At 43.6% G+C, this 72,089-nt stretch overlaps 2 protein-coding genes across 3 annotated transcripts in view; both read left to right on the top strand.

Annotated features, from left to right (window-relative positions):
• Window positions 1-16,868: 16,868 nt before the first annotated feature.
• Window positions 16,869-43,534, top strand: lepr (leptin receptor). The gene is made up of 19 exons (XM_062555846.1): window positions 16,869-17,060; window positions 22,045-22,095; window positions 24,899-25,114; window positions 26,381-26,498; window positions 26,979-27,160; window positions 29,660-29,793; window positions 30,022-30,166; window positions 34,194-34,466; window positions 34,765-34,870; window positions 35,269-35,483; window positions 35,724-35,869; window positions 36,813-36,966; window positions 37,334-37,416; window positions 37,957-38,170; window positions 39,139-39,345; window positions 39,435-39,518; window positions 39,675-39,768; window positions 40,502-40,577; window positions 41,815-43,534. Exons 2-19 carry the CDS (start codon window positions 22,056-22,058, stop codon window positions 42,700-42,702), a joined length of 3,375 nt encoding a protein of 1,124 aa, XP_062411830.1. The 5' UTR covers window positions 16,869-17,060; window positions 22,045-22,055; the 3' UTR covers window positions 42,703-43,534.
• Window positions 43,535-64,458: 20,924 nt separating this feature from the next.
• Window positions 64,459-72,089, top strand: part of pde4ba (phosphodiesterase 4B, cAMP-specific a) — a 164,118-nt gene continuing 156,487 nt past the window's right edge. For both annotated transcript variants that reach the window (XM_062556228.1, XM_062556227.1), the window contains exon 1: window positions 64,459-64,657. The gene's annotated coding sequence lies outside the window, so the exon portion shown is untranslated. The remainder of the gene's footprint in view (window positions 64,658-72,089) is intronic.

The raw sequence follows: 72,089 nt of genomic DNA, 5'->3' as shown, positions 1-72,089 counted from the left end.
TTGATAATGATTGAGAAGTGATAAGTGATTAATAACAGTTGAGTGATTTTGTGATCGTATGAGACTGAAGAAAGGGCAGTGAGGACATGGGATAATTTACCACTGCTTGGACCCATTATTTAAGGTGCCGGCTGTGCGAGTTGAGGTAATTCTTGGGGTCCAGTATAAAGCAAGAAACTGAGTAAAGTAGAATTGAGTTAAGTAACCACCACCAGTATTTGCAAGTAAAGGTATGAGGATTATGAAATGCTCATTGTTGCTGAGGAAGTGTTTGTATTTACAGAACTATAACCATGTGCCAATAGACAGTGCTGTAGATAGAGTGAGGCTAGAGTGTAAATAGATAGAGTGGGGGGCCCGAGTTGGCCATGAGTCGAAGGCCCGAGTTGGCCATGAGTCTATTGATATCGTTGATGATTGATGATGATGAATGATGATGATAATGATTGATGATGATGATGATGATTGATGATTGATGATGATGATTATGGAGGATGATGAATGATTGATGATTATGATTATGGAGGATGATAAATGATTGATGATGATGATGATTGATGATTATGATTACGGATGATGATGAATGATTGATGATGATGGATGATTATGATGGATGATGATGGATGATGATGATGATGGATGATTTATGATGATGATTATGATTATGTAGGATGATGATGAATGATTGATGATGATGATGATGAATGATTGATGATTATGATTACGGATGATGATGAATGATAGATAATGATGGATGATGATGATGGATGATGGATGATTATGATTACGGATGATGATGAATAATAGATAATGATGGATGATGATGATGGATGATGGTTGATTATGGATGATGGATGATGATGATTGTGATTATGGATGATGATTATGGATGATTGATAAGCTTGCGAGAAAAAATGAGAATGAGGTATACGGGTGGGTAGAAGGCAAGGAAACTTGCTTAAATGAAAATTTACCGGAGAAAGCGTATTGGTGTTAAGGGGATCCGTGGCAGATTAGAATCATGATGGTGTAACTCATGACAATGTGCTATGGCTACCAGGGAGAGGTTACCATCCTATAAAGATGAAGCTATCAGACCTGAGAGCAGGTTTGAAGGCGAGTTAACCCTAAGCTCCTTGCTCTCGGAATACCCCTCGAAGGACGACCGATAAAGGTGCATTAGCAGAACGAAATCAGAAACTTTACGAGGTAGCAAAAGGAATCTCATCCGACACGCATTAATGCCTCTGAGAAAGCAAAAGCAAGGACATGCGTAACTATGCGATGTGCCAAAACAAACGAGCGAGTAAGTATTTGATGGAACGTTGGCACTTGTGGGCATGTAATTGTAGCCTATGACATTCGAAGGATTTTCACGAGCCGGAAGATACCACCGGTTAATTAATACTTAAAGAGACCCTATGCCACTTTCTGCAGGAGACGATCGCTCCTCATTTACGTCTGGAAATCTGGGACGAAGAACCACGCTTGCAATTTATTTAAATATAGCCTATACATGTATAGATATACACGCTAAAGCTGTCGGGGAAGCTCTGCAGAGAAAATGCAAGCATAAAACGAGCGAAAACTAAAAACGAACCGAAACCAGATGAAATCGCCAATCCTGTATAGTTCCTCTTTAACCTATGGATATAAGGTGATGCTATGCAATAGAATATGATAGCATGACTAGTTGAATGAACTAATGCAATGACAAGATGCTTATGGTCGAGCGATAGTGCGTGATCCAACATTTGTGAGAGAAACTAATATGGTAGCTCAACACCTGAGTACGCCGTCTGAGACATGAGTTTAAGAAAAGTCCTGCAATCTGTGCCCCGATTGCCCTCTTTTCATTGGAGATTGTACAATGATTTACAAGTTGTTTACCAAGATAAGCACCTAACGTAGCATGATGCAGTTGACTGGAGCGCACCGTGGCTCCTGTATGACTCTCAATCTGACCGGCCTTGGAGTTTAGTCAGCGACTGTATAATCTTATGAACAGAGGCTACAGTGCAAGGCCGACGTTAGCCTGAGAGAGACCAGACGAATACCTGCGAATGTGGACCTTCTCTGCAGGCCAGACTGGCAAGGCGGCTCCCGTTTCTAGGTAGCCTTCCGCAACTCGACACACGAGAACGATCGCCCATCTGACATAGGGCAGCTCAGCATGATGCGCTGATTGCTCGTACGCTCGTACGCCGAGCTTTGAGAGTAGCCTATGCCGAGATGTATAGCATGGATTTGCATACCATGATGAGGAATTTGATTTCACGCCATGAATCAATGCATGACACGCGATACACGATGAAGTCTATGACGTGATGAGATTAACTAAACTTAGGCATGGTAGGATAGGCTGCACGTTGAGTAAAATGACATAACGATAATATCAGAACCGAGACCGATGAAAATACGTAACCGCAAGTACGACCATAGCTAATTAGTAAGTTAATGTAGGCCTACAGTGGAGAGACCGGTGAGTTCTAGCCTGGATGGAGCCGAATTTGGCCCCGCCTACATCATTTTCCAGCGGGAAGTTAGGTCTGGCATAGCTCCGTTAGAGCAGAACTATTTTCAACCCAGAGCTGAACATACTGATTAAACTGTCAGGGCAGGCTTTACACGATGATGGACAGATGAACGACAGTGACGTCCACTCCTTGGTTGATTTTGATTGCAACAGAAACGCTATGGATGCATATTTTTTCCATGCAGTTAGGCCTCACTGATTCGCACAACGATTTCTGAACACTTAGACCAACCAATATGTGGTAAAGACCAGAAGATGAAGCCTAGGCTACATTATTGGTTATTTCGTTGCTCTGTTTGGTGAGGTCTATCCAGTGAGTGCAGAGCCATCGCTCTGTATTGGTTGAACACTCCCAGTAATCACAGCTGAATGGATAAGATTCAGACTCACATTCTGACTAGGATTGTGAGAGTCGGCTATATGAGTTCCACTATAAGACGATAAAGTTCGAGCCGCATGGTCAAAAGACAGCATGATTGACAGTTACTATGGAGACCGCATGATTGATATGATGACTTGAGATTACATGGTGATAATTGAACCCTAATCATGATTGTGATATGATGGCTATGCATCTGGATGAGGCTTAACGAGCTGTAAAGTTTTCCACAATGTTCATGAATCATGACTACCTGAGAGAGATTTCATTGATTAAAAGGCTGTGAGAATGTCACGCAATGACCGAATGTTGCTGCCTTCAGGCGCCGTGGGATATGCCGAGGTGAATGAATGTCCAAATCGAAGTCTGGGTATTTTGTCTTAGCTGTGTAGGCCAGCAGCTAGTTAAACTGCGACATGGCCTCGTACCTATAGTCGATTAGCGAGTAGACGACGATGCGTGATAATTAAGTAACCTGCGAGTAGAAGTAGATTAATATGAGAATCCAGACGAATGACGAGCGACGTGCAGGAGCCTACAGCGAGGCCTGTTGCCGATAATGGATTCCGTGGAAGGAAAGAATTCGAAGAACGCGGATAGACCGCAACAGACTGGAGCAACGCTTCTATGCTGTAGCCGACGGGCCGTCTCCTGGACAGCAAGCCTACCGTAAGACAAACAGTACCACTACCGACGCCAGTGGAGCATTAAGCGAATCCCACGACACAGCCAACAGAGACGGGCTAATTAGCGAAACCGGGGCCATGGCGAAATGTCACCAATATTAATTGGAATAACTGTTAAACATGCGTTGATTGTAGTAGCGCTTGGTGAAGCCGGCGATTATCATTACGAGTTAAAGGTGTAAATGAGCGTAATGCTAAAGTTCAGGTAATCGCGTTGAGTAGCCTAAGCGTGACGGGCTAACGTGTTAACCGATAGCAGCTAGCTAGTCGAAATCCGTCGTATCATACGCGAATGTGAACATGCCTTTACTGGCTACGCCTGATTAAGATAGTGCAAACAAAACATGGCCTATAACAAGTGTTTGTGGAGAAATGTGAGCTAGGAATGTAGGCCTAGTTGAATCGGCGTTTCTAACGTAAATGTTGTTTGGATTGGGCTAGCCTGAGGTATGAAGATAGACCCTCTCGACGGGTTAGAGCAATTACGGAAGAGTGCGAATTATCCGTGGATTATAAACCGCATGAAAGCGAGAGATTCCCAGATCAGACTGCATCACATTTGACGCGGGTTGTGAGGGCTTGCAGAAGTCAACAAGAGTGAGCTATCTTGGCGCATGAAACCAGAGTGCTACGAGGTAAAGATCTTTCAGTAAACTGTTAACTTGCCTCTTCTGCGACGACGCTGTGTTTTCCGCGTCCTGAGTTGGCCTACTGCATTGGTTGTAGGCTAGCCGACTCCCGGTAGGCTACTCGAGTTCGTAGACTACGTCCGCTAAGAATTTGATGCAACATTGAAGTGGCATTAGCCATTAGGAAGTAACGTGTAGCGTGAAGGCGGCTATAAGCGAATGAACCGTGACCCTCGTCGTGAGGGAGAACATCGAAAATCGGCACCTGAAAGCAACAAGGCAGGTGCCTGGGCAGAGTCATTAATAAAGCCAATGTAGCCTGGTGATTGGTCGAAGGTAATGAATGAATGACGTATTAAGTATACCCGGCAGAACTACGCTGCAGCTACGCAGGCGCTACATTTCCTTTTTCAGACGGATCTGTCTTTTCCTCTCTCCAACTCGCTTTGGATTTCTCTTTTTTCTAACTGCCAAGTGGTATTAGTCATGGTCCTCTCATTTCTGCATGTTCCAATAAGGTCCAGCTTATGTCAGCTGCTTACCCTGGGAGTTACTGGGGTCCAGTCTCTTCACAAACAGCATGGCCTTTTTATCAGCCATTCTGATGTTCTTTCAGCCATTCTGGTGTTCTTTCCTCGTGTTGGATTCTATTGGATTCACATAAAGTGCAGGTGCCTCTCGCTCTCCTCAACAGCTTGAGCCCCTCTTGCAATATTGCTGTCTTCACTTGGAGGAAAAGCTATGAGCCTAAGCATCCAGCACTGCTCTCTGCAATCTGAGCTCAGGCATGCACATAAAATAACAGCCTAGCCCATGGGCAAAGCTGGTGCTGTTTGTAAACACTGCGTGTTTAGAGGTCTGACCGCAGATGTGCAGACGTGATTTCAAACAGCGGCACACAGAAGCTCGGCTCCAGGTGCCATTATGAAAGGATCTCATTAAGGGAGCACTGACAGCTTTACGGGGGGCTGATGTACTGTGTTGACTGAGAGAGAATGATGTGTTCTATGCAAGCACGTCGATTGGGGGCTGGGATGGGGCGGCGTAGTGATGCTTTGGTTTAGCTGGCATTAGCACTAATGACTTTTGGACAATGATGGCCAGAGGGGACAATGGGGTGAAGTAGCTGGACTTGTTTGCTGATGGACCGTGCGGCTGCCGAAGCTAGCGGCTGCACCTCGAGCTTCCAGGAAGATGCATGCTGATTTATTATAATGGTCAATTAGTGGCCACTGAATCATGCTCACAGTCATGCTCTGCGTTCAAGTGTTCAAATGGAGGACATAGCATTTTGGAACCACCTCTTCAGTAATACTATACATATTCCATATTTTATGTGGTGGTACATTCACATTTGCACAAGGTAAATTCACTCATGAATAGGCCAAAGTTGTAACTTTGACTTTGATTTCCAAAATATAGTACAGCAACTAGTACAGATAGTACAGTATAGTATAGTACAGATTTTTACCAGAATTTTATCAGAATTTTACCATTTTTGCAGAAAGCATGAAACGGCAGGGTTGTAGCCCTACATTTAGTGATAAAACGTTTTTAAATGGACCCCAACACATAGCGCCCCTCAGTGGCTTCTATCTTGTCTTCAAATATAGCCACCAAAATACTACATGGCATTTTTTCTACATCTATAATGCTACTTTTAACACATATTATGACATATCTATAGGCATCTTTCAGCATTAGAATTCAAATGGCAGGCATGTTGGATTTCAAGGAAGTAGCCATATATTTTGATACTATCTTTAACCAATGAGTCAAAAACTGTGGTGCATTTAGGCTGGCTATGTACTGTATGAAGTTTTGACTGTGTGACTAAACCCTACACTTGCCTGGGCTTAATCCTTCTAATATGCCCCCTAGAGCCTGACATGCTAGCAAGGAGGCTACAACCCATGGATTCTAACATCTGTCAAGTCTTTTAAAGAAACACATGAACCACTGAAGTGATTTTGGAAACCTTATTTCATAGTACAAAAAACTCTTTAGTGTTGCTTTACGAGTCATGCTAGTCGGTGAGCCAGCACTCTGGGGTTCTAGAACACTGGCTAGTTTGCTTGGAGTACAGTCCATGGGTAGTATGGTTTTCACCATACTAAACTCAATCTTTTACAGTAAGATTGAACATTAGACTGGCGAGGCTGCGCTTTGTTTCTACTGCACTTCGCATCGCTTAAGTTTCATTTTCGGCGCGTCACCGGCCAATAGCGTGCCAGGACTAGAGTAAGGCCGTTTCTGATTGGAGCCAAAGATTCTAGCACTAAACAGCGAAAATAGATCTGCTGGTATCCAGCCTGAGCTGCCGGGCGAAATTCTAACTCCCCGGAAGTTCAGGCAGGGTTCACCCAGCCTAGTCCATGGGTGCTATGGTGGTGGAACTGTTTTAGCTGAAAACCCCAAAAGCTCTGTTTTTGAGAGACTAAGCTGAAGGTGCCGATCTTTCATCCAGACTGAAATATCCTCAAGGGATGCAGAAATCCTATGGGAAATGGTAGAGTCCTTAGGTGGGAAAGATAGGTAAAGTTGATATTGCCTGCATATTAGTGGTAGTCAAATTCATAGGAGTGAATGGTCTCACCCAAGGAAGGGGTATGAATAGAGAAAAGAAGGAGTCTCAATACTGATTTCTGAGACACACCTGTGGTGAGGTCATGAGACTGTGATACCTATCCCTGCCAAGACATGCTGAAAGAATGCCTTTTAGGATTCAAACCAGTTAAGAGCTTTCCCAATCCTAGTTCAGATAGTGTGGAAAGGAGAATGTCATGGTTATTAACAGCATCAAAGGCTGCAGTCTAGTATAGTAGAATTAAAGACGTATGAGAACTTAGCTACTCTCAATGTTTCAGTCACTTACAGAAAAAGTTTCAGTAGAATTACCACTCTTAAAACCAGACTGCATAGGGTCTAGCAGGTTGTTCTGATATAGGAAGTCACAGACTTGCTTGAAGATCACTTTCTCTCAAACCTTTGTCAAGAAAGGAAAAAGGGAGACAGGGCTGTAGTTCAGTTGGCCTAAGTATTTTTCTTTAGAAAATGCATAACCCTTGCCTATTTCAAAGAAGGAGGAACTATTCCAGAACTGAGTGAAGTATTAAACAGATGCGTGACTGCCAGTATAGCACGTGATAGACTGCAGAAGAGGTGGGAAAGGATCCAAAAGGCATGTTGTTGGATAACTTAGTGAGGCATTAGTATCATACTGTACAACACTGCTCAAAAACTTAAAGGTAGGGTAGAAGATCCTGGAAAACGATTCCAGCAATGCTGCATTTTGAAAATACACAGGTCAAAAGTCCCAACCCCTTTCTTCAGACTTCCCCCCGAAGCCACGCCTCCAGAGTACAGGAACGTGCTATGCTTGTTCATGAGCAGGAGGCAGGAGCAGATTGCAGGTTGATAGATGCATCAGAATCCAATCATCGTTAACAGTCCGTTCAGTATGATTGGATAGTGTTTTTCTTGGATTGTTCGTTCCAGAGGCCACTAATACTGCGTTCATGCAGCTCGGAACCTTGGAGGACCTGCCTTTAAAAAGTCCCGACCTCCGAAAAAATTGTGTTCATGAGATCAGTTCGGAAAATAAATACAGGAAACGCATAAATACGTTATTACAACTGCTAAGTATGGTTGAGCAAGAAGGAAATTGTCTTGGGCGAGTGTTTCTGTGTTGTTAATTTAGTGACAAATTACCTTGCCTATTCGTGATGACGAAAATTCACCTCTTGTGTTGTTGCAAGGGAGGCCGTCGTGGTTGGAGAATATGATAGTGACGTCAAGTCGGACACCTCGGGGCACAAAACTTCCGCACAAGTCTCCGAGCAAAAAATCCAACCCGACCTAGCGTTCATGACATTTTTCTGCTATCGGAGGTCAGAAATTTCCGAAGGTCTGATGTGCATGAACGCACTAAAACGTTTTTTTTTTGTGTGTGTGTCAAAACTTTTAATTAATTGGTTGCAATGGGGATGTGAAGAGTATTTCAAGCAATATGTTTAAAAATGCTCCAGAGAGCATGCTCCAAAGATCTCCTACCCCACCTGAGAACACTTTTCATATGAGTATGCTATAGCATCAAGTCAATCGAACTTGTGGGATAATTATCTGGCCAGTTACATAACAGAGGTGGTCGTGAATCAGTTTCACCTGCTTTGGTGTCAATGAATTTAATTCAGCAGGTGCACTCTAGAGCAACAATGAGACAATCCCGAAAACAGGAATGATTTTACAGGTCGTGGCAACTGATCATTTTTACATCTTTATCCTTCTTGATTTTTCCCTAGTTTCGCATTTGGCTGGGGTCAGTGTCACTACTAGTAATATAAACCAGTACCTGGAACCTAAAAAGGTTCTAGATTGGTGCACCAATACCTTCCATTGCCAGAAGGATTGCTGCGTCTCCCAGCACAGTCTCAAGAGCATGGAGGAGATTCCAGGAAACAGGCAGTTGCTAGGAATGCTAGACAGGGTTGTAAGATCCCAGCAGCAGGACCACTACCTGCTCCTCTGTGTAGGGAAGAGCAGTATAGGAGCCCTGCTGAAGCCTCACAAAATGACCTCCAGCAGGCCACTCCACTGACCACTCTGTCAAAAATAGACTTCACTTCATGAGGGTTGGCATTTGGCATTTGCCATAGAATACAAAATTGGCAGATTCACAACTGGCGCCCTCTGCTTTTCACAGATGAAAGCAGGTTCACCCTGAGCATATGTGACAGACGTGAAAGGATCTGAGGACGTTCTGGAGAAAATAATGCTGCCTGTTAAGTCATTCAGCATGACCAGTTTGGAGGTGAGCCAGCGATGGCCTGTGGAGGCATATCCTTGAAAAGACGCACGGAAATCTACTTTAGATATCAGGATAAAATCCTAATAATGATAAAGCAAAAAACAAAAGTCATATGGCACACCAGAGGGAAGTTCAGGTCTCCCCTGTCCCCTTGCCCTGAGGTAGAGTACTGTGCATTATAGGCATAGGTCTACATTTCTACAGATATATTGAAGTATCCAAGTGATTCAAGTGCTCTTATTCCACTGTGGAATGAATGCCTGTCACATACTGCTGTGTTGCTAACTTGCTACTGCTGTGATTCAAGAGGCATGATATGAGTGATTAATCTCCATTAACTCTGAGAGTCTCATTCACAAACACCTCTCTCCACTCCTTTATTGAATGAGTAGAGCACACATTGCCTGTGCAGTGGAGTACACAAACAACACTGAATGAAAGAACCATCAAAGGGGTGGTACAGTTTTAATCCAAGATTGAAAAAAAAAACTGCTTCCTGTTATCCAAATGGTTCTAGCTGCTATAAACGGTATGTCTGGATACTGCTCTATTATTACCAAACAAACAAAGTTTCAGCCAATGTACACGTCCCTTGGGGGAAGAATTCAGATCAGGACACTGAGATAATCACGGCAGACACTTGACTTTGTTTCCCACTAAATCATTTCTGTTGAAATGGTCTTGTTTGGTCCCACAGACCCTTATGCAAGAGGTTCTTTTTGAAAGCCATTATTTACAAACACTCCTTGAATGGTCAAACAGTCAATTTTCTTTCCATCTATTACAAAAGCAAAAGGTTCCAGCATCTTTTTGCAACTCCATCCATTTACATTTGAAGGTGACTTTTTTATATGTCACTGGCTTGCCTTTGGCATATACAGTTAGCATGGAGGTCACTTCTGATGTTTTTGTTGTTGTTGTTATTTGTTTGTTTGTTTGTTTGCAAATGGTGACCTCATTCTTCTGCATAATGATCGTTCTGCAGTAATGATCATTAAGCAATGTTTACCATCCTCTTACTCTTACCATCTGCATTGGGGCAAGATACATATACTGTAGATCATTTTCCAGATAAAACCAGATTTGGCCACTTTTATATTCAATATGTGTCAAACTTTAGTTCTTGAATTCAAATAAATATTGAATATGTCCGGCCCTCTGCTTGGACCCAGGTTTTTTTTTTTTACTGTGGCCCACTGTGTATTTGAGTTTGACACCCCTGCCTCAGACTAATGTTCAATCTCAAAAGATTGAAAATGGTCTGGTGATAGCCAGGCTGAGATAAGCCTGGATAAATTAATAGTTTGAATAGAAACTTCTTTATTATTGTTTAACTGTGACTACTGGCATTTTCAGGCCAACCTGTTTATTGTACCCATTTCATTACATACTGAGGTCAATACACTTTCCCTTTATTTGATTTGTATATTTTCCAGTTTTTCCTATGTTGAGGAAAGACGAGGGTGTTTGACCCCTACAGTATGTGACTTTTATACTTTCAAGAAACAGGACACAATGGATTACTGCTTGACCTTGGAGAAGTTGAAAATAAATTAAAATGTTTCAGTTACATTTCGTTTAAGATTTTCTTGGAGTCGCAATCATTTTGGCACATGTATTTTTGTTAACAATACAAGTTTCTAATTTTTTTTTGAAAATACAACGAAAAGATCTTGTAAAGGAAGGTTTTAAATGCTGTTGTTTACTCAAATCCAAAGAAAATACAGGTCTTTGTCGTTTGACACTGATGCCATCAGTGCAGCCATTGGTAGTGGTCAACAGTACACTACTAGTTGTACTCCACTACATTGCATTATATTACACTACATTACATTACATTACATTTGGCTGACGCTTTAAATCAAAGCAACTTACAACATGGTAAAAAAAAAAAAACGTTTTCAAGAGCAATTATAACAACAATTGTATAACAATAAACAATAACCACAATAAGTGAATCAATGAGTGCAATTGTCCGTAGCCTGTAGGGGAAGTACCGCCGGGAATGAGGGCTCCTACTTGTGCCTGTCAGGTTGCCATGGTTGTGGCCACCTCAACAAGCACAGTTACAGTAGGTGGTAAGTTAAAGGGACACCTCACCAATTAGCATTAAGCTTAGTATCTTTAGAAAACCAGTCATGTTTTGGAATGGTCGTGCATCATTCCCTCAGTTTGCCTTGAGATGGGAGAAATACGGATTTCAATGAAACCCATGAATAGGACTTCCTGCTTTCGATGATGTAAAATGATGATTTGGTGACCAAAAACATGACTGGTTTTCTAAAGATACAAAGCTTAATGCTAATCGGTGAAGTGTCCCTTTAAGGATCAGCAAGAGTAGTTGTAGTGCTATACATCACATAAACTACAATAAGTGCTGTCCGTAGCCCGTAGGGGGAATGAGGGAATGAGGTCACCTACTTGTCAGTCAGGTTGCCATGGTTGTGGACACCTCAACGGGCACAGTTACAGTAGGCCCTGCGGCAGGGATTAGCAAGGGGGGATGTGGCTGGCTGGGAATGACTGCATCTTGTCCCTGTCGAGGTTGCCATGGTCGTGGCCACCTCAACAGGCACAGTTACAGTAGGTGGTACAGTACAAGTTAAAGATCAGCAAGAGTAGTCATAGTGCTATGACATCACATAAAACCCCTGAGGAGTTGTGGTCACTTCCAGAGGTTTTGGTGATTTGAAGGTATAGGAATAGGAAGGTAGCCAGATGGATCAGCAGAGCAAAATCAAATGTGCTCACAGATTAATCTAGGTTCACTCATATTTGTTCATTTGTCTTCATTTGTCTGTGCTAGTTTACAGTTACACTGGCTTGTCACACCACTCCGTCTGACATCTTGTTTTGTCTGATGTCTGTGTGTGGAGCAATTTGGGTTGCACCCTATGCATAAAAATGTGCTGTAGTTACTAACCCAGCCTATGGGGTTAAATGTGTTTGTTTTCAACCTCAGATCATCTATCTGATGATACCATAAGCTTGAAGAGACTCTCTTCATTCTCTTAGATGAGAGAGGAGGAGGTGATCACACGTCTAGAGTCTTTTGCTTTTTAACAGATTCTGCATAAACCATGGTCCACTAACTATATTAGCTTATTTCCATTCCTTTGTCTAAATCACAGTCTCACATCTGTCCCTAATAAAGCAACACACCCAAATGAGGAGCCCTGAGCACTTACCTTATTGGTTGTAACAAAACATCTGACTGTGAGGGGAGCATTGTACGGATCAAAGATTATAATTTTGTGTCCTTGCCATATGCGCAGTTCACAGTCGTCATTACTCTGATGTGGTAGAGGGATTACTCACTCACTAAATGGGTGAACGATGTAACTGCTGTGTTTTCTCAATGTGTATGTGAAAGAGTGCGTATTGTGTGCGTATGTGTGACTGGGGGGGTGTATGTAAATGTGCCTGTTTGTGTGTGTGTGTGTGTGTGTGTGTGTGTGTGTGTGTGTGTGTGTGTGTGTGTGTGTGTGTGTGTGTGTGTGTGTGTGTGAGTGAGTGTGTCTCAGTGCAGTATATCTAGGTTCACTGAGGTTGTCTCTGGGTGAGTTTGAGGCCGGGGGGGATGAGTAAAGCGTCACTGGCCACAACAACAGATCATGGCTCATCAGTACGCACTGTGGCTCTGGTCCTGTCCCCCGGGCACTATGCTAATCCTACTACACATGGCCATCCCAACACCTGTGTCTAATATCCAGACTGCTTGAGCTTTACTGCTCTGACATGACCCCTGGTGCCTGAACAACAACAAAAATGTCAAAAATCAGAGCTGCAACCATCTCTTCTAAATAAAATTGTGCTTTAGGATACATTGCTGAAATATTTTTTCCATCTGAGGCAATAGTACAGGGAACAATAAATGACTATAGCCTGCCCTGTAAAAACTGGGGTACGGTGGATCTTTGTTGGGGTTTTATCTGTTATGGTACAATCCAATCAGGTTATTAGAGGCATTACTGTGTTTTAAAGGATATATGACATTCTCGTTCATCTAAACCAGAAAACGGATGGAGTGCAGATAGAATAGAATAGAATAGAATATATACTTTTTTGATCCCGTGAGGGAAATTCAGTTCTCTGCATTTAACCCAATTTAACCGAATTAGTGAACACACAGCACACAGTGAACACACAGTGAGGTGAATCACACTAACCTAGAGCAGTGAGCTGCCATGCCCAACCAGCGGCGCTCGGGGAGCAGTGAGGGGTTAGGTGCCTTGCTCAAGGGCACTTCAGCCGTGGTGGACTGGTCGGGGATCGAACCGGTAACCCTCCGGTTACAAGCCCGATGCGCTAACCAGTACACCACGGCTGCCCCAATGGTTGCAGATGGTTGCAGATGGTTGCAGATGGTTGCAGATGGAAGGCAGGCTACTGAAATGATGCAACACACTGAGAAAGTTGACACAAGCCAAAAAGGAAAAGAAAAAAGCAGCATTTCAAGACTGAGCCCCACCCTCTCTGGGAAGAGCTCTGGCAATCGGAGATCTCTTCACGTAAGAGCACCGTGGCCTTGGCGTAGAGCTGAGGGGCCACTGCCACACTGGGGAGGGATCCAAGACTGTGGCCAGATGCACACAGCCCCTGATGGAGCAAACAACTCACAGCCTTGTGCTCCTCTTTTTCCCTTCTTGAGTCAGACGACTAGGATCTTTTACTAATTAAGCACTTATTAAAAGAATTGGAAACAGCTGTCCCTACAAAGTAAACGCATGCATGACATTTCGTATGGAACTGCTTAAACAGTCTTTAGACGTAAGCTCACCAGAGATTGTTTTTTTCCTCTGAGTATTTACACTATGTGCAAAAAAAAAAAAAACAGAGTAGAAAAACAGAGCTCCAGTCTTGTAGGTATTGCTACAGTAGGCCTACATGGGGAGGGTCATACAGAATTACCATACTCTACATCTGGGGGTCAACAAACCTCACACCTCTGGAGCTTATGTTGTTTATGTTTATGTTTTTATTACTGGGCCATCTTTAAAAACATTTTAGTCATTTTAGTCATAACATGTGTATTTTGCACTACCCCCCCCCCCCACACACACACACAAACACACAGAAAGAGAGAGAGAGAGAGAGATAGAGAGAAAGAGAGAGAGAGTATGGGTTGGTTGGCATAGGGTGGCCTTGAGCCAATAAAAGCTGCACATATTTGGCTATGACTCACAGACCTTCCATAAACATCTACACCATGTCAACAGTGACTCGATAATCCACTGGAAATATAGGCTACCCTAATTTTAAGATATAAGAAACCCATTCAAGCTTCCCTTCAAATTCCTTTTTTTTTTTGTAGTTGCGTTTTCCATGTAAGTAATGTAGCCTACTATACAGAAGGCCTACAGTAGCCTAGACAGTAGACACTGGGTGGATCTGGGAAATGTCTGCATTACATTTTACATGGTCTAAAACCACTGCGCATTGCTAAATCTCATGCAGAGACATGCAGGCACAGATGATCTAATATTCTCATAGGCCTATGCCCTGGAGGGTTAATTGGTTATCTGTCTGTGCCAGACCCTCAAATAGCTGTTGAGGGTGGTAGCCTATAACTCAACGGCTCTTCTACAGAAGAGAAGGGTCAAACTATCCTAACCTTTAAACAGTCTTTTTAAAATGAGAACGAGTAAGGGCAACTATACGAACCTTTCAGGAACACTAATGGAATTTGGTTGTTTGGTTAGGGAAGAAGTTCTCTATTCTCAGCCTCAACTCGGTTCACATCTTTACTATTGAGGTTGTGAACCAGGTGCTGTCGAGATGATTAGCCTTTATAGATGTGTGCAGGCAATTAGCTATAGCCAGGCTAGCATGTAGTAGCCTACAATGTTGTAACGTTATATGCTACCATTGTAAACATAGTATTTGATAGATCAGGCGGTCTACTTAATTAGCCTATAACAACGTAGTCGAATGACGTGATGTAGCGAAAGGTGGAGTAGGCTAAGCTGAATATCGAATAGCCTATCTGATTGACAGCACAGCCTGGTCTTTCCCATGGGGTATCCCGGTAGCTTACCGCCTGGATAGAGATAGTGTGTGGATGATGTCATTGCCTTAACACAGAGGATGATGCTGAGGGGTGATGTCATCTCATCACGCGACAGGTTGTAGGTTTGCGCTTGCTCTCTCTCCCCCTTTTTGTCTATCTCCACAATGCAGCAACCTATGTATATTTAACGAGGCAAAGGATGAGGTCATCATTTTGCTTTGAGGGATGCTACATGCTACATAAATATTTCACTATTTATGAAGACTCCTTTTTTTCTTGAGACGAGTTTACTACTTGAAAGTAGCCTACAGCGCCCCCCAGCCCACACACACCACCCAACCTCAAAAATATGTTATGGTGGTGGTGGTGGTGGTGGTGTGGTGGTGTGGTGGTGTGTGTGTGTGTGTGTGTGTGTGTGTGTGTGTGTGTGTGTGTGTGTGTGTGTGTGTGTGTGTGTGTGTGTGTGTGTGTGTGTGTGTGTGTGTGTGTGTGTGTGTGTGTGTGTGTGTGTGAGTGAGTGAGTGTCTGAGTGAATGAGAGTGAGAGACGGAGAGATTCTGGTATAGCATCTCTTCTAGTTAACATTTCATCACACATGCACTAAATCAGTCATCATGTAATAGAACCTGTGCTGTATTTACAAAGCACATAAATCAGTTGGAGTGTGTTTAGTTGGTACACTGCACTTTTCAAAAGCTGTAGGCCTATCGAAACGGGTGGGATGCGCTTTGATCAGGCTTTGATCTGTCCGATGATGCGCTTCTCATGTGTTGTCATGGGGATGAAACGGTGGCTTTGGCTTTGTCCCAAAGTCTGACTGTTCCACTATGTCAGGGTTGGTAAGGTAATCAGACTGTGCACTGACACAATCTTAAATCACTACAGTGGTCGTCTGTCCTCCTGTATAGGGCATGACATGCTTTCAGAGCCTGATGCATTCTACTGTTTACTCTGAAGGACAATGCATGACTCTGGCAACTGGGCAAGCAGATTAGCTTTTATTGGCCCTTAAAGAAGTGATATTTCTGCCAAATTCCTGTGTGTGTGTGTGTGTGTGTGTCTGTCTGTCTCTCTCGCTCTCTCTCTCTCTGTGTGTATGTGTGTGTGTGTGTGTGTGTGTGTCTGTGTATCTGTGTGTCTCTGTGTGTGTGTGTGTGTGTCTCTCTCTCTCTCTGTGTGTGTGTGTGTGTGTGTGTTAGAGAGAGAGAGAGAGAGAGAGATAGAGAGAGAGAGAGAGAGAGAGAGAGAAGCTTGCAGTCCTTGCCACTTTGGGTCATCTGACACTTGCTTTATGAACAGATATTATGTACTATGTTATAATAAACACAGTGGCTGGTGTGTAACCTGATGTACAGCCAGACTTGAATTGTTATCACATTTTGTGGGCGGGGTAAACATTTCCAGATGGTCTGTATTTTTGTTATTTCTTTTTTATCAAGCTCTTTTTGACTTCAGCAAGAGATCATGGTAGCCTAGGCCAGGTATCAATAGCCTAGAAATAGAGTTAGAACAGAACACCATATTAAATGCTTTGATTATTAGACCATTACACCTTTTTCTTGCACAAATGTTGCAGTTAAATAATTTTCTAGGATTTATCACCAATGTAAAATGTAGAATAACGAACAAATGAATAATTGTAATAAGCAAAACAGTTGGTGAAACAAAAATGAAAATGCTCCAGTCAGGGTAGAGAGGGCTGTAACACACAATACACATAGGCTGCTGTGACGAACTTCTTAGATATGCGTGATGTCACTGCCTCCTCCTTCGGTGAAGTAGAGGAGCGGCTGATTCTGCTCAGACTTTGGTGAGCTGTAAACTGCCTGCCTGTTTGAGAAGGCGATCGCGCCGGTGCAGTACAAGTGGACGGTTATATTAATGTTATGTAGAGTCAGCGGACAGTGGTTAACTTATTGTGAGTAAACAATGGCAACGGCAAATGTACAGCGAATGAAATAAAACCGAGGAACGCACTCGTGGACAAGGAACTTTGGGACGGAATTATATTAAGTAAGGACCTTCTCCTTAAACGTTGTAACCTCTATTCTCTTTAGTTTAGTAGGCTATATTTAGTTTCTCATTCTTATTTTCTCTGTAGTAGCCTAGACTACGTCTGTTGACCTTGTCTTTCGTGTGAAATTCTTCAAACATTTCCCGTCCTAGTGCGACTAGCAGTCTTAAACTCGCGCAGTGTCTGGTGGCAATTTCACTCTCATTCAGGTATTGCACACTTTGTCTATTTCGTCTATTCGTCTATTCATTTTGAACTGTTTATGAAGTCGTTTATGTATGGGCTAATAAATGCACAATCCATATTTCAAGTTAATACTCTGTTTAAAGAGTGATGCACCTCATTAGATTGTGTTGCTCTGCTGTTCTCCAAGTTTTTAAGTATCCAAGGCTTTATGGTGTATCTGTAGTCGGGACCGCAATTCAGTTAGCCTATGTTTGACTGGTGTTTGAAATGTTTTTCCGTTACATCCATCAAGATAGTTATTTTGACGTAACGCTACAATGGAATCTGCGCATCGGGAAAAGTCAGGATATCCTGTTCAAGTGAACGCGCAAAGAACGCTCGCCGGGTTTTTGGCCGTTTCTCCGTGTGACTCACGCCATCAGCATCACGAACTTAGTGGAAAACCTTCCAGTAGATGCGAGCGTGTCAGCCATTGGAGCGGGGGTTTAGTAATCCAGTAAACAAACAATTGTGCTTTTAAACAATGAAATATATGGCAGTTTTCCAGTTGAGGTGACGTCTTTAGCAAGGTGCATAGGCTATATTGGTCTTCTTCAGGATTATTTCCCTGATATTTCTGTCAGATGTTGATCACAGCTTGCATCATCTGTGAGGAGCTGTGTGAGCTTGTTTTGTTTATTTAATTTTTAGGGGTGGAAATTCCATGGAAAGCAAAAGCCTGACACATATGAATGTCCTCAGGCGTTATCTGCTGGTCTCATAAATATTCTGATCACTTCTTAAATGCTGCAGTGAAAAACACAGCCAGTGCCATTGGGCAGCCAGCTCCAGGTGGGCCCTGACACCTGTGCATTCACGGTTGTGTGTTGCGATAGGCCTAGCTAGAATTTAAGCTTCATTTAGACGTGCCACTCACCATTTCATTGTGTTCCCATGAGCTTTTGCAAGAGCACTGAGACAATCTGCCAGTGCTGCCAAAAGTTTCCACATGAGTTTCTGAAAGAGGATTATGCTTATGACCAGCAGAATTTGGAGTTGAGTTGTAATTTTTTGTTATGCTTTGCGATAAGCATAAACCGTGCTTTGTTCACACCATGAATGTGTTAGATATTGAGCATGCAAAAATTATTGAAAGTATTGGCAGTAATTTTTCAAATTGCCCTTCAATATTGGCATCTCATTATTTTGGACATCTAAATGCCTGCTTTCTCAATGACGCTGGTATTACACTTCATGTAAACTTCACACAATCAATTTCCCTGAAACTACTTGATCAAATTGGGTTATCACAGCATGAATCAGTCTCGTAAACCTAGACATTCCATCCATGTGCAACCGATGTACATAAATCCAGCGATTATTTTTTTCAGTGTAGGATTGACTGTAAGCTTCATTTAGGAAATCAAGTGTAAACGCAGTTAAAGCCTATACTGTGCACTGGCACTTTAAATTGGTGCCGATTCTCCTTGTGTAACCTGCGTTATGTTGACGGTGTGGCTTACACTAGGGATGCAACGGTACAGTTTTGCCACGGTTCGGTTTGTATCACGGTTTTTGGGCCACGGTAACGGTTCGGTTTCAATATATCAATATTATCTTGGCTCTAGCATACAGGAGGCTATATTTGCCTTTTCTATTTCAAATCAACAATGTGCTTCTACTTACACTTGCAGAGAAAATATTAAATGCATAGCCTGACACAGATGAAGCAGAATCACAAAAATGTATTAAAAGAAAAGAACACCATCATTGCCTTCTGTCATAAACAGGCAATGTTATCCATAGTGCAGTGCAGCATAAAGTAATGTGTAGTTATTTATTTAATAAACTCACTGTTCTTCACACATTTAAAGAAAATACTTAACTGTTATACACCCTCAAAAAAGTAGTGAACAATTCTGAAAATCTTCTCAAAATAATTGGTGAGGTAGTATTATGTGTAGTTTCAAATGGATATTTGATTTGGGAGTGCCTGCCCTGTCCTCTTTTATGAACGTAAAAAATGTAAACATAGACAAAAGTGCAGTGCAGCATTAAAAATATTAGAACAATGAAATTAACATTATTGCAACCTGTTGTCAGGGAGGGGGGGGGGGGGGGGGGCAATATTCCGAGAAGAAAGTGGCAAATTTGCCACTTCACAAAGTGTCTGTTTCCCCTGTGTCTCCTGTCGTGTGTGTGTGTGTGTGTGTGTGTGCGTGCGTGTGTGTGCGAGAGAGTTGTGTGATTGACGAGTGGACGAGCGATTGACTGATTTAGCAGTGAGTTTATTGTTTTTCGAGTGGACACCTCCCGCTGCCCGTAGCCTAGCATGTACAACGTCAGGAAAATAAATGACCCGAGTTTGGAATGACATGTCAGCCTCCCCATCTCCTATAACCTCCCATCCCTACAATATTTTCCAGTAAACTATCAAAAAGAGAATACACTCAGCTGTGTCGGCGTCACGCTTTCTTAGGCTACTCTAGCGAGCAATCAACACAGGGCAGAAACCACCGGTTACACTGTTACACACAGACTTTATAATGTGGCAAATTTTCGACCTTCTAAAGTGGCAAATTTGCGTCTTTACAAAGTATATATACGTGGCCCTAATACGCCGTCGTATTCGTTATGTCTTTGGGAATTATAGGAATATTGTTGTCGAAAGGCTGCAGCAATGGATGGTTGGGTTTTCGGTGGCAAACTAACTCTCCGTGCTGCTCCACTTAAGGTTACAGCCGGGTGATGAAGGCGCAAGTGGGCCGACATGTTGGATGTGTTACCTTTATTAGGTGATCGTTGTGAAGCAGTGCTTGCAATGCACACTGTGCTTTGTTTACTGACGGTCTTTTTGCCTTGTTCGTGGGCTACTTCAAATGTCGCCATGATCATGCAGCCGCCGGTAAAGTTTGTTTCTTCTCACATGACTCCTTCATTTGCATTTCAACGCGCTTATTGGCTCTTGGGAAATTCAGTAAAATTCTGATTGGTTGTTGCAAGGTTGACGAGAGGCAAGCTGAACAGTCAGAGAAAACGCATCCCCCTCTAAGCACTCCTCTCTATCGCTCCCAGGCTACGCGCGCGCAATAACCTTGTATTAAATAAAAAGTTTAATGTCGCGTATACCGAAATATTGCGGTTTAGGTGAGTCTATTGAACCGAACAGGCCAAACCGAACGGTTCAATAAATTATTGAAAACCGTTGCATCCCTAGCTTACACTTACACTACCCTCTAACATTCTTCCCCTGCCATGTTGCGCATTAACCTTATTTACCCTCAGTCTTCATCTAATGTCTCCTAAAGCACTGTGATGTCTACATTGTACTTTATGTTTATTTGCTTCTGTTTCTACATCTATATGTGTGTATATATTATGTCTGTTTACTTGTCTGCACCATTGTCTGCACTCTGTGCTGAGAAATGTTATGTCAACCCTGCTGTACTTGGAGTCTTCAGTGTTCATCTTTACAATAAAGGTGCTTTGTGTACTATCTAGTTGTAGTAGGCACGGCAGGCTCTCCAAAAACTTGTTTGGTGCAACCATTACATTTGTATCTCGTGGCTTTTTTCTGAGGAAACAACTTAAATTAAATTTTTGCAAGCCAGTTGTGTTGAGGGTGTACTTTGACTGGCTGCCTCAAGATGAAAGTAAATGATTGATTGATTCCTTAGTACAATATGCTTGCCTTTCTGTTGAAGGTAGTCTCCTGTGATTGGCTGGTGCAACAGCCCGATACATAGCTGATTGCTTTTTTGAATAGCGTAAACACTTGGCAACAGCAAGGCAAAATATAATTTTGTTCTATAACCCAGTTAAGTGTCAAGTGGAAGTCCAGGACATTGCTCATACAAGACTCTCTCCCTGATCATTTGAGGAATTTGAAAGTCAATTTGTCTCCAGCTGTCAATGAAACCTGGGAACTGTCTAGCAGACTGTCGTTATTATCATTGCATAAAAGAAATTGGGTTTGTCACACATGCTCAGTTACGTGTGAGGGAAGGGCTGTATCTCCTGCTTGCACGATCTCCTTGTGGCTTATCTCTCTGCCCCTCTCTCAGATCCATTTCCGTCACAGTATAGGGACATGCTCTGAAGGATTAATTGCAAAAGGGAATTCGAATTACGCTGTTATTGATGAGGGTGTGGAATGTGAATAATCGGTCCCTTATAGCCCATTTCATAAGGCAGCGGAGAGGTGCAAAGTAGCCCATCAGAACCCACACACAGCTTAAGGTCGGCTCTTTGCCTATTACTCTGCGGCAATTTTATAGCTTGAAAGAATAGCACTTCAGGTGCATGGGAGCCTTTTAGAAATGCTCAAAAAGGTACCTGTTTCTACAGCATGAGTCATAATACCTCGGGAGGATGAAAAAAAAGCTTTTTGTGCTCTGTTACCAGAACCTGTTCATTCATTTTGGTGGTGGTATTTGTGCTCTGTTACCAGGACCTGTTCAGTCATTTCACTGGTGGTGCACGTCCTGTTGTGGTATGCAAATGATAAAACTTTTGTTATGCAGAATGCTATATGCAGATGTTTCCTGGCCGTGGTAAAGCACAATGAGTGTCTTATTTTATTATTAAACACCCCCGGTTAATTAATGCTGAAGATTGGATGCACTGGATACCACGGCTCCTATGGTATCCATTAGTATGAGGTGTTTTTGTCTGCTGTTTAAGTACCCCCTGACTTTAGTGTGTGTGTGTGTGTGTGTGTGTGTGTGTGTGTGTGTGTGTGGTGAGAATCTTGAGTCATACTCTGTAGTCATCTTCTCTAAAGCTCCCTCTCTCTTTCTCTCCTGTTCTCTCCAAAAGACTCTTGGACCATGCTGACTCTCTTCATCAGTTGGGTGTTCATTGTCCACGGTAAGTTGTTTTCTCTCCCAGTAGAATACATTACATTTGGTATCTAATGGCATGTCCTTACATAAACACAGGCACATGGATACACACACATATATACGAACAAACAAACACACACAAACACACACACACACAGACAGCGCCTCATTTGGTCTTCATAACACACACCCACACACACATCCATAATACAAGAGCCTCTGATGGCTTCTGTCTCACTGCTAGCCCATGCTGATTGAAAATCCCTTGATAAAAGAAGGTTATTAATTAGTGTGCTTTGCTGTGTGACTGAGGGCAATTCATCAAGACCAAGTCAATGTTGTAGTGAGCCATCTCAGTAAGATGACTGCCTAATCCCCAGTGCACTATTTCCTATGGTGTTGTACAAAAGTACAGATCCCAATGGGGCAAACACTGTCGTCTATACTGACACTGATAAATGCATTACTTTTGCTGCTGTACATTGTTATTATGACTGTGTGTGTGTGTGTGTGTGTGTGTGTGTGTGTGTGTGTGTGTGTGTGTGTGTGTGTGTGTGTGTGTGTGTGTGTGTGTGTGTGTGTGTGTGTGAGTGAGTGATCTTTGAAGATTTTTAAGTGTTGTTGTTGTAGGGATACACAGTATTAGATTTCGCTGATTATAAACTGATGCCTTTACTAATACACATACATGATGTCATTGGCAAAAACACAAAATCTCTATTACAGACGCAGGTACTAGACTTAATCTGTTGGTATTAATGGCCTACTTGTTGTTCAGACATAAGACATTACCCTTAATGCCAGTTTACGTAAACAACTGAACACTTTAACTCATGAAATATAAGCAACCCATTTCAGCTGGAAACATATGTAAAATCATACAAAACAAGCGTGCGTGCGTGCGTGCGTGCGTGCGTGCGTGCGTGCGTGTGTGCGTGCGTGCGTGCGTGCGTGTGTGAGTGAGTGATCTTTGAAGATTTTTAAGTGTCTCCCCTGGTGCCTGTGCTGTTATACCTCCGTAAGCCAGTAACACTGGGGAGCTGGCCTCAGTGATTCACACTCTGTGGGAGGCTGCGGACGAATTGCTCGAAGTGTGTCTGTGTGTGTGTGTGTGTGTGTGTGTGTGTGTGTGTGTGTATGTCTGTAAATGTCTGTGAATGCCTGTCTTGTGTCTTTTGTACAGTATGTGTGCCTGTCTTTGTACAGTATGTGCGTCTGTGTGTGTGTGTTGAAGTAAGTGTTCTTGTGCCGTGTGTGTGTGTGTGTGTGTGTGTGTGCGCGCGCACGTCCACATGGGTCTGTGTGTGTGTGTTGAAGTAAGTGTTCTTGTGCCGTGTGTGTGTGTGTGTGTGTGTGTGTGTGTGTGTGTGTGTGTGTGTGTGTGTGTGCGCACGCACGTCCACATGGGTCTGTGTGTGTGTGTGTGTGTGTGTGTGTGTGTGTGTGTGTGTGGGGGGGGGGGGGTGATGCCGCAGACATAAACATCACTGTGAACCCACCAGCTGCCAACTGTTCTGCCTTAGCCTCCAGATAGACTCATTATTATTAACAGATAGTCCGTCAGCACACAGAGGGGGACCGATAAGGAGATGGATGCTCACTGGGAGGGCGTGGGAGAGAAGGAGACGGAAGCTGTTTAGGAAGATACGTGGAAGAGAGAGAGAGAGAGAGAGAGAGAGAGAGAGAGATAGGGTGATGTAGAGAGATGTAGGGTGCATATGCAGCATGAAAAAGGGGTATCTCAAACAAGTGAGTGAGGCATATGCTGTATACTGAAAGATGAGAGAAAGGGGAAGAGAGAGAGAGAGAGATGTAGGGTGCAGCAGCATGAAAAAGGGGTATCTCAAACAAGGTAGTGAGGCATATGCTGTATACTGAAAGATGAGAGAGAGAGAGAGAGAGAGAGAGAGAGAGAGAGATGTAGGGTGCATATGCAGCAGCATGGAGACGGGGACGGGTATCTCAAACAAGGGAGTGATGCATATGCTGTGTATACTGACAGATGAGAGAGAGAGAGAGAGAGAGAGAGAGAGAGAGAGAGAGGGAGAGAGAAGAATTGAACAAGACCAAATAGATACTTTAACAAGGTAAGTGGAGGGAGGGGAGATATAGAACATTCATGCTGTATGTTACAGTAGAGGGCTGATTAGACTAGCTAATATTAGTGTCCACATTAGGCTTCAAATGATTGAAAACAGTGCAGTGTAACAAAGTCCAGTGCCCCTCAGGAGATAATTGTCAGAATTCACATGGCAAACAAACATTATCCTGCTGGTCAGGACATTCAATAACCACTTGATTTTGTTCTTGAATTACCTCCTCAGCAAGTGGACACTTCTAATGACGCTATAATCTTTAATGGAGAGTTTTACAACCTCGCTGTTTTCTTAAGACTTAATTTCATTGAACCGCAAAGTGTTTTAGCTTTGTGCATTCTTCTTCAAAGCATTGGGCTTGGGAGATCAACATCACCACTCTCTGTGTTCTTTTGGTTTAGGTTTCTTATTTTCTCTCAGAAGGTGTTCTGTTTCATGTTAGAGTAGAAAATTGTTATAGGACTGCAGAGGATTGAGGTAGATGTACTTTATGGAATGTTGTTTATACTGCAGCTTGTGTTTGTGTATTCCCAAATTCAGAATTTACTTACCCTAACTTGCTGTGTACCTTTGCCGGAATTAAATCTGGAGCGTTCTATATAAGAGGCGGAGACAGTTTCGGAAAGAGAGAAAAGTAGACGTCAGAAACACTCAACTCACTCTGCTCCCTCAGGAATATGTCTGTGCTCTTGGAATTAGCATTCATCTGTTTTCCTGCCTCTCTCTCTTCAGGTGTGGCCTCGCTGGACCTGCCTGGTGTCCATGCCGAGCCGTATGAGGACGTGCCGTGGAGGACGGAGCTCTGCTGTGAGCAGCTCGCTGCAGCCCAGTCGGTGGGGAACGGCTCCACAGACAGCAGTGGGTCCCACTCAGGAGGCAGTGCCCTGACCACCGACACACTCAAGTGCCACCAAGACAACTCCACTGACACAACGCGAGGCAGCACAGGTAAACCAGTTGACAAGTCACCTGTGTTAAATCCACCGTCAGGTGCAAAGCTACTGTAGGTGTTGCTACTGTATATAACTCTGGGTTAAGGTGAATTTACAAGCCAGCTTCATGAGGGAAAAGAAGGCTTAGCTGGCACATTGACTCAGGTTCACCTGTTTATTTAGCTGGTGACTTGATCACAAATGTGGTCCCACTTGAGGGTATAGCTGTAGTCATGAACTCCAGATAAGAAAAAAGAAACAAGAGACAAGAAACTTCCTCGATTGATGTGATAGAGGGTGCCGTGGCGGTTGGAAAACAGCTATTGCACTCTCAAAATGAATGTGTTGGAAACAACACATCTCTGTGTCCAGACAGGGACAACACAGTTGTTTCCAACACATTGGTTTTGTTATTTGTTACACACTATTTATTGAAATTAACACAACTTGTGTTGTTTTCTTAACACCTCTCTGTGTCCAGATAGGGACAACACCGTTTTAGTCGTTTCCAACACATTCGTTTTAAGAGTGTGTGTTAAACTGGTTGAGATGATGTTGTGGTATAATGGAGCACTGAGCAGGTCTGTGAACAGTAGATCTATAAGGACGGGATTTATTTCTGTCTGATCAATAGAGGGGGGTCATTACAGCTGTTAGCCAATGCACATTACCTGACAGCTCCCAGAAAGATAATTAAATGATGCAATTACTGATGGAAATGTCACCGCAATTCAGAGAAAGAAGTGTGTGTCTGTGTGTTGAGTTTGTGTGTGAGAGCGGATATGGAGGATATTTAGTGTGATATAAAAAGGACAAAGCCCGACAAAAGGGAGCTGAAGACACTTTTTTTATTACTGGACCTCTGCTTATTTAGCTTAGAGCACACAGATCTGAAGTCAGTCCAACGCTCATTTCTTTCTGTGTGCTGAACCGTGGTATATAAGGTGAGATTACAAACTTTCTGCTGCAGTGAATGAAGCTACTTCAAAGGAAACCGCTCCAGGGATTGTGCAACAGGCACCCTGGATCTTTTATTACAGTTTGGTTTTGTGTATGTACCCTTGGAGATGAAGGCAGCCTTGGGAGATGAATGGGCAGCCCAGACTCACTCACAGTATTTATTTGACGCAGTTCCAAGACTTCTCTGTTGTTATATGCTGTATGTATATTTGTGAGCTGTCATTAAGGATGACAGAGCCTGTTAGTGTCTGTTGTTTTAAGGCTTCCAATTAGAGTGTGTGAACTGTGAGGGATCTAACGTGTTAATTAAATCTCTTTGCAGTTGTGTGTTTGAACATTATGTGCTGGCTTGATGAGGAGAAGGAAAATCTAATTTGTATCCGTAAGCTACAGAGCACGTCGGTGGACAGGCTTGTCACTATTAGCCTGCGGCAATGGCTGTGAGTATCCAGCCCCCCCCTCCCCCTTCTCTCTCTCTGTCTCTCTCTCTCTCTCTCTTGCTCTCTGTTCCTGTCCTTTGGCAGCTTGTGGATGTCTGACACTATGTTGTTTTGTGTTTTGCATGGTCACTTGCTTGTGGTTGTTATTTAAAATATGAGGAATAACACGTGGGGATATCAGGAATAACGCATGCAATAAAGCACATAAAGACCTTGAGTGCTACAGGTCCAAAAACAGAACAGTTATCCTGACCCTGAGACGGAGAGAGAGAGAGAGAGAGAGAGAGAGAGAGAGAGAGAGAGAGAAGAGAGAGAGAGAGAGAGAGAGAGAGAGAAACACATGAATACCATGCCGTGTCCACTTTTTTCATTTCGCAGTATGAGGTCAGGTGTGCTTATTTCCCCAGGGTGACAGGACAGCGGGGCTATGCTCTTTCCCCCTGTTATGGCAGGCCTCATGACTTGTGTGTCTCTTTCCAGTGCGGGGGCAGACACAGGAGAATACAGGGAGCAGTGTGAGCAGAACCGGTGCACTGAGGATGACCATACCTGTTCTGTGGCTTTGGAGGGTGGCCATGCAAATGTGTCACTGGTGGTGAACGTGACTGATGCCCAAGGCTCAATTCTCTCATCTGTCATGCATATCAACACACAATGGCTGAGTATGTATTGTTCTTAGTGTCATTGTCTTTCTAAAAATGTATCTACATGATATGATAGATGCAGACTGTAAAGTATAACTATGCTTCTAGAATCACAGCATAGTCAGTTTTTTATGTATTAATAATGTGGTTTTAGCAGAGTGATTTTCAATGCTCCCAAGCACTCTTAAGTACTTTCTTTTTCTTTGAATTTGTCTTTGACTGACTTTGTTGCAAACCAGACAGAGTTCCCTATTGAGTGTTCAGCAAAGCAGAACAGAATTGATTGAAATCTGTCCTCCATTTTCTCCGAGAGTGTAAAATATTGAACTCCTCTGTTGATCTTTTGGGGTTGGTTTGTTCTAACAATTTAAGAATGAAGAAAATGAAGAATTGAAGAATGAAGAAAAAGGAACATTGTTGTAAGCTAATGTGCTGAACAAAGCAGATAACAAATAAGTGGTAGTGCTTCAGTGACATGAATAGGAAACCAGACATCTCTGTGGCCTTCTTATATTAGCTCTAGAGCACACACTGAAAAATAAACTGCAAAAAGCTACTCTCCACTTTCTACTTTTAGATTTGGATTGAATCCAACTTGATTTAGATAACAGTAAAGATATGTTATATTTGCTATACATTTCCACATTTGAAATATGCTACGTGGAGTTATTATGGTTAATAAAAACCCATTGCAGTGTACTTGGAAACAGATGTATCTGATCATTATCATTTGTCAGTAAGTTGTTGGAGTCTTTAGGGACCCCAGTTTAATTCAGTGTGGAGTGTGTTGATATTGAAGAACAAATTGAATATAAAAGTACAAAATGAGACAGCTTTTGCCCTTTAGCGCCTGCAACGATTTTTGGTCTCTGGGCCCCTTTGCAGTTGTCAACAAATGATTTCAGTGTTGGCTGCTGAGGTGTAGCCAGGTGTAAAGCCTCTCATAGGTAAAGGGTGGAATACAAACTACGGTAGTCTCCCTCTCGCTCCTATTAAAACAGGCTGTTTCTTCTCTGTAGTCGAGAGTGGTGTGTCATCAGATGTGTCATCACATATCGACGTTGATATTGCCTTAGCAGCATGTCGGACGGTGGCCTTTCCAGAGAAAATGAAGGTCCATGTTCAGTTTCTGGTTTTACCAGAATGGTGCATTGGATCGGTTTTCCAGTGTAAGGCTGGTGAGCGAGCGATGCTTGTGAGAGGAAGGCGGCTCTGCGCAGACACGGCACCTCATGCTGTGGGGAAGCAGTGCTTGCTTTGTGCCCGCAGCCCGCTAGCCTCGCCAAGCCAGTGGGAAGGGCAGGGTGGCGCAGGTGTTACCACTTTGTCTGGGTGCCATGACGATCAGGCTCTGATCTTGAGATAAAGTGACTAATTTTGTTAGGTGCATGCCTGGTCATATCCCTCTAGATAGCTCCAGGCCAATCGGCTCATGACTGAGATGTTTGTTTAAGATGCGGGACCCATGACAACCCATACGTTTCCATTCTGATTTTATTCCATTCCATTTTATTCCGTGTCTTTTGTGATCGCTGTTTACATGAATATATATGGTGATCTAAGTTTTTAATTACAATTTTATTTAGTGTTTACTATTTCCTTGTAAAGATCCATTAGTAAGAAATATCCAAATAGTAACCTTTTGAGATCCATGGATTGTTTTTGAGAATTCATGTTTTGCCTTTGCCTCTGCCATGGCCTGGGGGCCACAGTAGTGGCACAGAACATGAATGGCTGTCACTGTCTGATAAGCTATTTATAAACTCTTTCCTTCTAAATGGCATTTCTGGAAATAGCCTCTTTACTACGGCCCTTATCAAAAGCACAGTTTAGTATCGGTGGTTAATGCAACTGTCACTGCTAGGCATGAGCAGTTAATTGCTTTTTGTGGCATGAATTAACAAATAATGTGGCATGCGGTACTGTGACTCTGATGGTGTGACACTGTACTTGGTCAGACGCTAGTGATAAGCCACAGATCGTGGTCACTTTACTACAGTGGTCATTCACCAGTCTGTAGAATTCTCAATTTATGGCAGTCTAAATCTGAGCAGAAGTGAAAGTTGTAAAGAGTGTCACCCGCTAACAGTAGTGGATTAACACAATCCTTAGACTGAAAGCTAGAGTGGAACAGAGAAGTCAAGTTGGTTGTGACAAGACAGGCTTATCATGTACACAAATCAAGACAACACCTACTGGCATAGAAGAATGGTATTTACAAACTTGATGTTCTGTTTTGGACCAGACATATCATGAGGTACTTGGTGTAAAATTAATCACGATGTCATTCCCATTGGGGATGAGTCACTTTATGAAACAGGGAGTTTTTGTTTGCAGTTGATGTCATCATCATCATGACTCCGGTGGTCAGACCCACATGGAGGACCTAGTTGGAATGAAATGTCTCCACCTCAACTTATCTATTGTGATTGTTACATGATGGCTGATACATAGCTAATGGACTGTTTGTACTGTGTATGTGAATGTTCATTGGGTTTTTGACTTGGTCCTGCACAGGTCCTCCCGGTAACCTTCACTACACCATAGACCTACAGAAGGAGGTTGTTCTGAGGTGGAGTCCCCCACAGCCTGACTCTGAGGCCCTGCGTTACCAAGTCCGCCTCTTCTCCAGCAAACAGCCTGACTGGCAGGTACTGATGCACAGCGCTCACTGTGAATTGCCAATCGAAAAGCTACCGATGTTTTTAAATGGCAGCAATGTGACTGACAGTGCCCCCCTCTGCCTGTGCTGTGATCCGTGTTATCGTGCAGAGTTGAGTTCCTGAGTTGGCAGTTTCCTTAGAATTCAGTAAGGACGTTTGCTTCCTTCCACTTACGGTCTGTTGACAATGCTTGCATGGTTTTCCTGTCGTTTCCAGATCTTGCCGGGTGTGGAAGACAGTTGGCTGGCCCTTAGGGACCTCTCTGAGAATACCTTCTACATAGTGCAGGTGCGAAGCCAGAGTCTGCAGTTCCAGGAACACTGGAGCAACTGGAGCCAGCCTCTCTACCTCTGTCTGAGTGGTGAGTCCCAACCGCTACTAAATCAACACAACTTTCCCGCTGAGTTTCGATCGCTTCCAAGTCTTACCTCGGACCACAGATGGACTTAATATTGTCTGCACAGTTAAATATACGAACTGTCAAACTGGATTTCTCAGTCAGATGCAAACACTTTTGATGTTTTTGATTTGTGATTATGGCTCTTTCATAATGGCTTTTTCATGCCATTATGTTTTCTTATTGGTCTCACCGGTCTGGAATTTTTGCCATGACAAACACAAATGTGTCACAGCGTCTCTAGTAAAGCTCGATATTTCAAGGTTTGGTGTTGAGTCATCTGAACTACTGATCATGATCTGACGATCACGACCACGTCTGACGATCTTGCTCCAGTCATTCCATCTGATATATCTTCACCACTGAGTGACATTAGGAAGATTGCTGGCGTTGAATTGCCTCTGTGTTTGAAAGTTTCCATGGAAGCACTGAATCAAAGACATTTGTGCCTACAGACTTATACACCGGAATACTTTTGTAAAAGCACACTTAAAAGCTGTGGTTGCATTTTTAGTCTCGGGTTTTTTAGAATGCATTCATACAACACAGACGGAACACTGAACAAGTAATTGAATGGAAGCATAGCCTGATTCATGTAATTTCTGTAGAGTAATTATGGCTGTGCTGATAGTGTGGGGTTTGTGTTTAGCAGGTGCCAAATGAATGAGAGATTCTCACATAGGCCTAATGGGCTTTACTGGCTTGTCACCGGCGAGGCTGCTAAAGGGCCTCTCTAACTGTAGCTGTTCCCAGCCATATTAAACGTATCTGTAACTTGCTAGAAAGCATCCCCTAAAAGCATCCTTTTGGTTTGTATAGAGGGATGGGTATGAAAAGGTTTCATCTTGTGGCTGGTAATGGTGGCGCCACTATGTGCCGTTGTACCAACTCCAACCCAAATGATGCACTTCAAAGTTGAGAAAAGTTAGTCTGCCCATCCTTCCCAGCAGGTTCAAACAGGTCTCCTGTACAAATATGAAATGGTTATTTTAAATCAAGTAAATCGTTGCGCAACAATTTTGCAAACTGAATTTCCTTTGGCTTTAGATTACTCATGAGCATGTTACCTCCTCCAAAGAGGTTGTTTTCGTCGGGGTTTGTTTGTTGGTTTCGTTTGTCTGTCTGTTTGTTTGTTTGTCTATTCGCAAGGAAACTGAAAAAGTTATGGATGGATTTCGCTGAAATTTTCAGGGAAGGTCTGAAACCCAAGAAAGAAACGATTACATTTTGGGAGTGATCTGTATCACTGTCTTGATCCAGGAGGCAGTTACTGTATGTTTTCGCTTGGCGGAAGTCTGTAGCCTAGAAAATCCAGAGCCTGATAATCTTTCAGATTAAGGGTCTGGCCACGAATAAAGTAATGGTCCAACTCGAGGGGCAGCAATGTTTACTGTAACGTTGCAGTGCTGTCATCAGTTTAGCTAAGTAACGTGCATCACTGCTCATTGCCAGAGTATCTTTCAAATTCAAATTCAAATTGTGCTCTTGCAAGAACTCTGGATTTCCATGGTAGGAAGTCTGCGCTCTCTGAGTGCTTTTCTAGTTTCACATGAACTTGTATTGTGCACAATAGCTTCTCATTTCTGCTCATTTCAGCAGATCCTTGCCAACATCCTGTAGCAGCACATGATGAACGGCACAGGCCATGGGCTTTTGTTTGCGTTGCCATTTATCTGTCGCTGTCCACTCTTGTGTGCGGTCATTTGGGTTATCTCTCACAGATGTTAATGGCCCGGCGTTTGTGCATATTGTTGACAATTAGCATCATGTGTACTCCAGGGGAGTTCATGCTGTTCATCTCTGGACCTTAAACCATTCGTGGCCCTTAGTTCTTTGTCACAGCCCATTGACTGTCCCTTAAAACCCTGATCACTTTTGGGAAAGCGCTGTGCCTACGCACACAGACAGGCTGGCTGTTGGGGATGGTGTGCTGTGCTCATGATAGCTGTATAGTGCACCTACACCCGCCCCGAGGAGCCCATGTGATGCTGGGCCAGACATTAAGAAGGGACTGGAGACTGAGTCACTCGGCTGACATAAAGGAATTTCCTCATAAAAGGAAGGTTGGAGAGGAGCAGAAGGAAACCCACAGGGATGTTGGCGGTAGATTTGTGTGTTAATAGTTTCTTGTTCGTCCTCTCTATTTTTTTTAGCTCTGTCCCCATCGCTCTCTCATTCCCTCTCTAATATGACAACCCAGGGAGGTATAGAATGCCGTTTCGTTCCATTTCTGGTGTATAGGACTTCTTTAATGCACATGACTCTTGTACAGTATTGATCCATGTACATCTATTTATTATTTATTATTCATGTATTTTAATAGTGATGTTTATAGGTTTCATTATACTCTACTCCATGATACTATGTGAATTGCCCCTTGGGGATAAATAAAGAGTTTTTGAATTTGAATTTGAATTTGAATTTAAGGAGGACTGGCTGTACTGCTCTTCTCTTCTACATATTGTCAATTCTGTCACCAGGATATACTGTACTGCTACTGGTGCACATCATAGAAACATCATATTAGCGAGTATTAGCAATTTATGGTCAACTTTAGCATATGAAGCTGCTTAGATGTATCCAATCATTCAGGGACCATTTCATTGTATTATCATTGTTTTTGATGATGGTAGAACATTATAAAACCTCTGCTTTCATCCATACCTGTATATCATTTAATAGGCCTATCATTACATGTTGTTTGTTCACAGCAATGTCATACTTTGATTACAGATGTCACTGTTCTCAAGAATGTCTCAGAAGCCAAGTGATTGGTGACAGATACAGCAGGCTGTTTTTGCTCTTTCCTGTTGGGCTCTTAGGATGCATGTTGCTGGTCAAGAAGCCCTCTTTAGGGCTGGTTGCCATGGCAACTAATTGACATTCACTGTGCAGCACGCTGAGTCGAAATGTAGCATCGTTCCTCCACCTTAACAGGCATCCAAATTAAACAAAATGGATGCCAAACATTGGCTCTGCTCCAGTGCCTTTGCCCAAACTCTGCGTACAGAATGCAAAAAGACTGGCCAGTAAAGTCACATTGTCCCTTTGATGCATGAGAGACACATAGTAGGATGTTAATGTTTGAAGCCTTAAAGGAATACGCCACCCAAAAATGAAATTAAGCTAGTCTCGGTCACCCCCAGAGTTAGAACAGTGAAAAAAACCCGGTTAAAATCCGTCCGGGCATTCTCCTGCTTTGGGAGCAGCGATGTTAGCTTTAGCTTAGAACAGTTGCTGTAGATGAAGGGTGTCAGTGAGCACGTCCTCCAAAAAGTGACCGAGACGTCTACATTTTTTTCTAAATATATCTTGGGAGCCGTGTGTTCAAAACGAGTACAAATCATAATGCAAAATCGAACGAGACTATTACCTGGGCAGATCTTTACTTGGAACTATTTTCAGCCTCATCGCCGACGAAGCACCGCTAGCTAGGCGCAAAGTTCTCACGTAGCAGTCTTGTAAACTCCCAACTAGATTCGACTGGAACTTCACAAGTGGTGCTACGTGAGAACTTTGCGCCTAGCTAGCGGTGCTTCGTCGGCGATGAGGCTGAAAATAGTTCCAAGTAAAGATCTGCCCAGGTAATAGTCTCGTTCGATTTTGCATTATGATTTGTACTCGTTTTGAACACACGGCTCCCAAGATATATTTAGAAAAAAATTTAGACGTCTCGGTCACTTTTTGGAGGACGTGCTCACTGACACCCTTCATCTACAGCAACTGTTCTAAGCTAAAGCTAACATCGCTGCTCCCAAAGCAGGAGAATGCCCGGACGGATTTTAACCGGGTTTTTTTCACTGTTCTAACTCTGGGGGTGACCGAGACTAGCTTAATTTCATTTTTGGGTGGCGTATTCCTTTAATACCTCTGCATTACACTATAAGGTAGATGTACTGTAGTGCAGCCTGAACCATGAAAATAAAATATCACTTTATTTCTACCAGAGCTCTCTCTCTAAGCCCCTGCTGCCGTGTTTGTCTTGTCTCAGCCACGTGCTACATGCCTGAGGTGCTGTCTGCCAGTCCTGGCTCTGAGGTGACCGTCTACTGCATCATCCAAGACACTCGCCAGAGTGCCACCAACGCCCGCTGGTGGCTCAACGGCAACGAGCAGATCCCAGAGAGCCAGTCCCGGGCCATCAGTGACCATGTGAGTGCGGTCACCTGGCGGACTGAGGCTGCAGGTATGGACTTCCTGCTTTGCTGTGAAAAGGGAAAGAAGGACCTCTGCAGTCACTCCTATTCCAAAGTCTTCACCAAAGGTGAGTAAGTCTGTATTAGTCAGAGTCATGCTGACTTACTTCTATGCCAACACCAAAACAATCCATAAATGAACATGATAAAGATGTACAGTATAGCATACATTGTTGCATTATTAGAGAATGACGAGGACAGATGCAACATCTGTATATCATATAAAAGATATTAAGCAAAATCAATTGACAAGATTTAAAGCAACTTATTTGACTTGAAGTGTTAAAGCCTTTGTAGAGTGCACCATATTCTGCTGAAGTGTATTGCTTCTGTGGGTTTGAAATGTTCTGTCATCATCATGGGCAGGTGACTACTTCAAAGACATCGACTGCCTGACCACTGTGGACTCTACAAACAAGATGACATGCACCTGGAGTAAGGAAAACTGGAGTGAAGACCGTCTCATGTACAAGTAGGTGTGATTTTGCTCATTTATTTATAGATGTATTCATCTTTACTAAATTTAAGTAGGGAATATAGCCACAATAGTGACACAATAGTACTGCTTAACCTGGAATAAAAAAATACATTGAATGAAATATCGGAATACACCGTAGCTTTCTCCCAAACTAACAATATGCGTGTCATGGATCATTTGGGATTAGGTGCTGCTGTAGCTCAGTGCTAGTAACATTATGCGTGTAGTTGGTGTGCTAGTCCAAAGCCAGATGCTAACTTTGTCCTGAACTTTTGACCTTGATGTTGTTGAAGCACCATTATTTGGTGATGGGAGCAATGCTGTAGACATCTGAACTCTATGAACGGCCATGCAGATGGTCAGTCCTCCTCACGCCTTCTGTGTTCGACTAGGTGGTATGATGGACCTTGTGAAGACATGCTGATGGAGACAGAGCTGAGCGACTCAGTATCCCAGGTGACCGAGTGTCCAGGTGGAGTGGGCCAGCACAGGAAGTGCACTCTGGAGACAGTTCGCCTCATATCCTGCTATAAATTGTGGCTTGAGGAGGTTGGAGGAGAGGGACAAGTGAAGTCCCAGCCTGTCTATGTCATACCTATTGATCTGGGTGAGTGAGGGATGCCACACTGCTACAGACATAGATTGTTTGGAATAATCATTCTTTCAGTAATCTACAGTATTACACATCTGTGTGTATTTAGATGGGAGTTGTCTCTCCCAGTGATTCCCAACTCCATTTGTTGTCATGTACACACATGAGTACACATTTGCTGTGCCTTGTTCTTAGTGGATGAGCTGTTACATGCACACATGAGTATACAATTGTCGTTACAATTGCCCTCTGCAGTGAAACCCCCCCCACCCAGCAACATCCAAGCAGTGAGCATGCCCAACGGAACCATGTACATGGCCTGGTCCCGCACAGACCTGAATGGGTTTGACCTGGAGTACAAGGTCCGATACACAGCCGCTGCAGAGAAGTCCAGCCTACAGGTAGGGAGCTGACCAGCACTCACAGGCCACAGCTGCTACAGCAGTGTACCGTAATTTCGGACTATAAGTTGCACTTTTGTCATACCGTAGTTTGTCTGGCCCTGCGACTTATAGTCAGGTGCGACTTATATATTAAATGTTGTTTTTGTTTTTTATGTTGATAATGTTTTTGAATAATTCCGAGTTAACATTACCATCTACAGCCGTGAGATGGGCGCTCTAGACGCTGTTATAGGCCCAACTGTACAACTGTGCAGGCCTACCCCTGAAACATTAACTTAAAGATGGAAATCCATCCATTACTTTTACATTAGTTATCTTGCTAACAAACAGACAGACAAACAGACAAATAGACAAACATAGAAGGGTTCAGATGCAAAAGCCTCTAAATCCGTCTGACCACTTTTCTTTTAAATGAGCATTTTGTATCAAGCTCCTATAGGGTTTCGCCTACAAATCAATATTTGAGACCAGGAAGAGAATGGTATTTAGTGAGGTTTGAAGCTAAATTATTGAAGTAACTTACACTATATGTGAAGAGCATTCACTCACCATCATTATCTCATTTTTGACAAAAAGTGGATTTAGAGGCTTTTGCATCTGAACTCTTCTTGGCGGAGGTAATAAATGCCACTACTGTGGTTTCAACGAAGCAGTCAGGTAGTTCTCCACAAACAGGCTCCCTTAGTAGTACTGCATATCTTTAATTTAACCGATTTAATGAGAAATTTGATATACCCTAACTCTTTGCTGCGTATAATATACTGCGTGGAGACAGTATACTCCACCTCACTAACATAAGATTATTAAAGAAAAGAAGAAAAGGAAATGTAGAGAAAATTCTATAATATAGAAGAAAAGTACTGCTGCCCCAAAATGTTGCTGTTTGTGCACAGTAGTGACCCGTGTGTTGATTTTTGGATCCAATTTGTCGTCCGTTTAGTCGCTTGGGCCGCAGGTGGAGTCGTGGGCTGAGGTGATGGTGTCCGAGCCCTGTGTGGCCCATAAGGTGGAGGTCCAATGCAAGAGACACAACGGATCAGGCTACTGGAGTGACTGGAGTGAACCCCACATGTCCACGATCAAAGACAGCCTTGGTAAGTGTCCCATTAACCCGTCAGTGTTACTTAGCACGGTTACTCAAGTGTAGGTGATTTAAACAAAATAGGCCTCTTGGACTGAAAGGTAAAGTTGTTACATGAGAACAGTGAGATGATTAGGTATTCAGTGAACTATTATTGTTGATGTATGCTAACAAAAGGTCATCTTGACTAACTGCTACTTTTCCTCCCTTGTTAGAAGACATGTCCTGGTTTTTTACGTCTTTCTCTGTAATTGAGTCAGAAATTAGAGGCCATTATGTCCTCATGAAATAAATTAAGTCCCATCAGCATGGTTCCTGACTATAGAGTCGCAACAGCTGGGGAGAGATGTTAATATGTCTGATGGTGGTGTCGTTTTCAGCCCCTGAACAGGGACCCGAGTTCTGGCGACAGCTTAAAGAAGATTCCGTGAGGAACCAGGTCACTGTCACCTTGCTATTCAAGGTAAAGGAGAGGCTCCATCAATGTGGTTTCTGTTGAAATGTGCGGTTCACCTGTCCAGACCTGTTCTGTTACATTATTGCATGCTAAGACCAGGATATTGCGCAATCTGACTAGCTCTTTCACTTCTCTCCAGCGTGCATTTCCACATCTTCCGCAGAACTCCCGCATATGCCACACACATAAATCTAAACGGTTAATGATCTCTCCCACCACAAAGTTGTGAAATGTGCCCAAGAGGCTTTTGTTAGAAATCCACTCACCCTCTTTCCTTGTAGTTACAGTTATGTCACTGGCCTCTCATAGAGGTACAGTATATACACATAAATCGGCATGAAAGTGACGTTTGGAGAGATAGGTTTGGCTTCAGGAAACACTAAGGCTTTCGCGTGATCATACTGAATTGAGTATGCCATTCTGAGCAAAATGATTGTAGCCTAACAGAGAAAAGGGAGCAAACATTCATCTGAATTTCTTTACTTAATAAGGTCTGTTGGATTTATCTAGAGACATTCAGCTGACAATGGCAGTCTTGTCTTTCAGGCTCTTTCTGTTGAGGATCCCCCACGCTGTGTTGAAGGACTTGTAGTTCAGCATCAGACCAGTGAGGGCGCTGTGTGGTCAAGGGAGACTGCTCTAGGAGCCTCCCATGCATTCCTGTTGGGGCAGGACCCCCTCACCGTCACTGTAATGGCACGCAACTCTGTCGGAAATTCGTCCAACAACCACATCCTGACTCTAAGCAAGGGCCCTAAACGTGAGTAGCTTTCATTTAAGACCTTTCGTCATGCCAACGTGCCAGTATTACAGTTTGATGGGACACTTTGCTAAGAAAAGCAGACTGTCTTGAACATCTGTTGCAATAGTTAGAAGGGTAAAGGGATTCTTCTAGTCCCAAAGGAGTAGTACTAGACTGGATTCCAGACTGGAAAAAAGACTGGATTCCAATGATTTTATTTGAATTTGGAGAGAAAAAAACAAGCACCTCTACTCCCCATTCCATTTTCACGAGATAATTTTTCTCAGTAGATATTTCTCGTGGACTATTGTATGTCATTTAAATCTATAAGATATTGATATATAAGCTGTTGTTACACACAGCTTTCATTTTTATTTGTTTCAGAGTTTGTTTGATATTTTTCTTATTTTGTGTGTTACTCAAATGTCAATGTGTCCCATCAACACTTGAGTGCAAAATGATAGATGAGGTGCCAAATTGACCTGATGATCAATGGCGGCCCATCTTAGTCAACACTCCTCTTGACAGCCTTTTTGGCAGCATAATTGCCTGTGAGGAGAACACAAGGCCAAGCTGTATTCTGTTCAGAGTCACTTAACAGTGCACAAATGAGGAGTTCGAGGCTTAATACTGAAGTTGTTTTTCCATTTTATTTTTAATCCCCTGATATCCATATTTTGGTCAACAGGCAATTAGTTTCACCAGAGCTATTTGTTGCTCTAAACCAGGCTTGGCCCATTAGCTTCAAGCACAAACAAACACACATACAGACACACAAACACACACACACACACACACACACACACTCACACACATAATCACCACATACACACAGTCTGCACACACACATACACACACACACACACACAAGTACAGGCTCATTTAAACAATGGCTAAGTGGAAGTGAACATATTCCACAGAAACCTGCTCTCGCGTTTTTGCTCGTGATGTTTTTAAAGCTGTGTTACTGTGGGTGTTGTGTGCAGGACAGAGTGTTCAGTCGTTCACTGGCCGCATGATAAACAGCACGTGCGTTGACCTGACCTGGGCCCTGCTTCCTGGCGGCCCCCCTCCACTGGCTTTCGTCATCGAGTGGCCCCATCCCAACGGCGAGCTGCAGCAGAGAGGACAGGCGGCGGAGAATGTGCAGTGGATAAGGGTGCCCCCTACTGACCGAGCAGCATATGTGCACGGTGCGTCCATGTGTACGTGCATGTGTGGCTTTGACCAAGAGGATATGTGCCTTTCTCCACCACTCATGCAGATTTCTTTCCTTTGACAGGTCATTTTTATGGTGCGGAGCAGCACAAGTTCACACTGTACACACTCTATAAGGATGGAGAGGGGAAACCTATCCAGTGCATTTGTAAGTCCACCATGTTTCAAGCAAGAGCCAGGCAGTTTTGCATACATAATGCCAAATCTGCTCAGTTCAATAATTTAAGGATAATGAATATAACAAATATTTAAGGATTGAAGGATTGGAAGACGTTTTTCTGACAATCTGCTTTTTCCTTTTTAGCATCTAGAGAAGACCCGGCGGCATACATGCTTTTAATGATCATCGCTTTCCTGGCTGTGGTCCTTTTTGTCACCCTGATCAGCTCCCAGAATCAGTAAGATACACTTCTTTTGAGTTGTTTGTATTAATCTCTCAAACGGGCTGGCTTGATAAAAAAGACTGCCAGACCTGCATATCAACAGTAAAGACCTCGGGTAGTCAGGGAAGTGTATCCACGTATTCATCAAGTTCTCAAGGTATTTTGTATTTTGCGCACATGAAAAAAAGTGCCCTTCAGTCTTTGTTCAATTCAAACTTTTTTGTCCTTCGATCAATGCTGAGGCTGAGATCTGTGTCTAGTCTACCAGTAACCATGAATCATCACTGCCCACTCTCCTAATCCTTTTCGTTATCTCCCATTATCCTTGCTCAGCCTTTGTGTTAATGTTAAAACATCTTATAACAATCACTGTTACCGGTGTGCATTCATGCAGATGGCCATATTGTTCTCAAGAATGAGTCATACATAATGATTCTCAGTCTGAATAAATCAGGGGCAGGAGAGACTGAAGAAGGGGACCATGATAAAACATCAAATTGATATAATAATGGACGTTCATTGGATCATAATGAACTCTGACAATGTCAGATTAATACACACACCACAACACTTTGACACCATTTCAAGTGAAGTAGTCATGTGGAACCTGATAGTATGAGTGTAATGGAGAGTAAGATAGCAATGACCAAAATAGAGCGGTAGAAAAGTGCTCTGTAAGTGGTCAGCAGCATGGTGGACATCAAGAGACACATGCACGCGTTCATTACAGCTGTTTTTCTCATATCAGGATGAAGAAGTTGATGTGGAAAGATGTCCCCGATCCCAACAAATGCTCATGGGCTCAAGGTGTGGATCTCAACAAGGTGAGCCATCCTTTAAGTGGTTCTACACCCACAGAGATGTAAGCCTCGTTCTGAATATGAAATGTGAATTGACAAAAATCTTGAATGAAAATGAAAAAATGAAAATTTAGTCTGAAGAATTTGTAATATTGAAAAGTATGCGGTGTGCGGGTATAGGATTTCCGGTAACACTTTACTTGACGGGTTCATTCATAACACATTCATAACAGCTGTCATGAACTGCACATGAAGCATTCCTGACTGATTCATGAAACGTGACTCAACATTCTTACCAACACTTTCATGAATGTGGAAGACAAAATGACGAAAACTTGTCAAGATAAAAGTCCAACAATCTAGTAATCCATATACAGGGTATTATGAATCCTCTCCAGCGTTTGTAAACATCTCATGAATATTTTATGAAGTCTACTTCAAATGTCACTTTACTATACAAGTTGTGAAGTATTCATCATACTGGGAAGTGAACTAGGCTACTGACCATTTGTGGACCTCTGAATGGTTGGACATTCCTGTTTTATATATCTATTTACAGACAATATTGCATTCTTCAGAGGTTACTATCATAAAATAAACAAACAGACAAACTAAATTCTCCTGGACACTGGACTTCCCCGTTGACTAAGATGTGACATGATCAGGTTGGCTAAAACAAAAAAGACAGCAATGCTCCTTTGCGATTGTTGGACTTCTATTTTGACAATTTTTTGACGTTTTGTCTTCCACATTCATGAAAGGGTTGGTATGAATGTTGAGTCATGCTTCATGACACAGTCATGAATGCTTCATGTGCAGTTTATGACAGCTGTTATGAACGAACCCGTCAAGTAAAGTGTTACCGGATTTCCTCTGCTACAGTAAGGTGCTGTGTCCACCAAACGTGTTTTTTTACAGCCAGAGCGCCCTCAACCTCCTTTTCTCGGCGCTTCGATAAGTGTTTATTGTTGCTAAGTTACCAAAACCAAAAACAGATTTCAACTTTGAGCGCTCTGAGCGCTACGGTAAAAAACGGTCAGCGCCGAGAGCTTTTTTCCGTCGAGGGCGCTCAGCGCTGTGAACACTGAGCTACATAGACTTCATATTGAAAATGGTCGCCGTCGGCGCAAAAAACGTGTTTGGTGGACACAGAACCTAACTGTCTAAAGAGAGCCACGTTGACCTGTAATCACCCCGGATGAAATGTTATAGCATCTGGACCGTGGTCAAATTCCTCACATGGTGCCTTGTCCATCTGCAGGTGGAGAATCTCGAGAGCTTATTCAGGCACCCTGACGGTCTCACTGCCTGTCCACTGCTGCTTATATCCGAGGTCGTGTCCGAGGCAGAGATTGTGGAAAAGACTGTGCCCGCAAAATTCCAGAAAGAAATGGAAAGTGGCGGAATATCCAAGGAAACCACGGCCTTGATGCCCAGCGACACGTCTCTCTCTGACTCCGCCGCAGCACCGGTTTCTGGAGGGACGTCGGGCATCTTGGAGACGGAGGCCGAGTCTTCGGGTCAGTCGGCGGTGTCCGGGCAGTCCTCGGTGACCTACGCCACGGTGCTCATCAAGGACAACCAGCCCCCCTGCCAGCACCACAAGCACCACCAGGAGAACCTGAGCAGCTCCAGTGACGAGGGCAACTTCTCCGCCAACAACTCGGACATCTCGGGCTCCTTCACCGGAGCGCTGTGGGAGATGGAGCAGGCGGTGCTGGAGACCGGGGACGCCGACCCCCGACACTCCTGCTCCTACAACTCGGTGGAGCTGGAGTTCTCCGACAACTCCGAAGAGGAGGACGAGGTTTTGACCAGTCGACGCGTGTCCTCGGAACTCTACTATCTTGGCATGGGCCCCCGGGACGACGACCAGGAGGAAGATGCCGACGGCGACGACGAAGACGAGGAAGAGGGGCCGACAAAGCTAGAGGGACCAGATTTCGGCTCGTCGAGGGAGGATGGGATCCTGGTGTGTGTGGAGCCAGCCTCAGAATGTAATTCTCCATTAACCCGCCGGGACTCCAAAACCAGCTGCTCCAGCTGTGCATCTCAGAGCGGCCTGCCCCTCTACCTGCCCCAGTTCCGGACCGCCGCCGCCGCTAAGCCAATCAGAAGCTGGCCGGAAGACAAGGACCTCCCACTGTGAATGTAGGTAGCGCGTCCCATGCTATGTCTGATGAGTGCCCATCTCTGTCTCCTCATTGGAGGAGATGAGATGCCACTGCGCTCTTGTCACTATCCACCTTCAGCTACTGATCTCTACTCAGTGGTCCATACTCCAGGCTTGACTGAAACGATTTATGCGAAAAAGGTCAGCACTGGCCTGAGGTCGGTCTTTAAAGGTGTAATATAGTGAAAGAGTCATGTGCTTGTGATCTGTCTGTGAATGGATCTTTGGTTACCGAGCATTGGTTACCGAGACGACAAGAAATGCTTGTTTTCACCTTGATTACCTGTTAAAAGCTGAGGAACCGAAGAAAAGGTTCCGAGTTCTGCTGGAAGCAGATGATGTTGACTGCTCTGATGAACACTAGTCAGAGAGGAGGAGATGACTGAAAAGATGGGAGAGTTTAAAAAGCACAGGTTTGGGTTCTGTGCTTAAAAGCTGCTGGTTCACAAAGCATGACTTCTGCCTGACAGTTGTGTAGAAAATACTCTCTCCACCAGCATTTGCATTCCAAGAAATGAATGTTTCTTGGGAAGAAAAAAGATCTCTGATTCAAATGAATGTTTGGTGTTATACATTTCTGTCCTGTATTTTTTGTCATGTATTGCCAACAGGTTCTCCCAGGAAACAAAATGTGCGATCTATTTTCATCATGTGCTGTTTTCTATGAAAAAGCTGATCGTGCTGTGATCAGTTGAATGTATATTTACCTTACAAGGATGGAAAATGAGTAAAGGGTGTACAGTACAATAGGATGTATTAATACTCTTGTCTATTTTTGTGGTTCAAATAAACTATTTATTGCAAGTTTGGGGAATGGGTTGTTATTTTGGTCTCTGGCATGCTTGTGATCTGTTATTCTAGTCAGAATATCCCATTTTCACAGCCTTGAGCTTCCAAAAGGCACACAGCACAAAGATGTTGAAACCACTGTTGGCACACGCTATTACAGTTTTTTTGAGTCGCTTTGGTACATTCTCAGATCAGAATTGAAATTCTCAAAACTACCTGTTCAATCTTCAGATCATTGTGTCACCTGTGCACATCAAAAAAACAACCTTTGATCAAGTTGCAAATGTTTTCGTACATCCATGCAAATTATCATGTGCAATTCTCGGCTAAATAGTCTCACCCCCCACAACATTTAGGCATTAGTTCATAGTAAGTCTTTATATGCAAAATAGTTGAACATGCTGTCATTATGAGAATGTGTGGCCCAAAAGACAGGAACATCAGGAGGTGTAGGAAGACTGCAGTGTAATTCCTACAAAACTGTTTTCCCTAGGGAGATTGTAGTATGGTCAAATTTGTACTTTATTTCATTTTTTTCCTTTATACGCAGTGATGTCTTTTCCTTTCTGTATCACAATGACAGGGTCTGTCAACAAAATACAGTAAAAAACAGTAAAAGCGCAAATGTGAATATTGTCGATCAAACACCCACATACACTAAGGTGTAACCTACAATTTACAGAAATTGTCATAAAAACTTAAGCCATACAGTAGTTTACGTCAGAACATCCCTCCTGTCTTATCCATACACAATGACACAAGTACTTGCCATTCTGATGCACTGACATGTTTATTGACACAAATATTTAGTTTTGAGAGAAGGATTTTGAGCAAGAAACTGGCTTTTGCAGGTAATCCATGATGTTTTGCTATTTGTACAAATAGTTTTGAGAAATGCCCTTACTGTTTAGTAAATCTCAAGGATGATACGATAAATGTACCAAAGCGACTGAGAAAAACTGTAATAGCATACTTACTGTACACAACAATCTAACATTAGTAAGGAGTCCGGACCAATGAGAACCTCTCTGACCACACTAGACATACCGGTATTGAGGCTTACAAGCTCAAACATGATTTTCTTGGCTTTATACAGTCTCAATATGTCTACTGTAGTAGATAGCCTATTATGTCTAACTTGCTTCTTAGGATACACCGTGTAACCGTGACAGATTTTATGACAGTAGAAGACAATACTGTTTCCCAGCTGTAGGGGGACCCCGAGAGTAAAACTTCCATGATGTTGCTTTACATATATTTGAATTTAAGCTGCTCTTTTATTAAGACAATTACACACAATGTTTAGCCTTGTTTTCACCATATCTGTGCAGCAAATACAAAATGTTTAAATCAACTGAAGTGATAGGGCAGCTATCCTGTAGAAAACAGAGGTGGAGTTTTGCCTATGGTGTAGTTTAGGTCTGTTCCCTTGGTTTTATATTTCCCAGCTCCATAGCACACAATGGGAAATGGAATAGGCTCATAGCTTTTGTAGGCTGACTTAGCATTTTTATGCCATGCTGGAATACTACTTTATTCCACCAGTAGATGGAGCACTTGTCAACTTGGACCTGTCATCCTTAACCTGTTTACAGTAAAAAAAAAAAATAAATAAATCTGTGCATAAAACAGAAACAATTACAGTTATTCTCGATTGTTTTGACCTGCTTAAAGAAACGGGATCCACTTGGTTTTCATTTACATCTTCTTTGCACAGCAGCTTTTGCTCATTTTCATTGGGTTCACACATTTCTCACACCCTTGCAAAACAGATGTCATGCAAAGACCCCAAACTCTATTGGTTTCCCTGTGCTACACAAAAGAAAAACATCTGTTTGGTAGAGATTCCTTGCGTACGTCAGAATCTCTGATACACCTGTGTGAAACTCCTTTGCACAATTCTTCCATCAGCAATCATTCATTATATCCATAAGAGATTTGTTGTCCAGTGTATAATGGTTACAATAATCTAAATTAAACAGTGCTTTTGACTACCAGATGTGTTGTTGAAGGCAATATTTGATTTTGCTGCATGTTTTAAATGTTTTGAGAGAGTAAGAGCATTTTGCAAGCAAACTGTGTCATTTTGACCAGAGCGCTTTAGTTTAGACCTACAGACGTGTGAACTGTTTAGGAAATGTGATGTCAGATTTGACTCAAGCATTAAAGCGATCGAGAAAAACTGATCACATTTAAAGATATGTTCAAAAAGACATATACAATTACATTTCCAGATATTTAAGGTGTTTAATGTAGCCTATGCCATGCTGCCGAATTACAGAATAACACATGTTTTAGTCCAAGGAACTGGATGTGAACAAAAACAAGATTGCTATTATGTTCCCCCAATTTTCCCCCAAACTGTTACCCTTAAACTGATCAGTGTTATACTTGTAAATATTGTGTTTACTGTAAGTTAATGGATTCTAGTCCTTTTTGATCCACTCCTTAATCTTCGCCTACAGAGGGCACTGTAAGATCACAAGACTAAATGGTACCTGCTGAAAGAAAGAAAATAAGATTCATAAATACTAAATACAAAGACAAGGGCATGTAATAAATCACCTTTTCATTTCCAATAATGACGTGAATTGAGATAAAGGAAATTGAACCTCCAATCAAAGAAAGTAATTGTAGTTACTAACTATCTAAATATTTGAACCATCACCTTGAAATTTCTGATTCACCTCGGTGTGAGTGAGAGTCATCTCTCCTTGAGCAGAAATAATGAGCCCTGATTGAAGAGACAGCTTCTTCATCACTGAACCCATTCAGAGACACTTCCTGTCTATATGTTAAAAGGTTCTGACAGTGGCAGGCAGCACTTTCCCCTCACTCCTGTTGATTACCTCAGAATCCCTCTCATTATCCTGGAAGATGAACAAGAGGGATCCCTCTCACTGGTGCTTATTTCATGTCCAGCAGGCAAACCAAAGACTCATATTGCACACTATAATAGAAGTATAATGGAGGTTCCGGATATCTCTGCCCCTCTAAAGCATGGATATGACCAAGAGGATACAGTGATGGCAGCTGTGTGTGTGTGCAAAGACTCATATTGCACACTATAATAGAAGTAATGGAGGTTCCGGATATTTCTGCCCCTCTAAAGCATGGATATGACGAAGAGGATACTGTGATGGCAGCTGTGTGATGCTGTGTGTGTGTGTGTGTTTGTTTCTGTGATTCTGAGGGAGGTGATGTGACTCACCGGTTGCTGGATTAATCATCAAGGAGGGTTGGGAGAGCGGCGTGGTGGCCCAGCATTAGTGCCGGGTATAAGGGGCTGTGATGACCGAGCGCTGCATGGACGATCAGAGACTCAGAGGCCTGCGGGGATGCTCCGCGGAGCAATTACCAGGTGGAATCTGAGCCTGGAGAGACCAGGCACACCCTGGAGGGATGTGTCACGGAGTGGTCAGAGCGGTCAGACTCTGGTATAGTGTAAGGTGGTGTGCCCCCAGAGGGGTGGTCAGAAATGTTCGCTCTCTCTCTCTCTCTCTCTCTCTTTCTCTCACTCTCTCTCTCTCGCTCTCTCTCTCTCTCTCTCTGATCATGTTCTCCTTTCATCATCAGCTCTAATCAAGTTTCTCCTGTTCAATCATAAAGCATTAAACCATGGAGCAGTTTGTACAGCTCTAGTAGAACAGGTATTACGCACCTAAAAAGCATGAACGATCTGCTACTGAGTGCACACACACACACACACACACACACACACACACATACTCACACACACACACTCACACACACTTTTTTATAACATGATGTGACTCACATTATGATTGCTAACCTGAACTCACTGTAATTTTCGAATAAAAGGTTGCTAGTTGTCATATCCTGTTTGGATAAGTGAGTTTGCGCAGGTGCATGGATAGTAATAGAATTTCTCAATGATGTCATATATTTCTGATTGAATTTAGAGCCATGATTGGATTGGAGTTGGGACCTCTGGCTATCAGCTTATCTAAAAGGTATTTAAGATGACTAACGTGTCTTTCATAACCAGTTATAAAAAAAAAAACACTGCTATTCTGACGCTGCCTCATCAAATATTGTGCATCCTCCTGAGTCCAACCATGAGGAGAAGTCCATGTTCTGCCCTCTACTCAACAGGATGCCCGAACATTCATTTCCTGCTCTTTATGGACCTTTCTTTCTGGGAACTTGAATCAGAGCTGTGTTCCTTTATCTCTCTCTCCCCCCCCTTCTCTCTCTCTCACCATAGATTTGAGCTGTGTATAGTTCTCATGTGAATTCTGCCTAACCACAGCCCTCTGTGCACCCGAAGCATAGATCAGCTTAGATCAGTGTTTATCTGTTTTCTCAAGAGCAAGAGGTGTGAGTGAGAGAATGGGGTGAGACAAAAGAACTCGGCGAGGGTTTACATGGTCTTGCCAAGTGCTTTGGGTTCAGAGAGAATGCCATTGTGCTGAGTCCTCAGTTTCAGGTTAAGTGCAGCTAAATGTCCTCATATTCCCCATTGGGACCCGGTCGCTGTGGCTTTAAGAGTCTGAATCTATGGAAACTGACGGCCTCCTGCGAGACTCAGAGCGCCGAAGGAGCTGCAGAATTGGACTTGGCACATGCCCTGCAGATACCCCTGAGCCCAGACAGCCACTGCAGAGTTCAGACACATGCTGGAGAGTAGCAGTGGAGTTGGACTCGAGAGCAAGTACTGTTAGTACTGTGTGTGTTTTTCGTAAGAAGACGCTGCAGATGTAGAAAATCCAAAGGAGGTCACAGATCAGTAGAGTATAGGCTGACAGAGGAAAGACATGAAAAGATGGATGGACAGATTGACAGGAAGAATAGAAGGTAAATTGTGGTTTCTGAGTGCCATGTGATTGAGTGCAATCTGGTTTCCAATCTGTTTGTGCGGAAGCTGTCAAAACAGCAGGGGGCCCCGAGATGGTGGGGCTGGGGAGGTTAACGCGGAGGCTGAAAGGCAAGGGCTGAGACAGGACAGCGGGAAACAGGGAGATGGTGTTTCTGAGCACTCCCAGGCCCAGTGCCTAGAAGCAGCTTCGCTGTTACATAACCCCACCCGCACTCCACCCGAATCTCTACACGTGGGCAGGATGTACAAAAGCTTCTGTCGCGGACAAGAGCGGGAGAGAAAGAGACTATATTTACATGGACGGCAATAATTCGACTGTTGACCTTGTTCCAAGCAAGTGTTGAGTGTAACAAATCAGTTGTTTATAAAATAATCCATTCATATCCAATATCCATTCATACATGCTTAGAGCATAGTCTGGTTAATCAATTAATCAATCAAGTCCACATTACAGGACCCGTTTACATTTAGATTTAAATATTCTATGTCTTAATTTGGTTATTGCTTACCGTAACTATCATCATAAAGCATACAGTATCATAAAATACTATTCACATGTTAGTGTCACAATAGGAATATCGGGTTGATATCAGAACATTGTTGTCCATGTAGACATCTGAGTGAGGGTGGTGGCATTGCAGCCCAAGGCAACTAACTTATTGTGATGGTTATGGGAGGGACGACCTTGCCCTGCCAGTGATAAACTGCCTTTCATTCAATAGGCCTACGTGGAAAGCAATCATACCACACAAAGACAGAGTGTAGTGTATGTGTGTGTATGTGTGTGTCTTCATGCGTGTTAGTTGGTGTATGCTGTATGTTCTCATATGCTTGAGTCAGTGTGTGACATAGAAATGTGAAAATGCATCCTTTTTTTGTCCTGTGAATTCTGGGTATGTGCATGATTTCAGGGATGTAACTGATTTTTTTTGTTGTTGTAATTTATTATGCATGTTATTGAAAAAATCTATAGTTTTTAATGAGCACTGGCATGGTCTCTTTTTATGACAGGGTGAAGGAAATATAAATGATGGTGTTGTCAGGGGAGGAGGGTGTGATAAAAAAAAATCCTGTTCACCTTTCAGAGCATGTCACCTTGACCTCTCGGTTAAATCCTGTGCCCCATGCACACTCCCCACCAGGCCCGAAGCCATGCACACCACAGCAGAGTCCCTATCACAGCGGAGTATTAATCTTGTTGTTTAATATTTGAAAATGGGACAGCATGACAACAGAACGGTCATTGCATAATGCATGAGAGAAGACAGCTTTTCCCCACAAAGTGCACAGAAATGTTTCAGAGGGCCTGACAGAGAGAGAGAGAGAGAGAGAGAGAGAGAGAGAGAGAGAGAGAGAGAGAGAGAGAGAGAGAGAGAGAGAGAGAGAGAGAGGTGTTTTTGTCTTGTGTATTCCTCCTTGGGTAGTTTGGCAGATATAAAGAGAAACTCTTGACAGGTGGGCCTTTATAAATAAATGTGAGAATAGGAGAGGTAAAGGCAGCTGAACACATAACTCACACACATGGACACGTAATCTAATGCACATCTCCATCTGACTGCTGAATGGTATTTTTTTCCCAGAGGGAGAAAAATAATCAGATTATGTGGATTTGATTTGTGTCATCCAGGCCATTGATGAATTGGACTGTCATGGTAAATGGTAATCTGAGTATGAGTCACTGTTTTGTTTATTTTTTTGTGCACTCTTGCATGCATTTCATGCATGTATTGAACTATGAAAAATATCAAATAGAAAATAATTGACAATAATCATCAAATCAAATGAAAAACAATATGATCAATGAATCATCTTATCAAAAGGGAGAAAATGCTTTTTGTGCTCATCTCTCTCTAATAAAGGCAGTACAGACAGTATGTGTGAAATGTCATTTTGGCTGAAAAGTACCCTTCCCTTCTAATACATCAGCTGTAGTTTGCCATTCTTTCATGGGAGATGGCAAGTCTTCCTTCCTGTGTTGTCATGTCAACCTGACAACTCACCAGCACTGAACTAACTTGTCAGGTCATTGCAGGCCTTTCTGCTTGTCTGCCAGTCAGTGTGTGTGTGTGTGTGTGTGTGTGTGTGTGTGTGTGTGTGTGTGTGTGTGTGTGTCTGTCTGTCTTCCCTAAAATGTTGAGCAAACTCAAGTGTTGCCGACAGATGGACTCACTAATCTTCAGCTCTCACCCTCCTCTGCCCATTAGAATTACGGAATTAAGCATCTTTACTGTACTTGTCCCCACAGTTTTAAAAGAGATTTGAATTGTATGTTTTGGGGTATTCTCTCTCTGTATATATATATATATATATATACTGTATATATAGTACTCTGGATAAGTGAATACACCCATGCTAAAATTGACTTAAAAGAGGAATAAAACATATTTTGGAAATTGATCTTCATGCCTTAATTAAGGTATTAATTAAACAAATTCCAACCCTCAAGTTTGGATCCATCCATGGGTGTACTCACATATGCCTGTATTTGAAAGAAGAACATTTATTTATTTAGGATACATAAAGGCATTAAGATTTATTTCCAAAATAAAAAGTCAACTTTAGCATGGATGTATTCACCTTTATATATGTGTTTAATGACCTCTGATGAGTTCTAGTGATGCCATATTTATTGTACAGTGCCATTTTGAACAAGAAAGCTTTTGTCCCCCCTAACTACCTAAATTTGAGTTGAGATCTGTTTCTCTCACCGAATGAAGCCTTTAAGCAAACAGAAATAATTTCTCATGCCACTTAAGTTTTCTTGTTGCCACACTGGGCAACCTTTGGGCAATATTACCGAGCAACACTTTCTCATTGAGATTTTGGCAACTATTTTCTATCTGAATACTTTAATGACAACTTTTTAAGATCATCCAATCAGAAGGCTAGCAATAAGTCACATGACCATCGGTGAGCTTCTGAAATTTCCAACAAAGATGGCAAGGGCTTGTTGACAGTGGAGCAAAGAAAAAGAGAGGCTACTCATAACTTTTAACAGGTAAGTTGACATGCTGAAACCAAAACTGGGCATTTTACCTCATCAAATGCTTAACAAAGCAACTGATGGCCTATCAATATGTGCTGAGGTTGTTTAGAAGATATTGGCCCTTTCCGAAACCAGCCCCTAAATCCTAACACTACACACTTCCACTTCGTTTGCGCGTTCACGCGAGGGTCCGCCACATTAAGTATCATCCGAAACGAATTTTGAGTCGAGTGAAGTGCCTAGGGAGAGGGGCTACCACGCCTCCAGGAGCAAGTCAGCATCGATGCTGACTTGAAACGCAGGTGCAACCGTTTTCTAGTGTTCGTGCAGCTCGTAAATCTCCCTGCCAGTTGTTTTTTGGTCCGTATGACAGCATTTACAGACGAAAGCGTGATTTAAGCTACATTGTAACAACTCATGTTTAGTTTGATACTCAGTAAAATGTGCACGATCGTACAGAAGTAGGCTGTAATATTTAAACACATGTGCAGGTCGCATTTACAGCACTTTTATAATTTGATGTTAAATAAAGCATAAAATGCAACTCCTCACTCATAGTAATGAAATGAGAGAAGAGGGATGTAGGGCCTATATCCTAATACACAGGGGTGTCCAGAACATCTTAATTGGCGATTTAATATATATTGCCTTCATAATTTCTATGAAAACGAATATGACGTCAACTTCCTTCTCCCTTCAAGCGCATCCGAAATGTAGCGCTGTTTTAACCCCCTAACCCTTCAAATGCGAGTGTTCTCCGCACCCACGAGTGGACTTGAAAAGGAAGTTCACTCGCTAACCGAGTCGAAGTGAGTAGGGATCCGTTTCGGAAAGGGCCATTCTTTCCCAGTAAAATGCTAGCTAGTCGCTACCATTGCTCCATTGAGATTGGATGGGATTTGGCTACAGTAACTAGCGATGGTTTTGCTAACAAAATTATTTCAGCCTTTAGGGTCAAGACTAACTGTTGCCCTGTGTCTCACCTGGTTGCCTGATGCAAACACCTTTAGGCCTCCATGAAAATAATAGTTTGGCCATTTTCAGTTTGTTTTCAGAAGATTTGTTTGTGGAGATATGACGTTGACTACAATGACATGTACAAGGCCTCTTCTGCCCTCCATGTGTGTGGTTGTAGACCCAGTAGCCCTGCATGGCGACAGAACCTTATGACTACTTCATCATTAAGGAATGACTTTTCATTAAGTACAGGTGCTGAGGTGACTAATGGTTATCTGACAGAGTTAGAGGGAAGAATAGCCGCTTTGACACAAGTAAATTGCCCTGTAATGACATCCATTAGGTCTATGATTAGAACAGGAGTGAATAGAGGGGAAGGAGTGGAGGAGAAAGAAAGAAAGAAAGAAAGACAGAAAGAAAGGGAGGGAAGGGGCTTGTCTGAAGGACGAGAAAAGGCGAGAATAGAAAGATAAAGGTCTTATGATTGGAGGAATAGGTGGAGAATGGGAATGGACAGGACATATGAATGGTGAAGTAATGAACCAGCGGTCAGCAGATGGAGAGATACAGGGAAGCTGAGTGGAGGGAGAGGTGGAAAGGAAAAAGTAAAAAAAGGACAGGAGGTCTGTAGGGATGAATGACCAATCCCTGCTGGTGACAAACTGCCTGTCATATGGTGCTTGGAGGGCAGTCATAACATAGCGTGAGAAATTATGAATCTGTGTGTTTGTGTGTGAGGGGGATGTGTGATATATGGAGCTGTAGGCCTACATGCCATTGCAATTTGAGTGCAAAGGTGAAGTTAGTAGGCTACTATTGGATAAGTATTCACGTGATATCTATTTATTTAATTCTAATTCTTTGGTGTCCTGTTGACTGAGCATATTTCAGGCCTCAGTTCCTCTTGGCCTGTAATATTTCCCTCTCAATTCTTTCCTGTTTTTGTGCACTGCCAGAATGTTCCTCCTCTAGCGCTACTCCATGCTCATTTCCATAGTCAGCACCTGATGGAATATGTAAAAGAAGACACTCATTGGTAGTTCAAATGGAGAGTCAGTCAAGCGGCCAGAAGAGACCGGGCACAGCAGTCTCGCTAAGCCTCCTAATGCCCTGGCCTTACACACGCCACACACACTGAGTCCATTCATCCGGCCCGCTCCCCTAGTCGAGCAGCGCTTCTCGTATAGGTGTCTGGCAGGCCACAGATAAGAGAGCGGCAGCTGTGTGTGTGGGGAGGTGTTCGTGCCAAAAACGAGAGATTCTGTTTACAAAATGTCATTAATTACTGCTCGTGTGAGATTTTTCTCTCACGTGGCCCGCTTAATGGAGCCGATCACCTAGGAAATGATTGTTGAGTTTGTGGTGTGTGCGTGCGCGCCTTTTGTGTGTTACGTAAGATAATGTCTGTCCGTGACAGCAGATAACACCCCAAAATAGATCTGTGCAACAAGCAAAAGCTGTGTGTGTGTTACCGTTCAGAGCTGATTTCAAATAAGGAAACTGCTTTGATGATCCACTGGCTGGAGATGATTGGATAGTCAGTGAGCAGCATCTCTACACTCTTAATGAAGCCTATCATATCAACGTGTCTGATGACTACAAATGATTTCATGCATATATAATCTTTTTATGTTTGTTAGCATTCTCTAATGAATTAGCTGCTGACTGAAATGATTATAATTGCCCCTCATATTATACAACTAATTCTGGAGTGACAGGCTATATACTGTCATGCATGACATGCCATATTTGTTTAATATTAAAGAGCCTTTAATGAGACCATATGCCATATCAAATATCTGCCTCTTTCACTCTGAGAGATGTGCTGTGCACAGATTGTGTACAGTGAACCATATTCACAATGCCCTGCATGAGCAAAACCGATCTCACATTTGATTGTTTATTAAAAACATGTAGGACAAACCCTTTATTCCTCTATTCAATGTATGCTATGTAAGTAAAATGTATATTGAAAAAAAAAATCCTTTAACCTTCTTTCACGGTCATGATTATGATCATAAACCTGCTTTGATAATCATAGTAATTGCTTTGATGATATGCATTTTGTACACTGCTCAAAAAAATAAAGGGAACACTGGTTCATAGGAGTATAGCATCAAGTCAGTCACAATTGTGGGATATTGATCTGGACAGTTATGTAACAGAGGTGGTTGTGAATCAGGTTGACCCACTTTGATGTCAACGAAATTTACTGCAGGTGTACTAGAGGGCCAACTGTGAGATGACCCCCAAAACAGGAATGTTTTTACAGGTGGTGGCAACTGGTAATTTTTCCATCTTCATCCTTCTTGACTGATTTTTCACTAGTTTTGCATTTGGATAGGGTCAGTGTTACTACTGGTAGCATAAGCCAGTATCTGGAGTCTACAGAGGTTGCACAGGGTAATCCAACTCCTCCAGAATGGCACACCAATATGTCATTGCCAAAAAGATTGCTGTGTCTCACATTGCAGTCTCAAGAGCATGGAAGAGATTCCAGGAGACAGGCAGTTGCTCTAGGAGAGCAGGGCAGAGTGGTAGAAAGTTGTTAACCCAATAGCAGGACCAGTATCTGCTCCTTTGTGCAAGGAGGAACAGTAGGAGTTTTGCTAGAGCCCTACAGAATGACCTCCAGCAGGCCGCTGGTGTGAATGTCTCAGACCACATTGTCAGAAACGGACTTTATGAGGTTGACCTGAGGGCCCAATGGCCTCTAGAGGGACCTGTGTTCACTGCCCTGTTCTGTGCATCCCTCCAAGGGTATGCCTCCCCAGACCATTACTGACCCACCACCAAACCGGTCATGTTGAATGATGCTGAATGATGTTGCAGGCAGCATAACGTTCTCCACGACATCTCCAGACCCTTCAATGTCTGTCACATGTGCTCAGGGTGAACCTGCTCTTATCTGTGAAAAGTACAGGGCGCTAGTGTTAGACCTGCCAATATTGCATTCTATGGCAAATGTCAATTGAGCTCCACAGTGCTGGGCAGGGAGCATAGGTCCCTCTAGAGGCCATCGGTTCCTCAGGCCACCTTCATGAAGTCTGTTTCTGGCAGTGTGGCCAGAGACATTCACACCAGTGACCTGCTAGAGGTCATTCTGTAAGGCTCTAGTAGGGCTTCTACTGTTCCTCCTTGCACAAAGGAGCAGATACTGGTCCTGCTACTGGGTTAAGGATCTTCTACCACGCTGCCCTGCTCTCCTAGAGCAATTGCCTGTCTCCTGGAATCTCTTCCATGCTCTTGAGACTGCAGGGGGAGACACAGCAGTCATTTTGGCAATGGAACGTATTGGTGTGCCAATCTGAAGGAGTTGGACTACCCTGTGCAACCTCTGTAGGCTCCAGATACTGGCTTATGCCAGTGGTAACACTGACCTTATCCAAATGCAAAACTAGTGCCAAATCAGTCAAGAAGGATGAAGATGGAAAAATTACCATGTGCCACCACCTGTAAAAACATTCCTGTTTTGGGGGTCGTCTCACAGTTGGCCCTAAAGTACACCTGTAGAACATTTTGTTGACATCAAAGCAGGTCAACCTGATTCACAAACCACCTCTGTTACATAACTGGCCAAATCAATATCTCACAAGTGTGACTGACTTGATGCTATACTCCTATGAACCAGTGTTCCCTTTATTTTTTTGAGCAGTGTATGTTACTAAGCTTCCATAGTCATCTTCACTCTGTTGCCACGATAACTGATCCCCTGAGGACACCATACAAACACGCCACTCCACCCTTGCACATCTACTCTACACAACAAAAGCTGCTACTGCATGTCGGGCTGCTTATTGTGGACTAGGACTCTGCATTTAACACTGCCATCCCATCCAAGCTCATCCAAAGACTGCTAGATGCGGCCCTAGCCGTGGCGCAACTGGCTGGGGCACCTGCAACGACCTGGGTTCGATTCCTGCCCTGTGGTCCTTTCCAGATCCCACCCTTACTCTCTCTCCCATTCGCTTCTTGTCTCTCTCTCTCTCTCTACTGTCCTGTCCGATTAAAGGCATAAAAGCCCCAATAATATACTTTTTAGAAGTGAGACTGCAGTGCCCACCTGTGCAATTGGATTGTGGATTTCCTCACCAACAGACCACAGCATGCATGTGTGTACTGGCAGGAGCACCTCTGCTACCTTCACAGGCCAGTGTTCTGAGCCCGCTGCCATGCTCCTGTGAAGCCAGACACCGCTCCTATGCCATCAGCAAGCTCACTGTTGTTTTAACAGGTGTGGAGTTCATTCTCACAGGGTGTTTTACATCCTGCTATATCAGAAGCACTAAAAGGACAAGAAAGCCCTACAATGCGTGATTCAAATGGCACAGAGAATTATGGACACACAGCGCCCTGCAATTCAGCACATCTTCTGTACATCCTACGCTTCCTCAGGAGAGCGGAGTACATCATATGCAGTCAAGCCACCCTGCGTGTATACTGCCCTCAGCTACTGGTCATTTTAGTAGAAGCATTCAAGTAAGAATTTCTTTATACCTGATATACAGCCCTTTACATATGACAAAAACTTTGAACTTTGAACTCTCACAATGGATCCCATTGACCTTAATCAATATTGGTTATAATTATTTGATGCATGACTAGAACAACTGTCACACAAGAGCTTTGTTTTGACATCTAAATCATTCAAGCGGGTAAAACAATAATGGTCAAATTACTAGTCTCACTCTTGCCATGCAGATGTATTTTACATGATCCTCATCACATTTTCAAGATGATCCTTTTGATTTTACTTTCATTATCATCACTTGTGTCACTTGTGAAACATCAGAACGATAAGGTTCATAAAATATGGCCACCTTCTTTCTCTCACAGTCTGATCTGAAATCTGAATGTACTGTATTTGCATTCATTTATTATTCATATATTTCATTTATTGAATATTTATTTCATTTTTGGATATCAAGCACAGAGCTTTCTAATGAAAAATGACAACTAGGACATTCTCCCATTAGACAGAAGGTGCGAATGAATGACTAACCCAAAGAGTAGGTGATGATTATTTGAGCTTATTCCACATTTCTGAACTGCCCTGTTGACACCCCCCATCAGGAAAACCGCAGCCTCTCTACACATTAAATCCCATTTGCCAGGCTGGGTTGGAAGGTCTCTTGGCACACACTCAGGGTCTCTCGGGGAGCTCAGACACAATCACCACTGCGTGTAATCACTGACTGCCTCTGACGTCTGTGGCTTCAAACATCTCCTCTCACAATCACGCTTCGCAAACCGGTTACAGCATGTAGGAGTGAGACAGGGGGGACGGTGCTCCAGCGTGAGGATGGAACGCCATTTGAATTCCATTTGAATCCTGCCAGTTATGTAGAACCTCCCGCAGCTAAATGCGGGCAGAGGCTTTTGTGATGGAGGGACGCATGTTTGGCAACTTTGCATGTGTATTTGCATTCTCTCTTATGCTATATTTAGACGTGGCAAAGATGGAGTGAGGAGCTGAGGAGATGGAGGCAGCCTGTGTGCTGCAGTTGGCCACACTCAGAGAGACTGAGACGGACAGCCGGCGGGAGCTGTGCCTGTGGGTTGCCCACCCTATTACACCTACAGGAAGTGAGGCCCTGGAGTTAGAATACGTTAAAACACACATTCTCTCTCGCTCTCTCTCTTTCCCTCTCTTTCTCTTTCTCTGTGTGTGTCAGACTCGCGCGCACACACACACACACACACGTACACACACACGTACATACACAAGACTTGATGCAATCATCCTCGTGTAGCACTGAACACTCTAAGCCCACTTGAACAACAGGAAGGGGAACTCAGTGTGAAAGCTGTTTCAGTTAATCACATCAATTACAGCTCAGTGTTTACTTCCACAGCCAAAACTCATGGCTCACCTCTGGCGCCTCTACACACTACCAAACCATGGCGGCGTCCATATTACGTTACATTCAAGTCTCACGGGGCATAATATCAAGAATTCATTACAATAGGGAGTCGCTGACTGCATATTATACAATGTATGCTTAGCACAAGGTAAAGAACGAGATGAATACCAAGAAAAATAAGGAAATAAAAGGTGCATGTATTGGACATATTCTCAGAGGGCACATGCAAATTCAAATCAAATTCATGTGGGATCTCTCACACACCACGCGTGCAAACATAGCCTACACACTCACACACACACCCTCACACACATATCTGGTTAAAAACAAGCAGACACGTCAGGCCGTTTGCTCGGTGGTGTTGTGCTGTATGCTGTGTGGGTTAGTGTAAAAGGCTCAGTACCCTGTTATTGTATCACAGGGCTGATTTGATTGGCCTGGCGGAGGAAACGGCTAACGTCATAATAGCAGGCCTGAGCTGCAGCTGCCGGCAGAACAAGTGAACCCCTTCGCCTGCGTCTGACGACCACGAGCGTGAGCACAACAATGACTCATCCACGCGGGCCGCCCGCACTCGCACTGCCCGCTCTTCCACTCACACTGTGGCCAGTTGCGTGAGTGTGGGCGAAGTCATACAGTGTGTGTGTGTGTGTGTGTGTGTGTGTGTGTGTGTGAGAGAGAGAGAGAGACACACAGAGAGAGAGAGAGCGAGTGATACGATAATTTAACTCACATTAGATGAGTAACACATGCCCACTGGATTATATTAACATGGCGCTGTGACGCATGTGGACAGCATGTAAGCTCACAAGACACAGAGCCGCCGCGTTACCTGGGGAGTCACCTAGGGAACCAATCAGGACACGATAACGAGTGGAACTTTGTGGCGTGTGGCGGTGGAGTTTATAATGACATCCAGTGGGACTGCTGGCTACCTGGGTGGGTTCAGTTGAAAGGTTAATTTGATCGTCCCCCTCGGTATGCGTGTGAGAAGCAGCTGGGCCTGCTATAGCGATGGACAGTTCTGCGCCCGCTGGATTCTGAGGATTGAGTTAGTTAGCAGCTCAGGGAGGACCGCTTCACGAGGAAAAGCATCTGCACGATAGCCCGCATCTTTAAAACAGCCAACTGTTGCCAGGCAACCACTCTTAAATTTTTCCTTGTTTTGACAGGTACGTCCGTTGGCTCTTGTCTACTGGTTCTGTTGATATAAAACATATGGTGAGAGCAATGTAAAACATGTTGCATACCATTGGGTGTGAAGAGACAAGCATGTAAAGCACTACATCATATTACATGCATGTGTGTGTGTGTGTGTGTGTGTGTGTGTGTGTGTGTGTGTGTGTGTGTGTGTGTGTGTGTGTGTGTGTGTGTGTGTGTGTGTGTGTGTGTGTGTGTGTGTGTGTGTGTGTGTGTGTGTGTGTGAGAGAGAGAGAGAGAGAGAGAGAATGCATGTATTCCATCAGAATATAAGTGTAATGTAAGTGTAATGTTACGCATAATGCTCTTCTGCTCACACATGCAGTACATGTGCTGTGGGTTAGTGTGAATATGTCTTTGAGTGCATACGTGTACAGTATGTTCAAATATGTGTTTTAACACATGGCTGTGCACGTGCTGTGGGTGTGTGAACATGAGCTTGCGTGCCCTTTTGTGCATGGAATGGATGTCCAGTGCATTCGAAAATGTGTGTCATACAGTTCTGACATCTTGAGCTCTTCACCGGATTTACTTAATCTGACATCAGTGAGTTTGCCACACATCTGAAGGATTGACCTTGAAGTGAACAATTACCCATCATACCATGTGTGCTGTGCATGTCCAGTATGCATCTATTTATTTCTGCTGTTGTGCGTGTGTGTGTGTGTGTGTGTGTGTACGTTGAGCGTAGAAAAGGAATATATGTGTTCTGTGTTGTTTGTTACGGGCTAGCTGCCTCCTCACTAGCCTGGTGCCCCTGGCTATGAATGTACATCCCATCAGAGCCCGGGGGGGGGGGGGGGGGGGGGGGGGAGCTAATGTCTGTGTACTTCCACTTCACTTCATTTGCCATTTCTCACTAAGATACTTTTGTGACCTTTGTGTCATCATCAGAGTCTCAAGCTCCATGGGTGTGCTTGTGAGTGCTCCTTGTGTGTGTGTGTGTGCGTGTGTGTGTGTGTGTGTGTGTGTGTGTGTGTGTGTGTGTGTGTGTGTGTGTGTGTGTGTGTGTGTGTGTGTGTGTGTGTGTGTGTGTGTGTGTGTGTGTGTGTGTGTGCGTGTGTGTGTGTGTGTGTGTGTGTGTGTGTGTGTGTGTGTGTGTGTGTGTGTGTGTGTGTGTGTGTGTGTGTGTGTGTGTGTGTGTGTGTGTGCGCGCAGTAGGGGGCAGAGAACATGAGATGTGGGCTGTACATCATGCCTTGTGCGTTTGAGGCGGAGTTACTTTGAGGGCCTGCTGGCAAGTTCTGAGCGAATGAGGAATTGCGTGTCCTCATGTATTTCTGTATGTATTTATAAATGTTTTATGTAGTATGTCTCGGGGAGTGCCTGAACGGGTGTATTTACTTGGTTATGTGTGTTGGAATGAGAATAACAGTATGTGTGTTCATGTCTGTTTGTCTATAAAGAAGAAAGACTGCTTGTCTGTCTTTGTCTGAGAGTCTCTCTCTCTCCCTCTCTCTCTCTCTCTGTGTATGTGTGTGTGCGTGTGTGTATGTGTGTGTGTGTGTGTGTGTGTGTGTGTGTGTGTGTGTACGAGTGAGTATGTGTGTGTGCGCATGCATGCCATCTTTTCCAGCGGTGGTCTCCCTCTGCTCTCTGACACAGACTTACCAGATGGTCACGCTTCTTAATCACTGTTACTTAACCGCTAAATCCCTGTTTGAGCAATGCAGTTCCAAGCCTCTCAGAAAAACATCAGCTTGACTCACTATGGCAGGACAAACACATCACCATCATCATCATCATCATCATCTGGTACACTGCATTTACATGCCTTTACACCATGGCAGTACGCCTTTATGTGTCTGCAACTCATTTTGGAATGAGCCTGACATCAGTGTGGTCTTATGCGCCTATGTTAATGTAATTGTTGGAGGAAACATGTTGTCTCTGTTTTAAGTATATTCTACAAATCGATTTAGACACACAGATAAAGATAAATGAGATCATTTTGTTTCCTCTCATGCAGGGGGAAAGGAGGATGGATGAAATGAATCACATGTTTTAAGACCCAGGCATCCCCTGAACTTTAAAATGACTGGATTTGGTTATTTTTGGTGATTTTGTATCAGCAGCCATCCCAGTGATACATTCATCATGGGCCCTTTAACAGAAATCATAATCCTATTAATTGAGGGAATATTCTCCATGACGTGACATGAACCATTAGCGATTCTCAGCGACAGCCATCATGTGTTACTGCCCCAAGTGACTTTCTCTTTCACAGATTGAGATTTGACATTTCAGACTCATGGATCACAAATCCTCACAACCTGAAATGCCAAACTGACAAGTGTGTTGTGGCCAAAAGCAACACTCTCATCTGAGTGATCAGTCAGAAGTCTATGCTCTTTGTAAAGTACTGTATGTCCAGACTACTGAGATGAAATGCACAAACACACATCTGTTAGACTCTCTCCCTCCCTCTCTCTCTCTCTCTGTCTGTCTGTCTCTCTCTCTTACACACACACACACACACACGCACACACACGCACACACACACACACACACACACACACACACACACACACACACACACACACACACACACACACACACACACACACATACACATACACAGCCAAGTGCTGTATGTGCAGACTATTTTAATGTGCAGACTATTTTTAAACAATAACACATAACAATAATTTACAGGTACTCATATACAGTGCATACAAAAAGATACACACACAGAGACACCCAGAGACACACAGGCGCACATATATATACAGAGAGAGAGAGAGAGAGAGACACGAGAGAATCATTCTTAAGTAATTGCCTCTGTGGCTGTAGGCTCTATGATTTTCAAAGAATATCTGAATGTTGACATTAGATCTCCTGCATTTTTCCATTCAAATACATCCAGTGAAAACATGTTATGTTATGTTAAGGATTCCCTGTATGATGGCAACAATCCACTCATCTAAAACGGCCAGCATGGCCAATTGAATTGTCAGCACTGAAGTAAATGCAGGCAACCGTATGTGTGGCTGTTTTCTACTGGGTCATAGTCACAGCATGAACACATAAGTATGGTTTAGGAATGAATCTGTATGAATAACAAATGACAGCCAGAGAAAGGCTGGAACATTGCTCCGGGATGTTTTGAATACTAACTGTCATGTGACTGTTGAATGGGCAATAAGACTACTAAAAACATTTTCTTTCTTGATGAGTACCTCAGTAAATTACACAAGATTGAAGGAATGAAAGTTGTGCGAAGGCTGTGTGGCTTATCTAAACAGATTACAAGTAATAGTTTCACAGGTTGATGAATGATTTAGAGAGCGTAGTTGATAAATAGGCAGAGTATGAAGAGACTTCCCTGGGGGGAAATAGACTGCTCCCACATTATTGGGAATTTTGTCTCACAAACATATGCCTCACTCTGCATTGGCAAATTGGAAAATGGGCCACAAAAAATGTTGCGCATGAGGAAGTCAAATTAGGAAACTCTTACCAATGACTACCACAAAACCCAACCTTACCAAATCTCTGTCAGTGGATTGTAGTCTGCTGTCAAAGCTTCTTCACTGATTTGTGCAACTTTTGCTACCAAATAGTAAGCACTGTTTATATGCATTATTGTTACTATCCCAATGGAATATGTTGAATACGTCTGATATTTATGTTTCATTCATACCAGGACATTTTTGTTGAATGTATGGTAAAATAATAAATAATATAGCCTATTGTTTTTACAAATACCCACACATGCAGTAAGTTGACTTAATTGTTATACAAAATGTATCACTTGAGGAAGCTCAGACAATAAATCATTCCAGACAAATTCACAACTAGTCAGTTTAATGTACAGTAATGCACACTTCATTAACAAGGTGAGTGCTTTTAGAACCATCTCCTGTCTTCTCTCTCTCGCTCTCTTTCACACACACACACACACACACACACACACACACACACACACACACACACGCTAAGGTAAACCTCAATAAAGAAAAGGTAAAGGTTTAATACATAAACAGCTAGTGCTGCAACACCTGCTATTTCACTTCTGCTCTTTTGTCAGCAAAGGTCTGTTGATATTCTGCTGCCAGCTATATGGCCATTACAGAATGATCTGTGTCCTGTTATAGCACTATTACAAATACCTTATGGAAGTGAGAGGGTCTGCTTACTTTCAGCACGTACTCTGCTCATACCATTTTCAAAATGTACTCATGTCATAATATTAAGAGAGGCTGTCTTGAACACATTGCAAACTAAACTAATAAATAGTGTAGCCCACAGATCTCTCTGATAGTCTGCAGCAAATGCCATCCCCCGCGTCTGTTATGAGGTATACGCTTACAACATACACATAGGATAAATAAAGCCTTTCCTCTCTTCCCAATGAGTCCGAGGAAATGGAATTTAGTGGGACATATCAACCGCCTATGATAACATATCAGACTTCTTTAAACACACACTGGCTCCATGACAGCCATAACCCCCTTGACCCTGATCAGTTGAAACAAAAAGTGCAGATACTTCTGAAATTCTGCCATATACAGTTTTAATCAGTGTTCATATACAGATCAGGAGCAGATCTGCACTAACCTGATACAGCTGAGATGTGGTTTAGTAGATACTGTAACAAGCATGTTTATGTTGAAAATGACCTCCAAGATGAAGCTTCTTTCAACAGTAGCCTATACTGCCTATACTTGGCAGTAGATGAGTCCAGTGATTCCATAAAAACAGACACGAATGGATCCAAGATTATCTTGGAAATTGACGTTAATTTGCTTTAAGAGATGATACGATGCATGAGTGGACCTCTGAAATCTGTTTTAGTCTACGAACATGTTTGCGAATTCAGCCCTGATTCTGTCCTGCCGGTTGGTTTTTATTGCAGTGCAATTGAGTTTGTACTAGAGGTAGACATTCATAGAAACAAAACAATGAAATCCATAACTTTACGTTGGTGATCTTAAAGCAGTGTAATTTCGCAGCGCAAGCGAATGCATCGCTTGCCTACCAACCGCTTTAAAGTGGAAGTGCAAGTGTCAGAAAAAGGAGGAGGTGTCGGAGCTACCAGTTCGCCACAATAGCCGGGACAGCTCTGTAGAAAGCACATTACAACGTTTAGCAGAGCTGCCGGGATACAAACGAGGTGCGTCTAGGCGGTGGATACACAACATCCCGAGGGATGCCCATTAGCTTTTAGCGACTCCAAAAAACAAAAGCGACCGAAGGGACAATCATAAAAGACCTTTCTAGTCACACAGGCTACGTTTTCTGTGCGACAAAGATCTTTTGTCAGCCCACGTGAGAAAGTGGATTCGTTTTTAGGTAAGGAATACATTTAACCCATATGTGATCGTGAGTTCTTTACAACATGTACAACTGCTTTTGTTCCTTTGTTTCGTGACAGATGATATTTAAGCATCCTAAAGCGAGTTTTGCACAATGGGGTGATGCTGTCTAGAATTGCAGAAGGATGTCCTGGCCGATGAATCGCCAATTCACATTATTTAGTGGCAAATTAACTTGCATTCATAGTGAATCAAGTCCTGAATAGATTTCGGTGCCCTTGCAGCATGGAGGAGTTCCGATAATGTGCTCAGCTCCCGTAAACATCTTCGAGGTATTTATTTTACAATGGACTAATTGGTTTACAATAGAAAACCGGCAGACTCACACTTACTTACACAAGACACAGCACTCATGTGAAGCACTATATTTATGGAGCATCGCGAAACCAAAAGAAACCTCAACAGAACCTCAACCAGAGACATTTTTATTTGTTTCCAGTCAACGTAAATTATGTTGCAGAACTCACTAGCCTACAGGCGTAACGATATCCAACGAATAAGACTAGCATACACTCAGTCAGTGCTGCTTGATCAGCATGGTATTTTACAGTTGTCTTCACACACAGATAGGCTACGACACAAGTTGTGACCACAAGGTGCTGGCAGTAGATTGTATGAAATAGTTTTTTTCATAGTTAACAAATGTGGCATTCAACAACAACTTCACTAGGTTATGCTGTCACTAACTAAAATAAGTCACGTCCTGAAGTGGGCTACCTTTATATTGTTGCCACTCCTGGGCCATGTAGCTTTCGTGTCAGACCCATGCCGACTTGAGTTCAGATTCAGAAGTGTGTGGAAATCGCCGCTGTGTCTGACAGGATGGGTCCCATCTGGTTCACAGTGTGGCATCTCCTTAGCTGGTTCTACCTCACTGATAATGCTGTACTAGGCCTATTGGTGTATTATATTGATTGTGATTATTTATTGATGTCATTTAAAAAAAATGACAAAAGAGCATGGACTTTATTACCATATTTTTTTATCAGAAAATTGCAGACCAATGTAACTGATACTGAGCTCTCTTTCCTGGTTGATAGACCTATCCATCTGTGCCACACACACACACACACACACACACACACACACACACACACACACAGAGAGAGAGAGAGACACACACACACACACACACACACACACACACACACACACACACACACACACACACACACACACGCATACATATATGCACACACATCACATCAATCAGTTCTGTTATTGCTTATAAGTGAAGGTCTATCTGTGAGTGGCTCCTTGCAGGCGTTCTCAGAGTAATCCAAGTAATCCGTTGCAGATAAACAACAGACATAAATGTTGAGTCATATTTCATTATCTGTGTTCAGGCAATTGCTAAATGCCCATGCGAGGGAAGGGTCATGGAGCTGAAACCGTAACAGTATACAGTGCTTTAGACGGAATGGACTCTTAATTTGATTCAGTGCGTGGCGCTGGCAGTAATTGGGTATTGTTGATGATGGCGAGCATACACAAATCCATCTAATTGATAAAACTGCTTTGTTATCATTTTCTTAAGCGTGCCAGTCTTACGGTGGCTGAGTGCTCATGCTGTTGTAGCATAAGAGGGAAATAGGACTCTGGGGGCATATTGCGTGGTGACTCTAGGATGTTTACATTTCCTGTCTGGCTGGGGTCTCTGGTCTCGAACTGAACTGTGTGGTGTGACATTCCAGTGGCAGGTAACCCGCGGCGACCACACACCAATGGGGGTCACAGTAAATGTTATTATGGGGACAGAGCTGGGATGAGCACATCATTAGGACACCAGTGTATGAATAAGAATAGGAGGAACCTTCCAATGTGACCCTGTGTGTGTGTGTGTGTGCGTGTGTGTGTGTGTGTCATTATCGACTGCTGGTACACCTCTGCACATTGTCTCATGGATGATGGGGGAGATAGATGGGGACATGGAGAGGAACCAGCCTGTGTGTGTGTGTGTGTGTGTGTGTGTGTGTGTGTGTGTGTGTGTGTGTGTGTGTGTGTGTGTGTGTGTGTGTGTGTGTGTGTGTGTGTGTGTGTGTGTGTGTGTGTGTGTGTGTGTATTCCAGGTAGGTTTAGAATCAGACTTGGGTAAGTTAAACCCAGACTAAGTGGTAAATCTCCTAATAAAAGAGGCCCATGCCTTCATTCTCTGAACAAAACAATCCACAGAGCTCTGAGTTTACCCAGTTTAAACACTGAACAGCTGTATGCGTCAATGTTATCGCCTGCGTTTGATAGTGAGGTGGAATGTGTTGTCATAGCATTTTATCTATTTATGACTTCAAGTACCTGCATTTCAGATTTGATAGTTTGCGCTTGTAGAGTGTGCTGTTATGTTAAGTTGTGTGTGTGTGTGTGTGCGTGTGTGTGCGTGTGTGTGTGCGTGTGCGTGTGCGTGTGCGTGTGCGTGTGTGTACGTGTGTGCATGTGTGTGTGTCTACGTGTGCATGTGCGATCCACCTGACTCTGCTTACTTAACCTGTAATTGAACATGATGAATGTGGTGCCTCTGTGCGTTCATTGGGACGTGTGTATGTATAGCGTTGGCTTGGTTGTGAGAGCCAAGCGTTCCCTGGCTCTGCTCTGTCCCCTGGAGTTGGCTGAGGAGGCCCGGGCTGGTGCAGCCCTCATCAGTTAGTGCTCTGGCCACAGTCACCATCCATCTCTCTGATGGCTTTTATTCCCGTCCTAATGAAAATCATAGATTCTGGCCTGATGGGTGGAGAGGGCGCCTGGAGCAAACAAAACAACACTTCTTCAGATGGTGATGTGCTTTTTAAAAGTGGAAATCCATAGGGGGACATAGCCAGTGCATGCTAGTGCACACTTGTGTGTATACAGTATATGTGTGTGTGTGTGTGTGTGTGTGTGGAAACTACTGTATGTTTGGAAAGTAGTCAAGGTTGTGCAGTGTTTCAACATAGTTACAGAAAAGGAAAGTTGTGTCACTCTCTTTTGATGTGATTGTGGACACTCAGAAAACACATTTAGAATTCCTCCATAAAAGTGTCATATGTAGGCTCTGTGGTAGCGAATCACAATACTCTTTAAGTCATTTACGGCGCAAACTTGTTATTGGTGTGTCCCTGTTATTTCCTTTGTGTGAGAACATTGCAGACCAGATAGGCATGCTGATACAGACAGTTTCATTTCAAAGTTGTTTATGGACAAGAGTAACTGCAAAGATGTGGTTTCCCTCAACTCCCCACAGGATCCACCCCTTCCTCTTGGTCTGTGTGTCGACATGTTGTTTATGTTTCGAATTCATATCTAGAGGGGGGGGTGGAGCACCTGAATGGGACATACATTACTGTACATACAGCACTATGTCCCTGTGTAATATAATAACATCAAAAACATTTTAATTTTGGACCACAGTTCCTGGCCTAGAGAGGACTGTCTGTCGTTTTAATGATGTGTTGCACAGTGATGGCTGCTAGTCTCTTAGCATGGATTGTGCGTTGACCTCCCTACTGTCTGCCCATTAGCCTGTCCAGTGGGCTGGGGTATTATCCAGATGGCATTATCGATCAGCTTCGGTTAAGTCCCCTGAGATCTCCCAGTGATTATTATGTTGTGCTGGCTGGAAATCTGACAGTTTAATAAATCCATGACAAAAAAACTAAGGGTTGTATTTTCCTTCTCTCGAGAGGCTGATCCACTTGGGGTAGGTGTTTAAAGCCAGACTTTTAAGCCAGATTTTGAGTGACGTTTTCATTAAAATCAGAGAAACACTGAAACTATTATTGCTGTGTGCATGTATTTATGTGTCTGTCTTTGTATGATTGTGTCAATGCAGGAAGTTTTACTGTTTTGTAGGAAAATGCTCAGTTTTTATCGTAGGTGTTTATGGTGCTTTCGTTTGAGCTGCAGTTTTTCATCGCCTGGCCCTGACATAAAACAATCTCCCCGGTTTTCATTCTTCAGTTCTAAAGGCATTAGCTCTGGGCCGGTACTTCTATCACTTATTTCTGCCATTTCTTTTTATTTGCGCTTTGCATGGCCAGATCATTTATATTCTTTCCACAGTCATTATTTGGGCCATTTTCACAGTGCCGTTCCCTATTGAGTGGCCCACTTTGTGCAAAAGCTACAGCTTAGTCATCGCCTCCGCCGGACCAACATGGCCGCGGCCGCACCGACACGGCAGAGTAGAAACTGAACAGAAAACGGCGAGGCGGGTCGACGAGGAGCGGGCACCGTGCGACGGCTAATTAGACGGGCCGCAGGTCGCCTCAGTGTGGTGCCAGGGTCCCCCCTTATCCCTCCCTGTTTGTCTTTGGTATGCGCTCGCACGTGGGTCTGTGTCCCCCCCAACCCCCCCCCCCCCCGGCCCCATCGTGCCTGACGTCTCCACAGATGGCACGCGCGCCGTGTCGGTGTCGGCAGGGCCGCGGCGCCGGATGAAAAGCGCAATTATTAAATCACCAGATCGGGGGATAAAAGCCTGCTGCTTTTTTCAGCTCCTCGGCTCGTCTCGTCTCGCGTTTGAAGGGAAGGAACACGTTTTCGGCGCGGGGCGGATTAGCCGCCGCGGCTCCCGCAGTGACTCAGGAGCTGGACCTGCTGCAGTCGCCTCTGTGTGTGGACCCAGTGGAGAGAGGAAGAGGAGAGGAAGAGGAGAGGAGAGGAAGAGGAGAGTGATGGTGGGTTATTTTGTTGCCGACGGATGCTGTGTAAAAAAACGAGGCCAGAAGACACAGGGGAGAGTGGCCTTGGGTCTGACTGAGTTGGAGATGGAAGTCTGTGAAGAGACACTGTGTGTGTAAGTGTGTGTGTGTGTGTGTGTGTGTGTGTGAGAGAGAGAGAGAGAGAGACCGAGAGTGTGTGTCTGTGTGTGTTTGTGTGTGTGTGCGCGCGCATGCGTATACTGTATGTGTACGAGGCCAAGTGTACGCACTCCTTATCCCTGGGGTGTCTGGATGTTCCCATACATCACAAGCTGGGCTGCAGTCTAAACGGACGTCAGCAAGGGCCTGGCTGCTTTGTGCTGTCCCGTGCTGTCCTCGTGTGCACCCCTGCCTCATAACAAATGAGCTGCACCAACAACAGAGGACAGGTCAGCCGGTCACAGCTGCACAGTCGAGTCCTCTTTGCCTGACCTTCCTAAAGGTACACTGCAGTCACAAAGCAAGTAGTCAGAACTTTTGGCTGACTCAGTAGTGCGCCTGACCATCAGAAAAAGAGATGGTTCAAGCCCTTGAGCCTTTGGCAACGGAGACAGCCCTGTGCGTATGCTCCAGCTCTTTGAGAGATTTTGGGGAACAATACAGACACTGTGTTTGGAAGATGATAGCGATCGATGAATCTTAATTGGTCATTTTTATGTAGCCAACCTCTTGATCATCTGACTGCGGGGTGCTTTATGGAGAAACTGAGTCCGTTCATGATGACTGCCGTGTCTTACACTGAACTCAACCATCAGTTCTCCATTCCTGGGAACGAAACTCCGTTTTCCCAAATGGTTTGTGGCCCGGGTGTGTGTACGGCACATGATTAGGAGACAATAGGGAACACTATACTGAAGTAATATGTTCCGTTTGTTCTGTTTTATGCTCCGGAGGAAACAGTCTACTGATCATTCACCTTCACAGCACTGTTAGTCACTTCTGCACAAACTTGCCTGACTTGAACTGAAAAAAAATTAAAAAATAAAAAACATGACAAGCTTTTAGTGCTCATAAATAGAACACGTCTACACTGTTTCAATAGAAAAAGTGTTCCTGTGCACGGTGATGGATGCCTCACGCCTGCTTATCCCCAACGAGAGCCCTTTTAAGGGGGACTGCTCCTGTGCCCGTTGGGCTGGGCATTAATTGGAGCCCCTGGAGTGACTGGTTGTCAGTGCAGCATATGGCCGTGTGAAGGGCCCTGGCACACTGAAGGGCTGGAAGTCTACCTGCCTGTCCTCTCTTGTCCTCTCCTCTCCTCTCCTCTTCTCTCTGAGAGCCCAGCTGTCGGGTTGTCGCCGCACCTGACAGGTAAAGCACTTCACAGGGACAACGACGGGCGCACCTGAGCATTTCAGACGTCAGCTCCTTCCGCTCCGGTCGCTCCGCCGCCATCAGAGCTGCCGCTGGCCGGCTTCAGACGGGGGCCGACACTTATGGCGGAAGAGGAGCAACCGCTCATGCAAAGCCACGAGAGAGTAGAGCAAGAGGGTTTTATAACATGCATCATTCATGCTCGAGTATGCAGGTGTTTTGTAATGCTGACGTAAGTAGGACGTGCCGTGTGTTTGCGTGTGTACACGTCTGCATGTGAGTGGGAAAGTGAAAAATGAAAGATGCAAAAGATGCCGTCAAGAAAGTTAAAGATTAGGGCATGAGAAAATGAGAGAAGATGAAAAGAGAAAGTAACCAATTATACTGGAGTTGCTACTATAAAAACAGAGAATTTGTTTACAAGGTCACCTGAAGGAAGGAGTGCAAATCAGGGTCACCCACAGGAAGAGGTCTGCAGAATCGAGGTCACGTCACAGGGGAGGTAGTTTAGAAAGCCTTGCCTCTGTTCAGGTTGCCACAAAAGGCTGCTCATCCACAATGACTGCGCAGATATTTGCCAGATGCACACTCACCTTCCTCTTGGCATGGGGCCTCTCCATCTGGCAGCGGCCGACTGACTGACTGACTGACCGTGGGCACGGGGCGGTCAGAGGAGGCACAGCTCAGGCTTGACTGGCACTCTGGAGGACAAAAGGAGCGAAGCTCTTTGATAAGACCTCCAAGCAGCAAGGACTTAGATGAGTGAGTCTGTGTGTGTGTGTGTGTGTGTGTGTGTGTGTGTGAGAGAGAGAGAGAGAGAGATGGACAGATGAGGACAAAGTCATTTCAAATTTGATGTTCATGAGTGACAAAGTGCACCCACCTCCGCCTTGTTCTGAGGTCAAATGAGTTCGCGCCCCCACTCACCACTGTGTGTGTTCTTATAAGTGATGCCTATTTGTTTTCCTGTATAAAGTCCACCTACAGTATTTGTTTTCATCTCTGTGCAAACACAATGCAAACAGGCCACTCCGCTCCACAGACAGTCCCGCTGTTCTCCTGTCTGCTTTGGCTCCTTCATTACCGCTGTTTATAATGAGATACATCGACAGATGGAGGGAGGGAGGGAGCGAGGGAGGAGGAGGAGGAGGGGAGCGGGAGTTGAAGGAAGATAAAAGGTGACAATGGAGTTGGGATGGATGGAAAAGGTACCCTGGTCGCTGGTCACAGTCCCCAGAGAGTTAGAGTGAGCGACAGAAACACTGGCACACAACAACACACAGAAACAGAGTTGATAAAAATAGAAAGAAGAACTGAGAGGAAGGACATTGATTAAGCAACAGAGCCTCCATATCCACAGGCCGCAGCCACAGACTGTGCTTGAGCAGCTCTCATAGAAAGACTTAAGCTTTTGGCTCGTCC

Source organism: Sardina pilchardus, chromosome 15 (assembly GCF_963854185.1).
Source record: "Sardina pilchardus chromosome 15, fSarPil1.1, whole genome shotgun sequence".
Taxonomy (NCBI): domain Eukaryota; kingdom Metazoa; phylum Chordata; class Actinopteri; order Clupeiformes; family Clupeidae; genus Sardina; species Sardina pilchardus.
The sequence above is the reverse complement of the archived record's forward strand: the minus strand, read 5'-3'. Positions and strand labels throughout refer to the sequence as shown.

What these genes read in the sequence shown, in the direction of transcription:
- lepr (XM_062555846.1), top strand. Translation starts at nt 22,056, where the DNA reads ATGCTGACTCTCTTCATCAGTTGGGTGTTCATTGTCCACG. An exon ending in TTGGGTGTTCATTGTCCACG is followed by an intron (nt 22,096 to 24,898) that starts GTAAGTTGTTTT and finishes CTCTCTCTTCAG; the next exon opens with GTGTGGCCTCGCTGGACCTG. An exon ending in TCTCTACCTCTGTCTGAGTG is followed by an intron (nt 30,167 to 34,193) that starts GTGAGTCCCAAC and finishes GTCTTGTCTCAG; the next exon opens with CCACGTGCTACATGCCTGAG.